At 37.3% G+C, this 55,711-nt stretch overlaps 2 protein-coding genes across 2 annotated transcripts; one reads left to right on the forward strand and one right to left on the reverse strand.

Moving 5' to 3' along the window:
• Window positions 1-6,613: 6,613 nt before the first annotated feature.
• LOC139716829 (acid-sensing ion channel 1C-like) lies at window positions 6,614-17,124 on the reverse strand. Its single transcript, XM_071628362.1, has 9 exons — window positions 16,880-17,124; window positions 15,980-16,147; window positions 12,748-12,909; window positions 11,746-11,873; window positions 11,117-11,304; window positions 10,280-10,424; window positions 7,991-8,138; window positions 7,455-7,546; window positions 6,614-6,762 (listed from the first exon to the last, which is right to left on the reverse strand). Exons 1-9 carry the CDS (start codon window positions 17,122-17,124, stop codon window positions 6,614-6,616), a joined length of 1,425 nt encoding a protein of 474 aa, XP_071484463.1.
• A 4,081-nt stretch (window positions 17,125-21,205) lies between these two features.
• Window positions 21,206-54,716, forward strand: LOC139716830 (acid-sensing ion channel 1-like). Its single transcript, XM_071628363.1, has 9 exons — window positions 21,206-21,468; window positions 25,794-25,961; window positions 26,387-26,509; window positions 32,151-32,312; window positions 42,433-42,557; window positions 47,014-47,201; window positions 49,601-49,745; window positions 51,870-51,926; window positions 54,583-54,716. The coding sequence occupies exons 1-9, from the start codon at window positions 21,206-21,208 to the stop codon at window positions 54,714-54,716; spliced, it is 1,365 nt and encodes a 454-aa protein (XP_071484464.1).
• The last annotated feature ends 995 nt before the right edge of the window (window positions 54,717-55,711 follow it).

Raw genomic sequence — 55,711 nt, forward strand, 5'->3', positions numbered from 1 at the left:
AATTATAAGCTCTCAGTTCTGCTGCACAAACTTTCACAGCAAGGAGACAAGTTCTGGTCTCAGGAAGCGGAAACGTTCGTTGGCCACAGCAACAGATGTAAGTCTTATGTCTTTTTCTCAGAGCACCGGGTTCTCAGGCGGTAGTGTCGCAAGTCATGAACAATTGTCAACAGTCAATGTTCTGTCACAACGGCTGTACGTGTTGAATTGTTCAAATCAAGCCGGGTTCTCCACCATGTTGTGTAGCGGATGTTTTGCTACTTGGGATCGGTTGATATTAATTCTGAGAGGTACACATCACAGTAAAATGAGTGGCGACACAGTTCATTTGAGTTTCCATACGTGTGCTTTATTTGAGAGGCGTTTTGGAGGCGATCCTCTCTCTTCGAGCATCATAATCCAAGTCCTCTTCTCTGCATGTTATACAACTTCTAATTCACTTCATACATTCAATCATGAGTATTACACTGTTATAACCATAGAGCTGTGTGTTGTAACACACTATGAATGGATGAATGGGGGTGGAGTCTTCATGTTAAAGAGGGGTTTTAATTGGGCAAAACTTTGGTTGTTATAGGAACAAAGGCGGGACTAGTTTTATAAAGGAGGTAGTATTCTTGGATTTGGAATGAACAACAATTCTAAGTAATCAATGGGGGAACGGCAGGATGTTTAGGTTTGGCTTAGCCTGGTCGTAAATTAGGTGGGGCTAGAAGTACCCAAGGGATGATGAAGGTCGATGACTCACTGGATGAGGTGGAGAGTATTGGTAGGGGTCATTGACTGGTGGAGGTGAACTGATGGTGTATATCCAGTCATCAATAGAATGGGAGGGGGTAGTGATAACTTTGTGTATCATTACACAACATTAGTCTTGATAAAAACAGCATGTCATGCATGTCATCGTCGCTGTCGTGTGCTGCTGAGCAGGGCTAGATACACGTTTTTATTTGTTTGTGTTTTCTTGGAATTGTTCAGAAATGCTACATCATTGCTCACTTGCACACATGTTTTTATAGGAAAATAAATTACCATACCATGCCATACCATACCATACCATTCCATACCATACCATACCATACCATACCATACCATACCATACCATACATATCATACCATACCATACCATACCATGCTTAATAAACCAAGATTTCTACAAAGGGCTTTCACAGTCAAATACCGTGAATGCGTAAACAATATGACAGGAGTCAGTAGTTTCGTAACACAGGTATCATTAGAAATAATCTTACCTCACGGGAGAGACAGCTGGTTGTATATTTCTGTCGCCGACTTCTGTTTCATCGTTTACCCCATTCTGAATCTTCCCTATTTAACCATTTAACTCCTTCAACAGTGTTTAAACCCCCCTCCATCTCTAACTTCAGCTTTGCCAATTTCCAATATCATGTACCCTGATCAGAAGCTGATAGCAAGGGTATTTTATTTATTCATTTTTATTCTATTCTTATTGAAACATATTTATTCAGGATTGCTTGATCAGCATGAGCTGTTTTTCATCAAGGTCCTGAGATAAAACTTAATGATACAAACAAAAATTCAATCATTACAATGAATTGTCATCAGTATGAAAATCCAAATCAGCTGCAGTAATTGAAATATCAAATCAGATGAATAGTTAATGATCAACAACATAAAATTCATATTTTCAAATTTATGACGATAGAAACACACGCACACACACACACACACACACACTTTTACACAAAAAGGGAGTGAGAGACAGAGCAACGTCTCTATAGTAAAAGACAAACATATCGACTCTTTAAACACGTGATGTCACATCGTACCACTTACAACTCTAGCTCTTGGAAGGACGCGAAATCCAGACGATGCAACATATCAAAAGAAATAATTATTCTAACTCTTCAGTTTGTAAAAAAGAGTTATTTGATATTTCATCACAATCAACAGATGAAGATGATGTTAAAAGAATATTGTTGCTTCGCTCTGCAGTTTGTTTGAGGAGGAAAGTTCATAATCTTGATTACGATAACCCAATCTACGTTACTCGGCAACGTACATAATTCTGTTTTATTTGTTATTTGACATTTGCTGGTGACTACTTAATATCCTTTAAACCCGATGAGAATCATGAATAAATCTTTCATTGTCTTTTCAGAAGTTGCCTCTGAATGAAACATTGTGTGTGTGTGTGTGTGTGTTGCGCGCGAATCGATCGTAATTTTTACAGGCACACGTTGCTCCTTTATCTTTTCTCTTCCGCTTCCATTCGTATATTTTATTAAGTTAGATTTCATTTCATTTCATTTCATTTCATTTCATATTAATACAAGTTCCAATGAAAACTTGCCCGTTTCTGTGTTTCTTTTTTATTCATTGCATTACTTTTTTTTCTTTCTCGAATGAGTGTATTGCTGATTTCTGTTTTATCGCTGTATTTGTCCAGATATTTGTCCAGATTGTTGTGACATTACGCTCTGAATTGATTACGTACATTTTTGTTCAAAATACATGTACCGGTAATTACAAATGATTTTCATGGAAAAAAGTAAAAATGAAATCACCCCCCCACACACCCGCTTTAGGCAATAATGAAGCTGTGTGTTATACACGTATACATGATTATATTACGCATTATACATTTAATTGTTAATATATCAATTCATTATGTAAGCTCAATACCCTTTATCAGATCGCTATAGGCTTTTGTCGATCGAGTTATAGTGCTTGCTCTAACATGTCTAAGCAATGCCGAAACTGACGTCGGGACGGATATTGATGTCAAGTGTGATTTCAGATGTCATTTACGAAGTACCGATCATGACCGTATTTAATAGTTCCCTTTTTGCCAATCTTGAGAGCCCCATAAGGAAACTTCCATGCATCCTCCGCGCCAAAAGTCAGAATTACGCCGGAAAAATTTGATCAAGACTACTAAACCTTACCTTTCTCTCCAGTCTCCGCCCCCCCCCCCCAACCATGACAACCACCATGTTCGCAGAATTCGTGACACAATATCGAAATTCGTAATTTGAAAGTTGAGATACGAATCACGTCGGGCAATGGTCAGGAAATGAGGAGAATGTGCTACCAGCCGTGGCTATCCTCATTTAGACGCCAGAGCTTCGGTTTAATAATTTTCTCTCTCCTGCGTAGCCTCTTCAGTGTTGCAATTCCTCTACCTCTGTCATATTTCTGTAATTCATCAACTCTTTAATTCAATTCACATCCAAAATGATACATCACTGAGGACCGAGGAGATGAAAATTTGATTTTAATTTTATCTGTGTATGAGGCCCCAATATCAAGCTCGGCTTACTGGGGATCCTCCTGTATGGTACCTTGACTTTTTGTTTATTATCATTATGTCTTTGTTCTTTGTCACTAAGATTTGATTACCTGTCATGTGCAAAATCAGCCATGAATCATTATGAATCATATGTTTATTTCTGAAAGTGATCAGAGTTGATTATATTGTGCCATACAGAAACAATAAAATAAATTTTGCCTGGTCGTCTATCAGGGTATATGCAACAAAGAATTTGATGCAGTTCAATGCTGAAATTTCCGGAATACTAATTATGAAGACTGGCATGAGAGAAAAAAAAAGTGGGACTGGGAAAGAAGGAAAAATTGCTCACTGCTGTACTGTATGTTGAATGGTTACATTTCCTTATTCCAAAGATTTATTATTCCGAAGATTAGATATGCCGAAAGTTCGCTATTCAGTATTCCTAAGTTTGGGGATCCAGAAACAAGATAAGGTTCGTAATTCCGAAGGCTCGATAGTGCGTACTTTTTTTATTTCCGAATGTTGACGATGGTAATAAGGATGATAAAATGATAAGATTTACGAAAACATACAGATGGTAATAATAACCGCGATTAAAATAATTCTTACAATCCCTATCATTATTTTTACCATTATGAAAATACATACTATTAAACCAAGGAAATATCAGAAGAGTTATGACTGCTCTTCTTTATGATGTCTAAATGAATAAGTTCATTGTACATAAGTCTTTCTTCTTTTCTCACAGAATAAAATGCACCGTTTTGACCCAAATACCATTTGTGTTGTGTTGTAATAAAGATTTAGCCCGACAAAACAGCGAAAAAATGCATGCACTGACCTTAAGCAGTAGGACTAGATGTAATTCACGATGGGGGATGCGATATTTCTACCAGTGTTATTGACTATTGTCTCGCTCTCGTTTCGTCCTCCAAATTTTGGTCAAAGCGATCGGGATACGAAAGGGCGTCAGTAAAGCTTTTTAGCATCCGGAATCAATGCTTGTATAGAGAGATCTGCGTCTTCTATTGATCGCGAAGCCGATTCATGTCTGCCAGCCAATGATACCATGCGATGAAACCGATTGCGTTGCCATGGAGACGCCCTATGGAGAAGGTTGTACGACGTCTCGAATGAAAGGCGCTACAATACTCTTTTTTTATACTTTTGAGAATCACTGGACGTAATTGTGAGTGTTTTATGACAAAAAAGCCATCCTTTTCGATAACTTTCATCATTACTTAGATGTGCCTTGTTTGAGGTCTATATCAGACTGTAAACTTTCTTCATTTCATTTCACTTAATATATTTCCACATAAACATATACCACAAAAGTGACGTTTGTACAATATAAGAATTTTGTGTGTGTGTGTGGGGGGGGGGGAACCAATGAATTCTCTTATTTGTAAAAGACCCCATCATGTTACATAATACTCACAGATAAAACACCCGACAAATAATGCATATAATCAAACATAATGCATTTTATCAAATATAAACAAATGATTTGAAGCGAAATTGGAATCGTAAAGAAGAAGAATATCTAAAACTTTTGTAAATTGGCAAGCTATGTACATTATGTATGGGAATGGTTATCATGGCGCTAAATGATGGGGTCTAATTTACACGCAGTGCTTTTTTCCTATATCAAATCCCCCCAAAAAAGAATGAATAAAATTTACGCGTGCGTGGAAAAAAATCAAAAAGTAATGAAGTTTCATAAGTAAGATTTGATGATATGATAATGCATAAAAGAAAAAAAAAGAAGAACTATCTTCGGAGTATGATATTGCTTCTTAATATCGAAGTGCACAACCGGCCTGTATATGAAAATTTATTGACAAGTAATGGTCCTGTAAAATATACAATATATATATATATATATATATATATATATATATATATATATACATATATATATATATATATATATACATACATAATTATACATATAACAAAAAAATTCTTTGCTTCCATCGAATCACGCGATTTTTCAACTATAATTGATATTCCTTGCAAGGTATGCTCAGTCGGAATTTGAGTGGAACACACAGGTGCCATCATCACCATGTCTATAAGATATAATGAAACATATATGAATATATATATATATATATATATATATATATATATGTATATAATATTATGTACATAGTTAATATAAATGAAAAAAGAGAAGTCTAATTGTGGACCACTTGGACACTCACAACTAACTTACAGTTTAATTACAGTTTATTTTTTGTTCCGATTGTTTAACTAACTTAAACAATTTTAAAAGCTCCTCCTCATATGCCACAATCAGCTTATTTGTTCATCAAAATGAAATGGTCTTCAATGTCAAAAGCCTTTTGCAAATCAATAGATGCATCTAATGCAAATTATTTCACTTCTATTGCTTGAGTTATTTTATAAATCAATATCAATTAATATAGCAGTAGACATGAAGTGCCCCCATCTATAAGTCCATATTGATTGTAAAAAAAACCCCTTTCAATTAAACAACAAGAACAAGAGCAAGAACAGGAACAGGAACAAGAACAAGAACAACAAGAACAAGAACAAGAACAAGAAGAAGAACAACAATAACAACAACAACAACAGCAACTCTATTATATATGCGTCGTAAAAAAAAATCCGAAATTGTTTATACAAGAATGGGATGATAATTGTTCAATTCTTCGGGATCACCATTTTAATATATCGCACTTAGATCAGGTACTAAACCTGTCAATCTACTACAAGAGTACAATCTAATATGTTGGGAAGAGTATGAGAAATTATTGGTTATTGAATACCTTTTTTTTAAAACCAGTATGAAACTTACAGAATCGAAGCCAGGGGTTGTGTGATGATTATTTCATCATTAACACAATGTCTAGTATTTCTTAACAAAGAGAATAAACAAAAAAATGAAACACGCACACACACACAACTGTCAACAGCATTGGCTATACTTCAAGTCATGCTTTTGATTATCAAATTCAAATTCAGATAGAAAAAAAGCAGTAATTTTCTCAAAAAATACCGAAATCATCAAATTGGGCACTGTGACCCAACATGCTATATCGACAGGGCTTCAGATACGGAAAATTTAACCATGTGCCTTTTTGTGATTTTGCTGTGCAGTTTAACAATATTGTCACAGAGGCGGATCCAGGAATGCCATCAAAGAGGGGGCGCCTTCACAAAATTAAAGGGGGGGGGGGAGCGCATGCTCCCCACCCCCATTTTTTCCTTGTTTTTTGTTTAACCAAAAAAAAAAAAAAAAAAGGAGGGGTGGGGGGGGGGGGGGGGGGCGCCCAGTGCGCTCCCCCCGGATCCGCCACTGTGTCATGTTTATCATTTCCTCTCTGAGGGTGCAACTCTGTGCCCATGATTTGGTTTGGACTTCGAGTAGAGATAGGACGAATGGAAGATGAGATCGACGATCTCGAAGAAAGTAAGAATGCTTCCACCGAGCCACAGTCCAAGGGAACCGCCGATGTCGCCTGGAGACAGATACAAAAACATGAAGAGAAACCATGACCAAAATTACTGAACTCGAAGATCCCCGTTGCCTCGCATTTGAAGGACAATGGAGCGATGAAGCGTACATTGCATCTCAACATGCTAATGTAGAACATGCTAATATCACCACATTCTTTTGTCATGTAATATGACTTTCTATTTGTATTTTACGTTGAAATGCCACAAATGAATACAGCCTGTAAATGATAATTACAATATTATTTGTCGTCATCATGGTAACAGAAAATTACTCCCTATCAATATTTCATTTATAATGCAACAGGGAAATATATACCTAATGGATGCAGATTGACTATCAAGCTAAAACTGCTCGTTTCCAGTAATAGCCAATAACCACCGTCATTATAATCTGACATTGTAATATCAAAGTAACAATAAAACAAAGCCACATGTACGCCACAACAGCAAGGATTATGAATGTAGCAGTTTTGTATTTTTTCGTTAACACCATCAATTGACATGGATATATTGTGCTCACTTAAAATTAGCAATGCTAAAATTATATTGGTAGTTGCGTGTGTTTAGATATCGACGTGTTCGCCATTGGTGTAAAGTGTTTATTGCTGTTGCTTATTCTATGCTTCTTCATTATGTTAAAATTTTGTCTTTCGAGCAGATTGGAAGGGGGGGGGGTAATGTATTCTGTACTCACACAATAAACTGAAGAAATTGTAATCCTTTTTCTGTGTGATTCTCTGCACGGACATTTCCTTGAAGTAGACATTAAGATCGCATATGTTTTCCCTGGAATTAGAGCATTGTGAAAGAAGACGAAATTTGTCATATCAAACCACATCAAACTATCTCAAGAGAGTGAGTGAGGGTATACCACCACCACCACCACCAACAACAACAAAAATGATACCAATAACAATGACAATATGGATATTGATAAAGATGATAACAAATCTAATGGCAGCCAGTCAATTCAATTTTACACAGTCCTTCTTTCCGATTTGTTCATAATGAACACTAACCGAGAAAGTAAATTAATAAAGAATACGACATTGAAAGAACAAAGCAAGATAAAAAAACCCCGAACATATTAATAACATGTTGTCAAAAATAACCTCATAATCAATGATGGAAAAATGACATGGTTTTTAAAAAAAGGAAAGAGAATTTGTATGTGTGTCTGTGTGTCTGTGTGTGTGTTTGTGTGTGTGAGTGGCTGATTCTGTTACTTACCTGACATAGCTTTCGTTCAAGCCATGAAGTCTTTCAAACTTGGAGCTCCAAAATGTGCCAGGGTATTCCGCCTGTGACACGGTCGGGGAGTACGTCCGGAGGAAGCAGTCCGGAGGACAGTCACAAAACTTGTTCCTCACCCAAATATCTGCGTAAACAAAGTTTGCATTTTAGAACGTTAAGCGACATTACAGGTCCAATGCGACTTTTAACAGACAGAGTGGAATCGTATTAACAGCACAGCAGCAGAATTCAAAGTGAAACTAAAATAGGAAATATTTCAGATTTTCTGATATTTTCATGAAACGTTGGTTGCAATCACAAATAAGCATTGGTCAAGATGACGATGTCACCGCCTTCCAAATTTTATTCTGGTTGGAAAAAAGACAAAATAATGGTTAATATTTTGCTCAACCGCTTATCAACCTTTCCCTTTAAAGAAAATCAAAATTGCTAGGTTATCACTGCTCAATGATATTTTCCTCCAAAATGATATAATGCTTCTCTGTTTTTAAGTGACCTACAAGAGGAAATGTCTCTCTAGTCTGCATCCTCTCATGATTATAGTATGTGAAGTTCGCCAGTCACATGTCAGTAGTGGTAAATTGTCAACATTTTTTAGGTGATGTGAGTGCAATACCGGAATCTGTCATTAATCAGTCATTTATTCATATCAGTCCTCTATTTTATCAGTCATTATTTACTATGACTAATTAATCGATTAACCTTCACATCCAGTTTATGGTCTCCATTTGACCTTAAGTTGAGGGAGAAACTCTTGAATCTAATGACGACAGGATGGCTGCCCGAGAACTCAGACGAAAATTAATCATTGATATCTAGAATATGAAATATACGGGAAATATTCAAAGTAAAATATCTTCTGTAAAAACAAACTTTTCAAAGTCATTACAGATTATTCAGTTGAGAATACTAACAAAAATACAATACTCACGCCAGGACGGAATAATGCATGTGAATACATCCCAGGCTGTGCAATGTCTTGCATTACCTTATAAGATAAAACAAACAAACAAACAAACAAACAAACAAACAAACAAACAAACAGACAAATGACAATGATCTAAGAAAAATGTATACATATACCTATACGTATTTGCTACTTACTATTCACTGTACCGATGGTAATTGTCAGTGCATTTCTTCAAATTTAACCACCAAGAAAAACCACCAAGAAAATAACAAAAATAGAATGAGATATTGAGTGTCTGGAATGATCTTGATGATACCAATAATTCTTCCATTACTGCTACTTCTACTACTACTACTACTACTACTTTACTTCTGATGCTGCTACTACTACTACTACCACTACTACTACTACTACTACTACTACTATTACTATTACAACTACTACTTACTACTTATAATGGTACTACTACTACCTCTACAATGATTCTAACAATCAATGACATTAATGACAACTACAAAGATAATGATATTTTATATGACTGTGTACTGAAAATATGAAAGTTTGCGTAAAGGATAGTGATATTTTCTAAACATTGATCCATTGATAATGCCAAGTTAGAATTGCAAATAAATGTTTTGCTGGACAAAAATTGATACAACAGAGCGTCACCACAAGGGCAAGAGACTTTATATTGAAGAAAGAAGGAAACATCTCGTTTCGAAGCATTCAAGCATTTCAAATTCAAATTCAAATTCAGACTTTATTTTCACTCTGTTTTTTTTCAACAGAATGTACAAGAAACAATTATTATAAATTTGACATGCGAGTAATAAAATATACATAACCAGACAAGATTAGCGACATGTTCATGTCTACATGATCAGTACAAAAAAGATATATACTCTCTATATACACTCAGCGAGAAAAAAAAAGTGGAGGTACCCACTCAAAAGACTATGCTTGTATCGTGTGGGTACCTTTGAGGAAAAGGGGGAAATAAGGGGGATGAAAAGCTTACAACTACAAAGAGTGCGGGAAACTGGGAAAGTCGGGAATAGAAAAAAAAAGCAAAAGTGTGAAAAAAGGGAACAAAAAAAAAGGGGGGGGAGAGGAAGAGAGAGAGAGAGAGAGAGAGAGAGAGAAGCCTAAATTATTTTGATGTAATCACTAAGGGCGAAAGCCCTCAGAGATAATTAGCCAAGCGTCTTCAAAAGTGATACATTGTCGAGCTGCATTTCACATTGAGTGGTTGGTGGTGACAAGGATAAACTGCTTTGGCTATACGCCTCAATAATAATAACAATTATTCAGACAGGAAACTTGAAATATTATGAAACTATGCTTTTTGACAATACCTTGCATGTGAAGGGCTCTGCATCCGCACTGTTTAAGGTAAAAATCAGTTTCACATTCTTGGAGGCACGCATTGTGGGAGTACTCATCGAAATACTTTAAGTTCCGGCTCCCGCACTGTCCGTGTGGAGGAATAAGGTTTGTAGTCTGGATGGAATAAATAGATAAAAAGCAACGGTAACTTAATAATATCAGCAAGAGTTCCAACAAAATAATATGGATATGCATTTGTATAGACTTTCTACAGGTCTGAAATAAACTATCGTACTTGATTGGAAGTTATCTTATCGCTGATCGATACATGTAAATGTCACGCAATGTGATCGATATTTTTGAAAGGGACTCAAAATCATGAATGCAAAGACTGTCATCTTTATCTGAAATGTTTCGTATTAGTCTTTAAATAGTTCTTTATTGTGTTTCTTTTTGTGTTTGCGATGTCACTGCTGTAAGAGTCTCCAGTGAAACGAAATTAATAATCACGTTTTTATTTTGTTTTTCCAACAGATGCCTTCATTAATAACTTTCTTCTTACAATTATTTCTCTTTACAAAATTGTATTTCCTGAAACTGGAATCGGCAACACAGTGGCTCGAATTTAGCTGTGAGTTATCCAAACTGCTTAGTACCCCAAGCGAAAGGGGCGTATTACAGGCAAGTCAACAAAAGCTATCTATACATGGTTGATCAAATGAACAGTCTCCGGACTGAAGTATATGCCGTGCTTAAATAAAGGAATGAAATGAAATAAAATAAAATGGGGGACCACTGAAGTGTATAACCTTTAAGATTTATGATGTCTTCCAATGTTTCGTCTTTTCACGTCCAATTTTGATTACCTCGGTCACCTCCAGAGCTGTCAATGTCAACCTCCCTGGAGAGATAGCGAAGCCGGAACCCTCTACCAGTGGCAGGCTTCCCCGATCGTACACCAGGACTTGAAAGCCTACGGCTTGGGTGACCTTCGGGTCGTAGAAGTAATCGAACTGCTGCACGTCCAACACGATCTGCAAACCGTGTATTCTTCCTGTTATGAGAAACCATTGGAATTTCAGAGATGAATAGATACACATATAGACAGACAGACAGACAGACAAAATAGATAGAAAGATAGAAAGATAGAAAGATAGATAGATAGATAGACAGATAGATAGAAAGATAGATATTGATGATAGCTTGATAGATAGATAAACAGATTCTCCAGGATGCAGAGAATAGGCAGCCAGTACGTCGGTCATCTCAATTATCTCAAAGCTGAAAGAGCGGCGTCATCTAGATTAGGATTCATTTCCCTCGAAACAGAATTAAAGAAATGAAATTGTTTTTAATTTCCAGCGATTATTGTTATGGAAATATGAGAATTTCAGACTTTGGCGCCATTTTGGCTGCCATTATGAATATCTCAAAGCGCTCAAGGATTCAAGAGTTGTATCATCCAGATTCAGGCTATAGCTATAAGGTTTCTCACCTGATGAGAATGTCGTTAAATCGGGGAGACCGTTTTCGTGGTCATTGAACACGAAGCATACACCCCAGTCCGTCATTCTCGTTGTCAGGTTGGCCCAAGAAAGACTCGAGTCTTGATTCCATCTTACTCTTAAACAAACAAACAAACAAACAAACAAACAAACAAACAAACAAACAAACAAAGAAGCAAGCACAAAACAAATGAAACAATAAAAAGTGATGTGCAAGATTTCAAAACAATTTCCTGATCCATAATGTCTCAATATGAAATCTATAATACATGATGATATCAATAATAACTAGAATGATTGAATGAATTTCATCCACCAGTTCGAAATTGCGAGTCATTTATAAGGAGAGATAGAAAAAAAATGGAGTAAAAAAGAACATGAAATGATTATGCATTTAGTATGTCAAACATGTAGATCATGATATTTTTTCTGATATGTTTACAGAATAAGCATTGTATTCATGAGATTTAAAACAAACAATAAGACAGTAAATGTTAACATGAAAGTTAATACCCTGATTTGATCATTACCCCCCCCCCCAAAAAAAAAATGATAATAATAAAGTCTACGATAAGCCTCACAGCTATTTTCATTTCATAACTTCCATTCGACTCTAAAAGGACAACATGTATACATTATTTTACCCGGTAAATGCTCTGTAACGATACCACTCGATTTTATATGTTACGTCGAGCGATATTTCGCTGGCCCTTACACCTATCAGTCGCATCCTACTCGCGTGCATGCAAGTTATAAGTAGTCTGAGTGTTCGTGTTCGGGCGATTACCGTTATCGATACAGGGGAACCGACGAGTTTATTAAAGCACAAACAGAAGGTAAATTTCGTAAACGGTAGTGTGTGTGTTTGTTTACGTTCTCTTCTTAGAAATGATAGCCATGCTATAGGTACTTCATTAGCATGTCTTTTTAAGTAGAAACAGATAATCAAACGTTTTTCTTGAGCTCGGCAATCCACCTAAACTCGGACTTACGCCAAAATTGAGTCTCTCGGCCGATGTCCATTACGGAGGTACAGATCCGTGATGTTGACAGATTCAAGCATGGATCTGTAAGGTGTGTAGTCCATGTTTGGGTATTCAAACGTGTAGCTCTCCAGAAAGTCACCGAATTCTGTGTGGGCGGTTGCACTGGCTCTGCAGGGTATAGGAAAAAGAAATTTAAGGTAGGCTACTTCATAGTAAGAGCCTTTTAGTTACTAGACATCAGCAAACGGGATTTAACCTTCGATCCGACCTTATCTTTTCTTTCTTTTTAAATGACCCACCTGAGAATCCTTCTCTGACCAAAAGTGCGAGATTAAAAAATTCCTATCCGAGCAAAGTAAAAAAAAATATCTTATTTGAACTGAACGTATTGTGGTTTTAAAGCAGAAATTTATAGAGAATTTAGAAATATGACAAGTTTGATATCTACGGAAAGCTAACAAGCTAGTTAACAAAACTGGATATCTTTTACACGATGTAACTTTACCCCCAAACTGTTTTTGAGATTGAAAAAAACACCCAATTTCCATGACCACGTAGCTCCGTTCGTTACAAGAAATATCGGATTTGAGCGACGTCACCTAATGTGTATGAGCTGATTTGCCGTTCGGCTAATGAGACCCGCTCTGGCAAAACCCGAAACTTCTCGGCAAATGTGATTTCCCGCTACAGCCCGAAAAAGGTCAAAAATTAATGACCTACCTTAGTAACCAAATTGACATTTTGGTATCACGTTGTAGGGGAAATTTTCTAGTCTCTAATTGATATCAACAACATTTCGAAATACAACCTACAAACTGTGGAATTTGAAAGAGAAAAGTGGGATGTCAATCTCAAATGTTGGCCAAAATCTTACGTCTAAAGACCAAATCACCTTCGCTTACGGCGAAAATGACTGTGTCTTTACATATTCTGCGTTGAACCCTGACACATTTGGTACGTATAGAAAGCTCTACCTCTGCTTATTCCAAATAATATGGTCATGGCATGATGTCCTGCTACTTACTTTCATTAATAAATTCGTCTGAAACATGCGTAAGTTTATGCAAATCGTCTCCCAGACGCGTAAACACCCTTGTTGCTTACCAAGACACGTGATCGAAATACGTGTTCACGATTTGTCAACTGCGCCGAGGACCCCCTTGTTTACAAGCAACCTACGTGTTATACTATATAATGAATATTGGGATCGCTGCAGCAGCGGTGCATGCTTGCATGCAACACGTGTATCGTGACTGTTGCTCAGCACGGAAATGTTGCAGTTTCCCGCTTTGTTAGACTGTTTTTCTTAGCAAGTTGAGATAGAAATTAGAATTTAAGCCAACAAACAAGAGAAAAAGAAGGTCATATTTATCTAACAAACCTTAATCATGCCATTTCGAAGAAGAATCAAGCTGAAATCACGGCATCAAGGAATACCTCTTCACTGCCGATTCTGGTGGTACTGTTGTGCGTACATGTACACCTGATCACGGCAATCGCGAATCTTGAGCTGATTACGGTAGGTTTTGTGCTTTTCAAACGTCGTATTTCCGTAAATTTATGGGTGTAAAAATGATTTCTAATCAATTACAGCTGTTTGACTTAGTTATCATCCTTCATGACTATGTAAGATTACCTCAGCTCTACGCAATTCCCCCACAATGATCGATTTGTTGTGTCAATAATAACAGCAAATTGTGGCTGTACGAAGGAACAGCTGATCACGGCAATCGTGAATCTTGAGCTGACGATATGTTTTGTGCTTGTGTAAAATATGATTCCAATGAACACAAACAAACAAACAATTTCACAACGTGAATATATAGTTTTGGCTGACGATTTTTTCTAAATTGACAACAAATTACAAACCAATTTCCTGAAAAGTGCCCACACTCTGCCTATAGATACGTAAATCCCACTGGGTTGCATAAACACGTAGTGACGTCACAGATTTGGCACTTTTCGTAGCCGCATCGACCTTTTTCCAGTGCTCAAATTTGGTCAAAATAAAGATTCTTATATTCAAAGCAGAGACAACTTTATTGCATGATTTGTGTCAGAAATTAATCAAAATAACATTAAATGATGGAAAACAGTCAATTTATACGATATTAGTTCCTATAAATTTCTTCTTTAAGTGATGATAGGCCTATCCTTGTAAATTTGAGACTGGCGATCAAGATAATGTTCCAACCACGATTATTTTTTTTTTTGTCATACAATTCTAGGGGAACCTGTTGCAAAGTGGCGAAATCCGAAGATTTTAGAACCTCGTAAGGTAAACGCAATTGAGGTTCAGTCTTGTTTTTAAAGTAATCTTCATTTATTATACAATCTTCGTTTATGGATTAAGCCCTGCACCAAACGATGGCCCACTTGCATGTATGTACATGTATATGAAAATGCATGCGACACCTCGTAAGCGGTTTATTGCCAAAAATGTTTGCTAGTGCCAATATATCACGACAATGAAACCAACTGCCATCAACATCCAACTCCTTCATTCTGAAACCATCATGATGTTTTCCAAACGACCTTGCTCATACCTTAACACTGCAGTGGTTATAGGCAACCAAACTGTTGCTTGTTGACGAAGTATGCCCTCTATGTTAACCCAAGGAAAGCTACAGTCATTTTTTCCTTCCGATTGACGTGCTAAGTTTCTTAATTCAACTTACCTCTATATTCAGCTTCTACAACAGGAGGTCTGCTCACATGATATGAACACGGGGGAAATCGATTGCTTTTTTGGGAAATTCTTCTCTTCCCGTTAAAATTTTGAATATTTGTTGGCTGCTGTTAGCTGTCAAGAAAAAGTGGCGCGTCGAAAGGGAGTGATCTTATTTTTGATGCGATGAAGAGTTCGCACGCAATACGATTAATTATTGTATCTACTGCACGTGTATAATCTAATCCTGTCAAGTTAACCTTTTTCAAATGTCTTTAATCGTCTTCGTGTTGTTCGTCACAAATGCATCAACGCCATTATCTTATTGCATAATCATCTTAGTGTATCGAACTACTGCATTACAAATTCAAGCTTAAAATATCTTTTTTTTCTGATACTTATACCGACAAAGATATGACGATAATATTACTTTTGTTTTTCCACTTGCTCTGCTTGAAGACGAAATGAATTTGAAGTAAATCAAGTAACATTTTAACAGTTGATGGTCATCAGACATAAAAGGAGACATACACTATAAAAGACTGAAATGTCTTATGGAGACAAAGTCACCTGAAAACATTGTAATTGCATATTGCCACAGAAGGGAACCTATGCTGGGTGACGTAATCGACCGATATATCGACACTTTTGGGATCGCTCTTGAAGTAAAGGGTCCGCTCGACCACTTGATAACCAGTCACGCCCAAACCAAGTGCCACCAACGTCATCCAGAAAATTCTAGAAAACAAGAATGGGATGAAAGGGAGATTTTACGTCATGAGCAATTAACTTTAATTAACACGACACGTAATTTTTAGCTGAATTTAACCGGATCAGTAACAATTTCAACAGATTCAGACAAAAACCCTGATTGAGAATTCTACCACGTACTAATAATACTACTTCTACTACTGCTACTTAAATCACTCCAGATATCATTAGCATTGCCGCCATGTCAAACAACCTTTTTGAAAGGTAACAATGATACTTACAACAAGGGTACACACGATCGTTATTTAGTCGTCTCTGCAAATAAAGAGCTTGCTTCCAAAATGAGTTAAATCCATCATTTTTCAATGGATTTAGCGCCTTTTGGTTGAAAGCTCTTCAAATGTACCACACAAAGTCATATCATCGTCATCATCATCATCATTACAAATTAAGATCGTTGGTGTTGTCGGAATATTATTACTGTTCTTTAACCCAAGGGATGATAACAGAAGTTAATCTGTCCACTGACTATCAATGATAATTATAATGACAGTAATAGTGATAATGGCGTGTGATAAATCATACTGCTAACAATGGGAATAATAATAGTGATAATGAGAGTAACTATTGCAATCATGGTCGATAACAATGGAAAGAGTTAAAATTGCTATGATAATCATCATCGTCGTTAAAGATAGGTCCTACTAGGTTCACCTTAGTCAGTTGTTAATGTAATTGTGGAACATTTTCTTCACTCACCGTCTCCATTTTATTTCGGACGGGCTGAAGGCATATTTCACCCCAGCCACCCCGACAGCTTCGGGCACTGCTCTGTAGAAAACGGCGAACCAGGAAACTTTGTCCCGATATTTTAAGTACGTCAACGGGCGGCTGACAGTGCCGAGGCCTGGGTTACTCCGATCACTCTCAGCAGTCGACTGGTTGTCGTACGGGTACGTCTGGACACCACCACTGCTTTCTACCTCAATTCTATTCACAGGCATTTTCACGCGAGTATTATGTATGCCACCTTTTATTCTACAAACAACCTATTTAGAATTTCCTCCACTAGAATTCTTGCATATAATTTCACGTAAAATCACTTGGAAATCCACTATATTTACAATCAAACAGTCGCAGTTATTCCATTCGTTTATGGTAAAATCTGGCAATTAAGTGAAATACAGTTACCGCTGCCTTTTAAAAGTGCATGCTTATTAGGTGCCTATTAGTCTCAAATTTTGACCACTGTGTCAATTTCAGATTTTTTTTTTTGTCTAAATCTCTCTCCCCCTATCACGACATCTTTCTCGTGCATTCTCTTTCCCCCCTCATTAAATGATTTTCCTCAGATTGATATTTACTCGGTCATTATGACCTTCACTGGAAATCCAACCTGATGCTTGTTAATGGCGGAGATTGCCAATTACGCTTTCATTCGCTGAAATGGAGCAAAATTATTTTGTCATGAGCGACAACTGGACCTAGGGGGAGAGGGTGTGTGTGTTTGTGTGTGTGTTTGATTGTGTTTGTCCGTGAGTGCACGTAGGTGAGTGTGTGTGTGTGTGGAGAGAGAGAGAGAGAGAGAGAGAGAAAGAGAGATATAAAAAGAGAAAAAAACTAGATTAATTTATCGATGTAGGCTAATAGATAGATATTACCGTAAGTGCCGTCCTCCATCATACATAGTGTATCATTATTGATGATGATGGGGCAGTCACTAGTTAGAATATTGCAAACCGAAATATCTTTTTACGTCATGCAATCTGCAGCAGCTTTCTAACTCTACAGGCAATAACAATTCCCAGTCTGTTGCAGCGATTATCATTGCCATTAATATAGTAATAATTACAATTTTTATCATTTCTATGATGACGATGATGTTAATGACTATGATGACTATGATATTAAGAATAATAATAACAATAATGATAATAATGATACTACTACTACTACTACTACTAATAATAATAATAATGATGATAATAATAATTATCATTATCATTATTATTGTCATTACCAATTTGAAAGGGAATCGACGACGACTGTCTGTAATACGTATGTTAATAAGCCTCGTAGCTCTGAAAATCTTTTAGTAATTACGTAATTTTGTACTAATAATGGAAAGATGCCTCATTGATATTATTACATTAATGTATTTCTGTGAGTGAAAATGTGCTACTGCAGAACGAGCACATCTGCTGAAGTCACCGAGGTCATAGGGAACGGCATCCTGCCCCCCACCTTTCGTGATTATAGCAATCCTAAAAACTAACAAAACAACGACGACGACAACAACAACAACATCAACAACATCAACACAGCAACGCTACTATATTAAGTTACTACTACTAGCTCCTACTAGTTCTTCTTCTACTACTACTACTTCTACTACTACTACTTTTACTACTAGTATTATTACTACTGCCATTTTTACTTCTACTGTGACTGCTGCTGCTGCAGCTGCTTCCTCTACTTCTACTGCTACTATTATGTCTACTACTGCTATGAGGCCTACAGATGCAACCTAATTAGTACTCATGGTTATTACAAGAATGGAATAATAAGAACTTGACCCCCCAAAAAAACAACAACAACACACCAAACAAACAAACCTTAATGTCAGGCAATAGTAGTGTGTGAAAAGAAGTAATGAACCCTACACCCTGTTACCGTGCTGTTGAAAACTTGTTAATATGTAATGTGAAGGCACATTGATGATGATCAGACAGGACAGCGTATAACTAAAAATATACGCCTAAAACTGACATCTTATGTGCACTTCACAGTCGTGACAGTCAACGATGAAACGACGAAACTGAAAATGTGGCCAAGCGCCCTCTTTTGGTTGATTACAGGGAATGTTTTGCATAGTGGTTCTGAGTAATTGTTGCAAAGAGGGCTGGCGAGAAGAGACGAGACAGAAAGAGACAAAAAGGGGGGGGGGCGATAGACAAATGAGGAATAAAGAAAGGAAAGATGTCGACATCATTATGGAGCGCTATGAGAGAGCTCATGTGACTTTGCCCTCAAAGTCGTATAAATCATATACTCAATAATAAAGGATGAAGCAACATGGACGGCGTAACCAGAAAAACTTGGAAAATTGCGGTGAAGCCCCCCCCCCCTTTTTTTTTGCTTGCCTGGTGATGAAACCCGGATCGTAAAATATAAACTGGTCCCTCTCACTTTTAAAAACGTGGCTCTGGCCCTGAGTTATAGACAAACATCAGAAGGCTATCCCACGTGATATAGTAAAACGAAATTGAAAGTTCAGCTCTAATAGCATCCGTCATAAGTAGCCTACTTGATATTATTTTCTATACCCGCATAGTTTTATTCAACTAACGATTTGTCCGCCATTTCGAAGGGATACACAAAGAAATAACAATTTACTGCTTGAATAATCATTAATATCAGTCCAAGAGAATCATATCATAACACATGGATTCTCTGTCCACAATTACACCGACTTTTACTGTCAACATTCCCCAGCAGTATTGGACAAAGTATGCGAGAATGTAGCAATAGAAACCGGCAAGGGGAGAAATAATCGCTGCTTAACTTCATCACCACCCTGATTTCATCATAGAGAACCAGTCTGCGCCTACTTCGCCAAGTTTGTGTCTCTCTTGTATGAAGTTTTGTCTTTCTTCCTCTAACTGGTTAAAGCACTCAATCTATAAATTATCATAAACTGGTATGTAGATTCGACCACAAATCCTTACCAGATTTCCTGTTTAGAATACAATATCTAAACATCACTTTGCTGTGGACTGTAATGAAACATTTTAAGGGGATGGAAATGTGCAGGGGCGGATCCAGGAATTCCGTAAAGAGGGGGCGCGTTTACAAAATTAAAGGGGGGGGGGCGCCCGCACCCCTCCCCCATTTTTTTCTTTTTATTTCTTTTGTTTCAACAAAAAATAAAGGGGGGGGGGGCGTGCGCCGGTTGCGATCCTCCCTGGATCCGCCCCTGATGTGGTTATCAGTTTCTGTTCACCCGCACATGATATGCAGTTAATCTTCTTTCTTTCTAACCGATGTGACTGTAATGTTATGAGGGGAAGACACCATTCTCCGTTCGCAGTTGCGACCGATATATCAATTTCCCTGAAATTCAGTGGCACTTTAAAATTCTCTTCATTCACATCTTGTTCTATTCTTCTCAATGTCTGGCTTTGGTGTACATACTTAAGTCAACACGAACGTGTCGAAGGATTTCTCTCTAATGCCTATCTCGGTCGGTGATATGTTGATAATTGAGTAACAATTACGGAGAACAAACCGTACCTGTCCGTTCTCATATTGGTACGTCAATGGTTAGAGTAATCATGGAAGTCAAAGAACAGATCATAACATTCTCTGCCTTGAAGAACTGCCGTGAAAAGTACACTTTATAAAGGACTGAAAAGGTATAGTGCCATCATCTGCACATCCCCTCTCCAAACACACACAAATGTATCCTCTTTTCGATTAAAAAAAAATCACACATACATCCTCATGCGCCACCCTGACAGTACACAATCATGTACGAGACGAAAAGTAACAACTGAGAACGGAAGAGAGAGAGAGAGAGAGAGAGAGAGAGAGAGAAAGGGAAAGGAGCTGTATAGTTGGCCAGGGTAGAAATCATACCAACTTAGGCTTCATGTGATAATTAGGGGATGAAGGGATCTACTCATTATGCAGCTTCAAGAGCCGAGCATGTCGAGGACATAATCTGATGAAAGGCAGAAAAAGACAAGTAGCCTCGCATCCCCCTCCTCATCCTATCTATCCGAGATCGAAACATTTTGAGCAATTGCCACTCATCAATCTATCGCAGCAGCAAATCTTGTCAGTCGCATTAAAACGTAATCTACTGTCACATCATTCCACGTACGGGAGAGAGAAGCTCCTTCTGAATTTATTTATCAAGTTACCGACTGGGCATCTTGGGAAAATGACTGTCGTTTTTGGCGTGGCGCGTTCTCAAGGGAGATAAATGCCTGTCACAAGAGTTGATTCTTAACGAACATTGTTTTGTTGTTGTTGTTGTTGCTGTTGTCGTCCGGTCTTCTATAGCGAGTAAGAAATTCAGGCATGCCCCTCAAACGGTGCAAGGTTTTGGACGCAAAGGAGGCGCAGCCTGCTCCGAAGGAACCTCCACCGACTAGTACGCTCACCAAATACCTTGAGATGACGGAAAAACCGGCTACCGAGAAACCTCCCGCCTACCCCGCGCCACCCGTCGTGTACCGGAACCGGACGTCGTTGTTTGGTATCCTGTACCGGGCCTTACCGGATGCCGTGGGAGTAGCGGGAATGAAGTATGCCTTTAATCCCACGGAAATTAAAGTTCGACGGTGAGTACTGCAGAGACACTGACCATACCAGAAACAGTTTGAAATGTACTTCATTTGGATTTATATTGAGTAACTACATCATTTAAGCTATCTATGATGAACGTTTGTTCACTAAAAAGAAGAAGAAGGAAAAAAAAAACCAACAACAACCAGCATCTGGATTATGTGTTATAAGATTTCTCAAGGACCAATTATGACGTCATTATCTGTATTGATATGATTTAGACCAAGGCAAATTATGCATATCCTATCCTGACGGCTTATTTCTCTCAATTTTGATTTGATTTGATTTGATTTTACTCATTTGTTCCTGCATCATATCATTGTACATGCAGATACATATACACATGTCTATATGTGACCGTGCACCTCAAAACGAACATAAAGTCGCACATTCTGATGTTGCGTGAGGACTAAAAATAAGTGAAATGGGTCAACCTAGCCGAACTTGACTTTTTCATATTTTCTGAAAGAGCGGGTCTTCCTTTACATTATGCTAAAATATGGTATCATAAAACGGGCAGGAAAGTGTGTTTTTTAGCAGTTTATCTCGAACATTTTAGGTAGAATAGTGTGATTAGGTGTGTCTTTAGAATCCCTTTTTCATTTCTGAAAAACCTTGTCCACACTCTTCACTTTCAACTCTAATAACTTTTGAAAGGATAGTGCTAATGCTTTGAAAGTTGACATCAATTATGGACAGAATGTGTTAATGAGGCACGCTTAATTCCAGTTTAATCTGGTAATCCCTTCATTGTTGCTACTCTGGTGGTTTACTTCCTGTTTTTTGTCCCATTCATCGCACAGCCAGCACGGTTTGGTAAAGATTAAGCGCTTGAATAGACACTGTACTTCAGAGCCTCTTTTCTCAGTTCACACTTTTCCTGAGTTTGTGCTTTCTTTCCAATATTTAGATAGGTTAGGAGAGTCCATTTGATTTGAGTTATACATCATTTTAAAGCTTAAAGTGTGCTCTTTCAGAATATGGTCTTAACTTAAAATTCATGTCTGGCGACTTTTTGTTTGTTTTGAGGTGCAGGGTCACATATACATTGTTGGTGCCATAATAACAAAATACGTTTCTTCATTGCCTTTACAATTTTATACAGCAATACAGTTTCTTCATTGCCTTTACATTGTACACCAAAACATATCAGTGATGCAATGAATAATACCGCCGTCGTACATAATACGTAACATATAGGTTGTTTGATTGTTTTATGTAACTTAATGATGAAATCACTATCTTGATCCTATGATTGTCACAGTCATGTGATCTGAAAGGAGACCATTTTCCTTTTTCTCATGTACCTGGTACATAACGAAATCAAAATAATTATGATAGAAATAATCAGGCTGATTTCCAACATTTAGAGTAACGAATGTATCCTGAAATTCGAGCCATCTAATCAGGGTTGTTCTCCTCATCCGAAGTGACATTTTAAGAGTAACGATCTGTATCAGTTGTCTTTAAGATGGATTTATCAGAGAACGTCGTGCACTCATTACGGGACATCTCACCTTTTAAGAAAACACATCACAAGCCTTGCATTACAAACTATTACGTTTAGGTTGAAAAGAGGTGTTTATTTTTTTCTTCTATGTAATAAGCATCAGTGTTTTATGAATTTCATCAATTTTAAAGCCATATTCTATTCTACTAAGTCTTACGCTTGTATACAATATGCACAATATGCACCATTTCTCCGATGGAGCTGTTTTGATCCCTAGATGAAATTTTTAGTGAACATTTCTACTGATTGTCTGAAAAAAACTCCAAAATTACAGCAGAATCATGAATCTTTGAACAAAACTGAATACCTGCAGAGTAGAGTAATAATCATTTTGAATGCTAACCCTGCTACAAAGAACACAGTGTCCCGCAATGTGAAACACAATGTGAAACACAATGTGAACACATTGTGGACACAGTGTGAAAACATTGTGGACACAGTGTGAAATCTCTTCACACTGTTAAATTCGGGCGTTCTAACTGTGAAACACAATGTGAATCACCAATTCACAGTGAAACAAAACATTACTATTTGAATACCCTGTGAAAAAACCGCACCACAGTGTGAAATAATCTGCTCACTGTTGAATTTGAGCGTTTTCACATAGCATGTGAACACAGTGTGAACACACTGTGAGACACTGTGTTCTTTCCAGCAGGGAATATATCACAATATACCGTCAGTCAGGCAAATCTTGTGATTGTCGAAAAGTCGCCATTCCGTTGCAGACATCACTTATGCAGAAGTTCATTCATGCGGGTAAATTCAGACTGTTTCTAACTTTAATCAGTCCTGTCACCTGTCACCACCAAAGCCTGATAAATTCCCTGAATATAAATTGATATCGATTAAATTAACCGGATTTTAATTAAAATCATTTTTTTAATGATACATATTTTCCCTCCTTGGTTAAAGACAAGGAAAAACAACAACAGTCTGACCACCAGATAACGAGGCTTTGAGAAAACTGCAGAAACAGTATAACTTGCAGAAAATAAGCAACCGAATTTAGAGTAATGGTCGATATTTGGAACAGTGTGATGACATATTTCTGTATACATCCATCAGCTACCATCATCATTGTTACGCCTGGAAATTCGGACAGGATTTCAAACGTCCATTTTAACTTTTTCGAAGGCTTCCTCAGTTTTAATACCTGCTAATCTATTAAGGTGAAAAGTGACGCTGGGGAGGAGTTACATTTTCAGTAACTATGGTGATCTAATCAAAAGATCAATATATTCTAGCTTGTTATGATTTAATTATCGTTTACTGAAAAAATACACAACACAATCAGAGATTTGTACAGACGTTCAATGGTGATAACACTATGTGATTTTGTTGACAACGATATCTATTCTTGTTCCTAAATACAGTTGATACAGAATTGAAAAATGTGACTGACTAGAGTATAGGGCTAATATTTACCTCAAGATATCACTGAATGTCAGAATATCTCTCCAGTAATAACAATTGATACTTTGAATACGAGAATAGTTCCGGACGATTTTCTTTATAATGTGTATCAAATTTCAAATTCCTCGGTCTTATTGTAAGCGATGAGCCCTCTACTAATTCATATATTGATTCCATTTGCAAAATTGTTTCCATTATGAAACATAGCCGTAATTGATACATTATAATTTCAAAACCCTGAAAATCATAAGCTATGTTGTACTCGTCCTTATTGCCTTCTCCAAATTATGGAAGTATAGCATGGGGCCATATTCACCACACTCCATATTCTTGGTAGAGTGCTGTTGTTGAAGAAGAAAAGTCTCTCGGTCTCATTTGTAACTTTCATATATGTTCACATACAAACATAATTGTTTGCTTGTAATAAGCTAAGGTGGTCCACAACTTGAAATTTGAGCATGTTGAAAGCGCAGAATCTTAGAATAATGCAGAATTGTATGTTGCATGTTGTATGTTGTATTTCGCAACTTATCTCTCTTTTTGCTGCTTACATTCAATGTTCTCTCTCATGCTTTGAACAGAAATATCAAAGTACCAGGCAGTTTAATGTTTTTATGTTTTGCACATGTTTTTCACATGCTTGAGTACATTTTATTTTGAGCTTGTTGCAAATTCTTGCGGATGTTGCATAGCAAGTTGCTTGCTTTTGAGGATATTGCACAAGAATTTGAGCATGTTGCAGCGACATGCTGAAACCCCTCGTGGACCACCCTGAATATAAGCTATTTAAAAACACAGTGATTTGTTTTTATTCAATTCCTGAAAAATAATCACAACAAGCACTTTTGACACAAAAATAATCACAACGAAGCTAATCTGAGTGTTCATTTCATATATAGCCGACACAGAGCCATCGAAAACACTGAGAAATTCGAGACTGGTAATCACTGAGTAATCACATTCTACGAAAGCTGTAGAAAAAGCTTTGAAGGTGATGGTTTTGAACAAAGAGATCCTCATTCGTTATCATAACTTATCACGACTTGCTGTCCAATTAAATCCACCAAAGAAACAAGGGAGCAATACACATAGATAATGATTGCTGCTTTTTGGGAAAGGATGTTTGACATTGTGGATCCATTCAAATGGACCGAATCACTTTCCTCTGATAACAAAGAGGATAATGTGTTCCATGGCCACCCTCTTGAAAAATTAATAGCTAAAACTTACATGCTCATTAAGAACATTTTCTTTCATTGCAGTCTGAGAGTATGAAGGATACTGTTGACTATAGAACGCGTAATACTTTATTTAAGCCCACCGGAAGATCAGCCCGTGCGACCTTTTGCGAGGTTTTGTGACTCATCAGGGTCGTATCTTTTGTCTCTGTATCAGAGTGTTTTGGCTGTTCCTCGTTCTTGGAGCTTTGTGTGTGATGGCCTATCAGCTGGTGGAGAGGAGCATCCACTTCGCAGCCAATCCTCAGCGAATCACAGTCTCCATCAAGTATGACGATCAGAAGCACTTCCCCTCGGTCGCCATTTGTAACTACAATGCCTTCAGGTAATATCTCTATCTCTACCAATGACGGAACTCCTTTGCCCTCGTGTGCTCATTACTTACGTGTTTGCCTGCTTGTTGGAACATGCTATAAAGGACGAGTCTAAATGAATTATTAATCTACTTTATATTTCTTCATCATTTATTGATTCAATTCATCGGGAATTTTTGTTAGGGTCTGAGAAGAGTCTGATTAGGTTCTGAATAACGTAAATGAGCTGTTGTGAGTGTCCCAGATTTGTATTGTATGTTTGTTTGTGTGTGTGTGTGTGTTAGTTTGTGTGGTGTGTACTTTTCAAAGGGCGCTTCACCAGTGATTTTCTTGCTTGTTTATTTTTATACGGTCATCTCATATGACCGAAAACCACGAGTCATATATATCCCACGAGTTCGACATTTAAAAAGGCCCATTTGTCATACATATACAGGTTACGAGTCATAAAGCCCATGAGTCCAACAGTATGGAAACAATTAAGAACCACGGGTTCCACCCTAGACAAAAAGGCCAATGGGTTCTGCACTAGGCAAGGCTCACGAGTCCGACGTTTCAAGTAGGTAAAAGAGGGCCATAAGACTAACATTACATCACGAGGTTTAATGTGTTGGCCTCGTGTTTTTTTTTTTTTTTTTCGTTTTGCTTATAAGTGTCGAAAGAGTGGGACTTGTTTGCCGAGTGTTTGGACTCGTGAGCTCTATGACTCATGGGCTGTATGAATCGTGGGCTACGTGACTTGTGGGCTGTGTGACTTCTGGACAGTATGGCTTATGGGTGTCGAACTCGTTACGTGCACCCGTTTTTTGTTTTTTGTTTTATTACCGATTTTGTCAATATAAATAGTTTGTCTGCCTTTCTGAAGGCCTGGACTCTGAGTGGCTTAGTTTTCATAGTTTTCTATTGCACGGATATGTGTGCTTCGTTTGAATGTCGATCTCTATTTGTCTCCTGCATCACATTAATGACATACCGACATATTCACTGAGCGATCACGGCTATATTTCCTCTACCAATTTGCGAAATGGAAGTATGCATTATGTAGAAATGAAATCAAACATGGCAACTATATACGTTTTTTGCTGTTTGCTTTTTTTTTTTTTGCATACATCTGTATAGGCCAACTTAAAGTAGGTTACTCCTTTTGTGTATTTTGTGTGTTTTTTCTCGTTCGTTTGTATTGATTATTTGTATCTTTTAAGTTGCATTCTCTTCATTGCATGATTTATATGTTGTATTTTTGGGACATATTATGTTATCATTTCACGAATTCACGGCCATGCGGAAAAACAGCTTATAGCTGATAGCAAGCTTTTCATCGTGGTTAAATAAAATAAACTCATACCTTGGACCTTTACTTCCTGCCTTGTTTCACACTTAACATAATATGATTGTATATAAACATTTATGGTAGCACAATTATTGGTTTAACCACCAGGAGAAAAGTACAATTTGATGATTTACTGCGTGATCTTATATTCTGGCACAGTCAAGGTCTTGTTGCGTGGTCCCACATACAGAATTTGAAGTAAGTACTATGTATAACTCCGGTGTGTCTGCTGTGACGTAGCCGTTTCCCTCAAAGTGACAGCTTTAGCCTCCCCCCCCCCCCTGCAAAAAATAACGGTGTTACAAGCTATGATTCCATGGCCCTCTGGCGCCCAAGCTAACAAATGCTGCAAACCCAACGTGCATCCGTTGTATTTCTTTCTCTTTTGTTTTTGGCAGTACAGCTCAATCAATACATACTTTCGACATTTAGATGCTTGTAGCGTCACCAACATGAATAAACCAATACAAAGAACGAAATTTTCTTCGGAGTAGATTTAGATTCTGACGTGGTGAAAGCAGTTTATCTATGCGTAATTTTCAGTGTGGGTCTTTAATTTGATTATTGGCAAAACGAGGCTTACAAATCACAACCAATTCATGTTTTCATCAAGCAACATTTTTATTTTGTGACATTACACCCATGAACATAGATTTCTGGTTCCAATTAAGGGAAAACCCCATAAGCACGAAATTTAAAGTAAGAGAAAACGAATTGAATGTCATCATTTATGACTACAAAATTCAGGATGAGATTGTACCGAGCTGCTCTTGGAAGATCATTAACATCAATTACTATTTTAACGACCAGTTTCTAACACTTTTGTTATAAGCATGGTCATTTGATGGTAGGTATTTATGTTTGAGCTGTTTCCACAGTGATATTCTCAGATAGCAATTATTCAGATTGCGTGGCAATCTTCCATACAGCGCTTTTTCAGTGGAAGCGTGCTTTCATTCCATTTTGAAAGTTTGTCCTAGTGATTGAAGGCGAACATGCAAGTACATCAGAGAAGCAGGACGTGTTTGACATGTTTGACAAATCTCTCCTATTCCTAACATCTCCCTCAACAAGTAAATACTTCAATGTGTGTGCGTAGTTTGTTTTCCCCAAAAAAGATTTTCCTCAAATACAGCATGCCAGTCTCCTTGAATGTAAATTTGAAATGATGTCAATGGATTTCGTTAGGAATTTTGCATCTGACAACGAACTGCAATGTAAAATGATTGTGGGGCGCATTTTATCTTAACGTGTCATTGTGGCCATACTGCACCTTTCATGTTTTGCTTTGTTTTGTTTTGTTTTGTTTTTTGTTTTCGTAATAATGTGCGGAGCCTTCTTTTGTAATCAGTATACTGTTATGCCCTTAATGTCTTCACACATTATATCAGTCTCATCATGTGTATAGTCCCTCCCCCCATAGTCATTGCCATCGCATGTTTTCCCATCTGGTATCACTTTTTCCTTTGTTTTTGCGACCATAAAATGTTGTGTGATATGGGAAATATACCTATAATATTAGACACCCAATGTATACACATGAACTATTTTGCTGACGCGTTCCCATAATCATAATGATTTGCAGCAATACACCTTTACCTAAACGCCATTTATTTGACATTTTAACTTAATAACTTTTTGCCTGTGATCCCCTATTACTTGTCGTGAGCGTATGAAATCGTAAAACCTAATCCTACTGGTATTTCATTTTTCACGTTATAACTGAAGGGTGAACGCATGGATGTATAATACCTATTTGTGTTTGTTTTCTGTTAAGGCAATACACACCAGGAAAATATGATGGAACGAGGGAGGTTGAGCGTAATTATCAGCATAGAGTGATTTCATTTCCTTATATACTTGAAAGACGGCCAACAAGATGCAGTTATCACTACAAAATAATTCCTTTTTGCTCCCGCAATAAAAGCTTGCATATTAAAGAATGGTGTAGGTTTAAAAAAGAGCAGATTGGTTTGTGGATTTAGAAAAACAAAAAACAAAAAACAAACAAACAAACAAACAAACAAACAAACAAACAAACAAACAAACAGAAGTGATAGTTCTCTGGCTACGTGATATTCCCATTGATTGTAACCAAATTTAATAGTCACGCAATACATGCATGACAATCTCATCGTGATAAAGGCGAATTTTTTTTTCCCTTGAGAGAGTTACAGTCATTATCTTGATTTTATTGATTGCAACTATCGAATTCAGATAGATAGAAAACAATTCCAAAGAACTATGAAGGACATAGGGATACTGTCACGCAAAAAGCAATCCCAATTGACAACCAGATATAAAAGTCTACATAGGGTCTAAAAACAGACTCTAACACGCGATTGAATTGAACTATTGAATCACTCATGGCGAACGCGCAGCAAGATTAGATTAATTTCGAAAGGGAATTCAGGTTCGTTTTTTTAAAGTTCTACGAATGAATAAGAGATAATCGGATCTCGAGTTGATGGTTTCTCTCGTCAAACTTGTCAATCAAAATGATAAGCAGAGACTAGAGTCGTATATGCAATCTTTTCGCTACGAGCTAAGAGGATTTGAAGAGAGCGCTCATTCTGGTTGACAATCGACATGCTCAAATCAGAATGAATTACATTTTGCGTACAAGTTCTCATTCGCAGTGAAGAATCCATGCTACTTTGGAACAATGTTGATTACTCCTTTCACATAATTGTAATTAAATCCTAATAATCACGTCATTACGAGATAGATGGATAGTAGACAGTTATTCGCAACGATTTGTATACCAGGAGAATGATTTTTTTTTTTTTTTTTGGGGGGGGGGTGGTATTAGAGGAAAACACCTAAGATTCCCCTTTTTAACGAAATGATTAGTTTTAGCTATACTTGGAGATACCATAATCATGATAATGCGTGTTGTTCAATGGCCAACATCTGAATTGCGACAAAGATGGACTAACCATTGCAAGTGTGTTTTCATTTGCTTTTTTTTGGACTGTCCAAATGGTCATGGTAGTGATGCAAGTGAGGCACTGACCATTATTTTACCCAAAAGCAATTGTAATGATGAGCGACACAACTGCGACACCATTACTGACCCCCTCCCCCGCAATGATCTAAAGTGGTCTTTTGTTATGCGTGTCGGTGTATTACGGAAAAGTGGCAAATTGTCATTTCTCTCTGATTAAATGCAGCTGGCGTATTTTTGTTACACATCGCTATTAACTGCAGATATAATGTTTCAGTGTATTCAATCAGAGATGTTTTTTAATAACTTATTTTTGTAATTATTCCTATTCAGTTTCTTCTCTGCGTTATCATCCATGGTGATATCACTCGAGGTCACTCCCCCGAGCTCTGGCTTCCTTTCAAATAATAATGATTATTATGTATTTGCTGAAATCACCAGTGCTTGACTCTTCCAGTAATGAATCGAAATCTTATTTGTTATGTTGTATATACCGTATGTCCCAAAAAAATTACAACGGGGCCCTACGCAATGATGTCTTTAAAAATATTGCATCAATCTAAATACAAATTCAGGGTATGAAACTATAACTCATTGCCCACATCTTACAGAAAACCCCATTCGATTTACTTCAGTGGTCAAAGAGAAATGAGGAATTTTGTAGAGGATGTCGGGAATCTCTTTTGTCCAAGTTCTGTCTATTGTTCACACACAAAATCATCGAAGTGCTAAACTTGGAAGAATCAGACTCATGACATGCTTTACTACAATCCCCATTTCTCTGTGACCGCTTAACCAAATCGAATGGGGATTCCAGCAAAATAGAGCTAAGATGTTATATTTTAAGACCCTGAAGTAGCATTGAAAAAAAAAACCAATCATATTGGATGTTATCAATGCGAAAATCTGATTGTAATTTTTGTGGGACATACTGCAGTATGTCCCTCAAAAATTACAATCAAATTTTCGAATTGATAACATCCAAAATGATCGACCTGTCTGAGTGCTACTTCGGGATCTTAAAATAGAACATCTTAGCTCTATTTTGCAGAAAACCTCATTCAATTTGGTTAAGCGGTCACAGAGAAATTTAGATTGTTGTAAAGCATGTCATGAGTCTAATTTTTCCAATTTCAGCAATTCAATGCTCTAGTGCGTGAATATAAGACAGAACTTGGACAAAAGAGATGCCCGACATCCTCTACAAAATTCCTAATTTCTCTTTGACCACTGAAGCAAATCGAATGGGGTTTTCTGTAAGATGTGGGCAATGAGTTATAGTTTCATACCCTGGATTTGTATTTAGATTGATTCACTATTATTAAAGATATCATTGCGGGGGGTCCCGTTGTAATTTTTTTTGGATATACTGTACAATATCTATTTTCTGTTTTGATGTTCCTCTAATATGCTTTACCCACTGAAGACAGCTTAGTATGCTGAATGGATTTTCCACTTTTAAAATAAATAAATGAAATAATTTATTACTAACACCAATAATTACAAGTAACGTTTGGGTAATGTGCACATCTTTGCGAGGAAACTGAAAAAAGAAAACCCGATGAAATCACAGGCAACCTATAATTATGAGCAATGAGTTTGGGCGATATTTTTAATTTTGTTCAAATCTAGAGAGTGGGTAGCTCTCATTTTTTTTGGCACAAATGCAGTTACAATTTCTTCTTTTGACATAATCTAAAGATTAACAAAGACGTGGGGGATTCATCATCAGTGTCAATGAAAATGTAAATTGAAAGATTCCTATAAAAATCTGAATTTTGAATCATATCATAGAGCCATATATTTCATGTACAATCCTCACGTATCACGAATATTGAATTACATGCAAACACATTCATTTTTGTGTGTGTGTTGATTGCTCGAAACAAATTGTATTCCTTTATATCTATCAATTTTCTTCAGAGCAAGTTTAGTGGAAGGGACTCCATTTGGGGATTTCCTGCGGGCCTATGCATACGAGGGTGAAAACATCAACTGGACAGAGTACCGGTCAACGCTGGAGGCCATCAACATGACAGACGCTTACATGACCATGGGCCATTCGGTTAACTCTTCCATCGTATCGTACGTTTGTCGATTTGTGGTATTAAAGGCATAATTTACCATTTGCAGATGAAACAAAAACCCAGCATTAGTGCTTTAAGACAGTTCTAAAATGTGAGTTAGGGATATAAACAACCACTGTAAAAATCTGAATCCGGATAAGTGATGTTAAGTATTGTTACATAAAAAAAATGTAAACAATAGTTTGATAGTAAGTATAATGAAAATGTCTCCAGACTAAGCCGTCTACTGTTATGGTTTATTGAGAAAAATACTGATATCTCCTTATATTTTAGGCTTTATTGCGAAAATTTCATATGTATAGTAGGATGTTTTGTAATACAGCAGACCTACACATACTGTAATATCTTGAAAATTTTTAAATTTTTCCAAAGGCAAGCAGGACCTTAAACCCGAGTACCCTTTTCAAGACTATATTGACCTAAAATTTTGTAATACGGGAGCTCACAAAGGGATTGTTTTGCGGGGCCAATCTCTGCAAAAGTCGTAATATGGCTGTGATGAGCGGCAGAGCTGAGATCTTTTCGGCGATCATAACCTACTACCTGTCCATAAGAGCCAGGCGATTCATTATGAATCATACGAACATTCATCAATTCACAAAGGGGACCGGCGGGTGTTATTATTCTCCGATAATACTATTGCATTCGGTCATTGCTCCATAAACGTAGGCCGCTGATAAGCTTTGTTTTTCTGTCCTAGTTCTCACCAAAAATCGAACACACTTCTGCACTCCGTGCCACCGAATCATAAAACATATGTTTCGTGTCTTGCTGACGATTGTTCTGTGCCCCGAAGCGCCTCTGGCAATATATAGGCTAAAAACGAATAAATACATCCTGCCACAAATGTACCGGGAAAGAGGAGTCATTAAAATGTTTTCATTCCTTCGTGTGCATCGTTACTTACTGCTTAGGGGTCTTTCTTGGTTCACCTGAGCGCTAGTAATGCTCAGACGATGTTTTGCACTAAAACGGTGAATGGCATCATAATATGCTTGTTGTGTGGCCTTTTCTAAATCGGACAGTGTTTGATTTAATCCTATGCCACTCACGCATACCTGCTTTTGCGTGCATTTCACGGTTGCTAACAAATAATCTATTCTTTCTTAATTAGCATAAACGCAATTGAAACAGAGAATTATTCAAAGGGAAAAAGAATGTGTTGAAACTGTCACGCCAGAAAAAAAAAAAAAGAGACGTACGTCGGATACTTAACCTTCGCTCCCATGGTTTGAGTACTGGGTGGTAGATGGGCCCTTGAACTGTCCAAACTGGCATTTTTTTTTTCGATTTGCATGTCAGCTTGTTATTCTGCTTTCTTTGGCCTATCATTATTTTCAACAACTCCCCTCAAGGTTGAATAAATGATGACGTTGTTCATCTTCGTACCATGCACGGACTGCTATTTTTGATCCCTGGGGGCCTTGTTTCGTTATGGCAAACTATCGATGATAGACCATTTATGAACATTTCTATGTCATGTATGTATGCGATGATACTGTAATTGATTGCCACTATCAGGTAAATGATGTAGAAGCAGGGTTATCACTCGTGTGTTTACTTCCCCCCCCCAAAAAAAAACAAACAAAACAAAACAAAACAAAAACAAAAAAACAAAAAACAAAAAACAAACAAAACAAAACCCACAACGCTGAGTGTGCTTCAGATTTGACCTTTGACACCAAGTTAAATTTCTTGCTGCTTTATAGACATCTACTTCTGCGGCAAGATAAACATTGTCGTCAAAATTAAGGACTATGGGTGACTGATATGACAACACATTGAAAAAGCTACTGTTCTCTCCCTTTAAGATCAGCTTGCCTTGCTTGTGTAACAAGATCTACTGATAGAACCCATCGGCCACCCTTTCTCATGTTATTCTAATGAAAGTGGTCTCACCGATTTGAGTAATAACATTATTTGCTGCTCACGCGGGTGATGTCCGTTATTCAGAAGGTGCATTAATCGGAAAATGAAAACAAGGATCGATATTTCGAAGGCTTACTATTCTGAAACACAGATGTCTTATGTGTAGATGTTTATTAATCCGAAAATGAAAGAGGCTTAATTGATCCGAAGATTTGTGGTGTCATACCGTCAGTCGTTATTTTGAAGATTCGTTAATACGAAACGGGATGAAGGTGTGTACAAACGAACCTTCGGAATTACGAACCTCAAGTTCTCTTTCGGAATAAAGTACCTTCGGAATAACGAACCTTCAGAAGAGCGAACTCCATATCATTGTTTCTCTCTCGCTCGCCCTCACATTTTTGAATAGAAACGTAGAGTGTAAAATAAACTGTGGGTGATCAAAGTTGTTCGTTGTAATTCACAGATCCCCCCCCCCCAAAAAAAAAACAACAACAGAAAACAACACCACTGAATAGTTCACAGGTCTTAAAGATTTTCTGTTTCAATCTCCTATTTCGTAGGATTTGGCGTCATTTAGGATTCTGACGTCCCCGAGATTCAAATGACACTAAACAAGTCTGTTAAGCGCTGTAAAAGCAAACTACATTTCATGTGGTCAGAATTTGAGGATATATATATAGGAGGTGGGAATATTTTCAAGATCTTTGGCTGGATCTAACAGGTTAGGCGCGCTTCTCGTTTGCAGGTGAAGCCAAGAGGACCGATGTAGTTGCCATGAAAGGGGTTTTGTAAAAAAAAAAAAAAAAAAAAAAAAAAAAATATATATATATATATATATGTGATAATAACCTAAAATGGCAATAGATCTAAAAAACGCTTTATCCTGGCGAGGAAAGCGCATGATTTAAGAAACAAGACACCAAACAGGTTAGTCATATATATATATATATATATATATATATATATATATATATATATATCTCAAATTACCCCGCAGAACTATTTCTACCCTTCTGATAACAGCAGCATCGCTTTATTGACACCCTGGTGGATCGGGTCTCGAAGCAATTATACGTTCGTCTATTGCGTTCACGCAGACGTGGATACATTAGCTCACAATATTTTGAGTAAAGAGCTACCAGTCACACCCAGAAGCATGCTTATCAATCAACCTCCCTATTCCTAAGTGGACTTCGTGATAGTTTGCGAGAGTCAAGGTCAAATGCAACTGCTGAAAGAAAATAGTTTCATATGCTTCGTGCAATCCACACATTTTGGGGTAGTGACATGGGAAATCGATTGAATTATGAATGAACTGAATCTTTCATCTCGATCAAACTCAAGAAAATCACATAGAAATGAAATTTCAAGCTTAAGTTATTCTTGATTATGAACACCCAAAGAATGTGTGGCCATGAAAGAATCTACCCTTGTTCATGTATCCTAGCTGTTCTTGTCTTGGATTTGTATCTGCTGAAATAGATTCAATTCAATTCAATTAGTTTATTTTAACTCTTCTTTTTGCAACAAAACATAACACAAAATAAACCAGGAATTCCATCATAAACACAAACATTCGCCTTTGCAAAAGATAACTGAGACCGAAAAATATATGAACGTATACTGGCAAAAAATACAAATGCTTCAGTTGAGAAAAAAAATGAGGTCCACTAAAAGGCAAGCTTGTATATTGTGTAACACTAAAAAAAAAAGAAAAAAAAACCTTTATGAATTACTTATTTCCAAACATTTATAAATATGACATACATTGCACGATTGAATTCATTTATTCTTCTTTTTAACAAGTGTCTATTTCAAGGGTTATAATTGAATTTGGGTTATGATAGAAAAGATCCATCAACTAAAAATAAGTTTTATATTGATTTACGTTCTTTCTCTCTTGCTACATTTGTTTGAAAGTAAACATGAACGAAAACATTCTGCTACTTTCCAAAATCCGGTGTTAAATAGTGAACACCGAGCTGGTGTTAAATTTTTGGTGCTCATTTATGGTGTTAGATTAACACCTCCGGGTGTAATTTCCAAATTTTAAACTGTTTTTTGAAGAGTTTCTTGGTAACTGCACTTCTTATTGATTTTTAATATAAACAAGACGATCAAGAATTTTACATTAAAATACTAGATTTTTAAAAAAATGTGAAAATAAATGTACACCACAGTAACACCAGCTGGTGTGGTCTCTTATTGAAGCTGGACGGGTGTTAAACCATTGATATTAACACCAACAAATATCAAATCAACACCATGTGGTGTAATTTTTGAATTAACACCAGTACAGTGTCAAAATAACACCAGGTACAGTGTCAAATTAACACCATGAAGTGTCAGGTGAACACTTTTCAACACCATCACAGTGCATTTTCTACACCTGTGGGTGTGGTCCTTTATTGAAGTTTGATCGGTGTTAGATTTAACACCCGTGGTGTTAAATCTAATACCGATGTTTTTACAGTGTAGCTTTTCAAATGCCAAAGAGAATAGGCGTTCAGGTTTGAGTTTCTTCAGTTTGTCTCCCTCTACAAATGAAAATTTGTTAAGATCGCAACTGCTGATCTGTCAATTAACAAACACGTCGAAAAAAAGGAACCAATGGGACTCGACTTTCTTTCAGTATAGGCGTTATCTGACAAGAAATGTAATTACTTCTTATCATTTCCTAGCTCCACTTTGAAATTTACTATGTTGTTCTCAATGCCAAATCACATTTGTGTGTGTAACTGAGCGTTTGTATGTGCGTGTGTTTGCATAATTTTTTCATCGAACCCCAAATGGTGTATACCAAAAACATCACTATAACCCCACGTGATGAGTTTACGGTTTATGGGAAAGTATGTAGCTGTGCTTCCTTTAAAAATGTTCCTGTTTTTGAACTCCTTAATCGGCTCTTTAAAGGCACATTATACCACCATCTACATCATCTCAGCATCATGATAGCGGGACCAATCGACTCACATCAAAGAGAGCCGGGAAAATGTCTCCGAACCCGACAGAAGTTAGATCAATCAAAGACTGTCGGTACAACTACATTTACCCTGTGATCAGCCTCAACGACGCCTACAACGTAGGAGACAATATAATTAAGTGACTTTGCATTTAGGCATCAAGGTCATTAAATAACAACTTGTCAGTAATAAGCGACAGCGACGACCCAATCAAATCATCAGGAATAATAAATACATTTTGTTTCACGGGAAGTCTATGTTTAATACACATATAGTAGAGAAAGGTTTTTTGAAGGTAACTGATATGTTAGATGAATGCGGCCGACCTCTGCGTTGGAAGGATTGTAAGGGTAAAGGTTTACAGTTTACTCAGTATTTCACTCTTCTTGATTGCTTCAAGAAGATGCCAAGTGAATGGAAGCTTTTTTTTCTTCGTCAAAATTATCACCCCTTTATCAAACCCCTGAGTATTATTCCTTTAATTTGGGTTAAGGGTAGATGGTTGGAATTACATAACGTAACAACAAAGCATTTATGTAATATATATCTGCATTTGAATAACCCTGGAAAATCTAGTGTTTTTGATCGTTTTGACGTTATGTATGACATTGGATTTGAAGATGTTCAATCTCTTTTCAAATTACCTGCCCGTTTGACAATTGATACAAAATTAAGAATAACGCAATATAAGATATTAAATAATTTGATCCCCGTTAATTCGTGGCTTGTTCGAATAGGAAGAAAAGACGACTCAAGATGTTCCTTTTGTAAAAGTGAACCGGAGACAATAGAACATTTGTTTTTTGATTGTCGAAAGGTGTCAGTATTCTGGGAATCATTGTTTAAAGAGGAAAAAAGGAAAATTGATTCCTTGCAATTGTTTTCATGTCAAAAGGTGTTATATGGTGTTATACATCCGAGGAACGATTTTGTTTTTTCATACAATTTCATACTATTATTGGGTAAACAATTTATTTTAAGTTGTAAATATCAAAGTTTATGTCCTCAAAGGCAACATTTTGTGCAATATGTAAAAAAATATAGTTTGATCGAAGAAGAAATAGCTAAAAGCAAAAATAAATTTGATTTGCATGGAGCAAAGTGGAGGAAAATAGAACAAATAATATCCTTATAGAAAGTCAAATGCCCTTCCCACTCTCTTCTTCTTTTCCCTTGCTCTGATGGTCCTTTCTTCCTCACCGCGGTTTATACTCCTTTTTCTAATTCCCTCCCTCTCTCTCTCTCTCTCTCTCTCTATCTCTCTCTCTTGTCATGGCATTCACGGTATTTTATGTTCATGAAACAATTGTTCTGTCCTGCATTATCACCTCAAAGATTTGCTGCGTCGAATACCCCCCCCCCCCCCCCCCCCCCCCCCCATGCCGGGAGAAAGGACAGGAGACTTCGCATCTTCAGCCCAGGGCTGGGTGTATAATAATGTTATCGTACAAAGGAAGTTACGGAGAGTGCATAAATGAGCTAGGTGAATAGTACCTTTGTTTTGTTTTTTGTTTTTGTTTTTTGTTTTTGTTTTGTTTTGTTTTTTTTTTAAAGATTGTAGTGTGTGTTCTTACGCCTTTGGTTTTGTTTTGTCTGGTCTTTGGTAATATTTGGTGTTTCCATTGAAGCCTATTTTTTTTCTTTTTATTTTTTCCCCCTCGTTTTCTGTGTATACGATTCTAGAACTATTGGTGTTAACGTGTATTAGAGACTATAGTCCAAAAAAGGATCAGACGCCTGGTAGTTTTACTATCATTGAATGCTATCAAACTTTTGTTTTGTGATTTCAAAAATGTATTTGTCATATACCCTGTGAAAAAGCACGATGTTCTTCGATCTGATCAATAAAATCCAGAAATACAAAAAAATAAGCGACAGAGTATATCTTGATTTAACTTTAACTTGTGCTGCACAGTTCAGTAACTTGATTTCAGCTGCACTTCCTTATTCATCTCTATCCCATTACAAAAAGATAGCAAAAAATCAAAAGTAATGTTAACGTTAAATCAAGAAACATAAAGTCATCAAACAAACAAGCTAACAACCAACCAACCAACCAACCAACCAACCAACCAACCAAACAAACAAACAACCAATCAACCAACCAACCAACCAACCAACCAACCAACCAACCAACCAACCAGCCAAACAAACAAACAAACAAAGAAGTTCATGAAAATCAGACACTTGAAGCTTATATATCACAAAATAGTAGTGTTATTCATAATTATATGCATATGGGCCTTGTGAGGGTAACTAAGGCTTCATCCTACCAATTTCCATCAGGAGATACGAAAACAAATACTCTAAAATTGTACAATGTGTCAGTAGTGGCATCTACAATCCACTTCACCCGGTAAGAAACCACTGTCGCAAAGTCATTTCAATTTGGAATGAAGGAGGCAATATCTTCAGCTTGGGTTCATGAATCAAAGAAGAGCTTATTAGTGATTTACTGTTGGCAAGGGAGTAGGAGATTCATGAGGAATTACATTGATATTACCTCATTTATATTTCCATATGAGACAGTAACCAGCATTACTCCTGAACATGCGAGATCCTCGAATATCATAAATTTGTGCACTTCTATCTCTGATGAAACTGTGATCATTCCTTTCGCTTGATTGAATTTGTTCATTGTAGTCGACTAAAACATTATGGCGACCTCATTCAATCCACACCAGAAAGCTATACTTCTTCCCTATAGCGAAAGGGAGCAAGCGTCTATAATCATAGCATTGTAATAATATGCCGTTAACGCACCTATTGTTTGTGGTGACATATCGCAATATCATCATAATGTTGAGAACTGCTATATCTATCTATCGATATGATAATATAGTCGTGCTCCAAACATGATATTGACGTAGAAACTGTTAGGCTCAATCTCAAAACGAAGTAATTGTCAGTTGTTCCCTTTTTTCAAAGTAGGACAACTTACATCTCACCGCAGTTTTAATGGAAAAATGCGCGACTGATCGATTGCGGCCTTTCTCCAGGCGACGTGATAAATTTCTAGCTTCCACGACCAGAGCAGTCTACTTAACTCGAGGCGAATGTTCAGTGACTGTGCTGATAGCACTCCTTGTCTACCAGTGCCCGGGCACTCATCAATTTTCTCATAGAAAAAAAAAAACAACAACAACCGATCATTACAGTTTAATATCAGTGAAGATTTATTTTTCCCTCTATGTCATATTCTGCGATTTGAAAAGAGAAAAAGGAAAAGAAGTATTCCACAAGTAATCAATCACTCTAGATTCTCATCCATATTGATTACAGTTCGCCGTATGTCTTGCATTCTTTCAGTGCGCATTAAGATTAGATTGTTACCATGACAACGACGTAAATGTATTGGTCAAGTCACTCATTTTGAAAGCTGTATGACAGTGGGGGATGAAAAAAAATCATTATGTGTCTCGATGTTGATAAGAATTCTCATAGATATGTGACCGACAGTGTGCATATTTCAGATTGGATGAGTAAGTGTGGAAAGAATAAGTAAACCACAAACCGAAGGTACGGAAGAAATACGGGGAAGAGAATTCGTGGACTTAATTGGAATAAGGATGTTTGTCTATGTTTCTACCAATATTGTGTAAACAATGATAGGGCATCAATACAACTTTTCTTGATAAAGGGGATGGCTAGTGACCGATTAAAGGGAATCAGTGGGAATGCTGGGCGATGATTTTTCCAATCTTTGAGGGATTTATTTGAGAGTACTTCGATATATATATAATATGATAATACAGGAACCTATAAATCAAATCAAATCGATGTTTTTTATACGGGTTTGGTAATGTTATACGTTTCTTAATATTAAGAATATATTACCTGTATTTCGAGTGTTATAGAACCGGGTTATCATTTGGTGCAGTACATATTCGAATGTTTGAAACACATACTATTTTCAATTCAGTTTAATTTTTATTTCATTTTTTTTCTCTCGACAAAAGCATATAGACATCACTTTTTGGTAGAAGAAAATAAGATGCGTTAAATACGGTAATGTAAGATGAAAAAAGTGCACAATAATTGTAGAACCTCACGATAGTTATATATTGCCATTCTAAATGGATTGTAATAATTTTGAGGGAGTGATATATATGGAACTGTAACAGAAATGTGTTTATTGATGCGATCTTGTACCTTTGTATAACAATTGTACAAGGTGTTTCAAAAAAACATTTTTCACTTTTGATTCTTAATGATTAACAAACTACATATCAGATAACACTGTCATTGATATGAGTGATAGCAGAATGTACAATTTTGTTGAAGGTGGTTTAAATCAGTTTCATGAAATCCATGATTAATTTCACAGTTAGGTTCCAGATTTTGCTCTATTTTCAACCATCTGACAATGGTACCGAACAATGACCAGGGTTTGAATGCTTCACTATTTATTCATGGCAATTCCACTATCACAACTAGTCTTTATTCAGCCACTGGCAGTATCTGCGTAAAGTCAAACGCCTGCCGATACTGTCGTTGAGTCGCGACAGTGCTCTCCCTATATACTTCTGAAACGAAATTACAATGAATACCTTCTGTTCTGTCGCAAACATGTTGACAGGAAGCAAAGACAATGAATTAGAGTATACACTTGTGTATATGGAGCCTTAAATAAATCTACTTTGAAACAAATCGCCCCAATGAAAAATACTGCTGAACTCTTTACCCAATATGATATCTTTTTATCGAAAAGCGACCAATTTGTCAGACTATTAGTAGACATTTGTATTTATAGAAAAATGGAAACATGTGCTTACTTTTTCCATGTGCATGCATTTTACCCTTTACCGTGCATAAATTCAGACTAGCAGTGCCCAGGGCAGTCCACATAAATAATGATTAAGCATTCATGTGCCTGGGAGCGCGAGACTGACTCATAGTCAACAGGTGGTTCAGGCATGTCCATTGTTCAGGGCCATTGTCAGCACACACTCACATACACATCATTGGTTCCCGTGCAAAGTTCAGTTTTTGTACAGAGGGTTAAAATTTGACCAAAATCTGAAACCTTACTTCAAAATATCAATCTTAGATTTAATGAAACTGATTTATGCTTTCACATTCAAATGACCTCCAACAAAATTGTACACTATTCAGCTTTACTCATATCAATTACAGTTTTATCGTATGAACAGTTTTTGAATAATTAATGATGAAAAGTGGGAAATGTTTTTTGAACACCTAGTTCAGCACCCATCGGTACTCAAGGCACACAACGGGTTAGGTATCGCGAGAATAATGTTCTTATTTTCTTTTCAATGACAGAATGAGATGGGGCCGTAAAAGCTTGACGTCGGCCAACCTGACGACAAAAATCACCGACTGGGGTCTGTGTTTCGTCTTCAACGACAAAACGAACCAGTTGCCGAGGCTGTCTGTAAAAGCAGGAGGTACGTCCCAAGTTACATTTTGCTGATTTTAGAGTTAGATGACCTATGAATGAAAGAAACTCGTGATGGCGAAAAGCGCTGTATAGACTGTCAGTACGATACTTTTGATTGACATACTCAGTAATTGTCACTACTATTTCGTATAAAACATAGCAAAGTTACCGGTTCCCATTTAGCCGAGTTGGAGTCTCGAGTTGTGCCGAGCTTGAACTCGCGTGAAATTTGTCAGTTTTAATGAGCTGTGCATGAGTGATCTACGAGGCAACATCGAGTTTACTACGATAGCTGTACGAGTGATCCGAGCGTGATACGAGTCAAAACGATCTCGATGTGAGTTATGATGACCTGTGTACGACTTAACCCTAACTAGGCCGGGGGGCTCCGAGGCCCCCCCCCCCCCCCCCCCCCCCTCGACGTTCCGCGCGATGTATCGCAATCGCAAAAAGCTATTGCCACGACATTTCATGACATTTTTCTTTCGAGTCTCCCGCATCTTTTGACACCAAATTTGCGACGCCCGGGCGCTCGGTTCCGAAGTTACGCATAAATATGTACATGCATGTCAGACCAAAAATTGCTCAAAAACGTGAATTCGTGTACAATTTCAATGGAAACTGTGCTTACAGGCAAATTTCATAAAAGCACGATTATTTTGGTGTTTTATTGATTAAAATCAATGAATAACATATTTTCTTGTTCGGAGCGATGTCGCGGACAAATTTCATCGAAAAAACAATGAAAAACATAAAGTCGAAAAAACAAAGAAATACCTAAGAAATAAAAAAAAACAATAAAATACTTTTTTAAAATTTTTTTTCTAATATCACAATCATGTTTTTTATTACATTTGCTAAGGACACTAAAAAGAATATTTACACAAAAAATGTGCCTGTTTTGAGCTTTATTTTGTGATTTATACTAAATAGTCTGATTTTATGCATCATCATGCATAAATTAGCATAATTTAGCATAAATGATGATTTTTTTTGAAAAAATAACTTCATGGTATTTTAGATTACATCATAGGCAATGTGTGTGCCAATTTTCGTCGCGATCGCGCAGTCAACGGCCGATATCTGGAGGGGGGGGGGGGTGGCCTGGGAGGCCCCCCCCCCCGTCTCTATCAACTACCTAAATAGCCCGGCCTAGTTAGGGTTAAACCGAGCTTTCATCGAGTTATGAAGAGCTTGTTACGAGCCCGTTACGAGCCCGTTATGAGTTCACGCAATCCCTACTGTTCGGTTTGGCCTCCAATAGGGTCTTTCCTCCCATTTTCTTCTATTTGGACCTGGGGCCTGTTTAATAAAACTTGTCATCATTGACAAGTTGTCATAGATGTGACAAGCTACTGAAATCCTTGTAGCTGATTGGCTGAGAGCAAATTTGTCATAGAAATGTGGCAGTTATCACTGATGACAAGTTTTATGAAACGGGCGCCTGGACTCCATTTCATAAAAAAAGTTTGTACGGTAGTAAGTCTTGCTCCGATGACAATCGTCATGGAAACGAGAAGAATCCAGTTTCCTGATTGGCTGTTGCTATTTGAAGTTGCCATTCCAGCAAGAGTTGCTATTTATCCTATCATCTTCTATTCTCTAAAAGAGATCGAGTGAAAATATTCACTCCTGAAGGAGTAAATACAAAAAAAAGAGTGAATTCAGAGTGAAATTGGAGTGAATTTTGAGTGAAAATATTCATTTTCACTCGTTTTGGAGTGACCTCAAGGATCACTCGAAGATTTTGGAATGATCCCTGAGGTCACTCCAAATGAAAATGAACATTTTTACTCAAAATTCACTACAATTCGACTCTAAATTCACTCTTTTTTGTATTCACTCCTTCGAGAGTGAATATTTTCACTCGATTTTTTTTAGAGACTATGAAACGGGGCTCTGGTCCTTTGGGTCTAATTGTTCAGAGGCTTGGTCTTCTGACTGCCTCTGTAACTCACCACGGATGATCTCTTCTGTTTCTACTGTCTCTTCCTGCTCTTCTACCTCTACTTCTACCATTGCTTGATTGATCTCCGTTTCCTTCGATTTCTTCGATTTCTTGAGCCGAGGCATGTGACTTTTTTGTCTTAATCTTTACGTAGTTCTAGAAATGTAATGTCAATGGCCTATTTGTGCACGTGCACGTGCGTGTAGGGTGGAATGAATGTCTCTTGTCATAAAACGCTGGGAAATTGTGAATAATTCCATATTGATGGGTCAGTGCAATGCACTCTCAATAAGCTAATACAATACTCGTTGTAAGTCGCAGAGCTCGATCTAAACTCGTCCCTAGCTCGAGGGCAACTCCCCCTTCCACAGGGGGAGTTATCCCGAGTTACATGAAGAGCTTTACGCGAGTTATCGCGAGTGCCCCTTTGAGACAACACGCTACAACTCGCCGAAGCTCGGCACTGTAACTCGGCTAAAAAGTGGGAACCCTGTTTAAGGATTATACAATGGGGGGGGGGGGGGGGGGGGGCACTGAATTTCCATTTCATGTCAGAATGCTGCTACCTGAAGTGATGATGGGGTGCCTTAAAGATTATACAGTTTTGGTACCTCACAAGTTTCCCTGAGTTTCCTTGTCTTTGTTTGTGTTTCAGGTTAAAGTACCTTTCATATAACTAACACTGTGAGACTTACTCGCCCCAAAGTGCTCTCATGTCTTAGTTTATTTTTATTTTATTTCATTTTATTTATCTATTCTCCACTCATGGGACGGATAGCCCTGGTCAGCTAAGATCTGTTTTTCACAGGGGTCCGACCATATATTACACACACAAAAAAATACAATCATTAAAATGTACAAACATTGAAACAAACGTAAAAGGAATAAAAAAGAGATAGAAAAGAATATATATACAATATATGCAATATGCTTAGAAATACACACAATACATTGCAATGTAATATGCATTGCATTGTTATTCAAAAAAAGCATTATTCACACAAAAGAAAGGATGCCTCCGTCGTTAGGCATTTCTTCTGTTTTTATATGTAATGAGTTCCGTGACCTTTTACCCCATGACCCTTAATCCAGATCAGTTCAGCTTAAAAAAAAAAACCACCCATAATTCTATTATTTATAGTAAATTTATTAATTTACTATTATTATGATTTTAGTCCTGTGTCCTTGACCTTGTGCCCTTATAAATCCAAAACCCTAGAATAGTTAATAACTGCCACTCCAAGATGTATTATTATTACATGTCAGGAGGAATCGTTTGAAGGATTAGTAATCATGCAATAATGGTTTCGTACAATACGTGTATATTGATTGTCGCGGTACCGCGTCGAGTCAAACTAACGGCTCGTTCGAATTTTTCAGAGCCCGCTCTGCTCTGGTACGAAACCATTATTGCATGATTACTAAGAATAAAAAGAAACAAACAAAAAAACTAAGCCTGATAAAAAGAAATCAACAATACTTAAGATAGGAATTGGACAGATATTGGGAAAGTAAGTAATCATCGTTTGAACGTCAGTAATTTGGCTTCCTATGGCCAATTTGGAAACATACGTAGTGGTAGCGACAAGAGAAGATCGCATTAAAACAAGAGTTGCAGAGATGAAAATATTAGCACAATGACTTTAAAGGGACTGTACAGTACTGGTTGAGGTGGGGATTCATGTTTTGAACATTCCTAAGTGAGATAATGAGAAACCTCTTATGAAATATGAAAGAGCATGTAATTTTAAGAAGGATTCAACATTTATTTGACGAAAATTGGTTTTCAAATTGCTGAGATATCCAAAAAAAGTGTTGATAATAAAAGGCGACAGGCCACGCCTTTTATTAGGATCTCTTTGTTTCACCTTGTTTTGGGATATCTCAGCCATTTCAAAACCGACTTTCATCAAATAAACTTTTGATACCCCTTAGAATTGCATGCTCTTTGACATCTCGTAGAGTGGTTTCTGAATATCTCGCAAAACGTTTAAAGCTAAATCCTCACCTCGACCAGAAGTGTACACACCCTTTAAAGGGGCATTCCAGACGATTATAATGACACATCATGGAGTAAATAAATCAACTACTCAATGTATATAGATTTTTGGAATTTATTGTGATCGTGTAGCAGAGAAATCAAAACTCTGAAAACCCCAAACAAATTACATTGAACAAGGATGATGACATATAGGAGCCTCACATATTTCAGAAATGTAGCAATCTAATTCCATTACAGTACCACGTGCCTAACAAGTTCATCTGTGTAGGATTTATTAATTCTTTCCGCTTTTGTTCTGCATGCTTCCGTGAGCCCCTACTCATGCATTCATATAGTGAGGCTGCCATGTCATCATCCTTGTTCATTGGGATTTGCTTTATTTTGAAAACATTCTTATTCCTCATCCCAATCACTGTAACTTCTGAAACTCTGCATCCAGTTTTAACCAAATGTTATATTTGTTCAAATGTAAAAGTGTGGAACTCCTCCTGAAGTCTCTTTTAATCATCTCAGGGAAACGACACGGACTTGAAGTTGTGCTGGACACCAAACAGTCGGAGTATTACTTCGAACCCAAACTCAGGGGTTCGGCCGGCTTCCAAGTCGTTCTCTACGACTACGGTACCGAGCCCAACGTTGAAGACACCGGCTTTGCCATAGCACCTGGAGAGATGGCGCTTGCTGCGGTGGACGTGTCAGAGGTAATTAGTGTCCAATCACACAAGAGGTGCAGAATAAGGGGCGGGGAACACAAAATTAGCATAGAAAATCGGTATCATCATAAATAAATGCGATTCTCTGTAGGGATGACACAAACGGTGGTTAATTGCATCAATACTGCTTTCAATAAAAGGAACATAATAATGTGAGATATTTTATTTTGCCTGTTTTGTTTTGAAAGGGAAAGGACATGAGTTCAGCAAAGCATGAAAATTGCCCAGCTTGGTACTGTGTGAGATGTAAATCTTCCCACTTCTTTTTTTTTTTCGATTATTCCTTATGTTCTAGTGACACTGCATCACAAAATTTACGAAAACAATCATCAGATTATTTTTCAATTATGGTCAAATTCGTAAAGAAGAGAGTATCAGCTGTAAAACTGAAAAAAAAAATCTTTGTCGACAATTTAACTTACTTTCTGAGTTCGTAAACCCTCGACGTAACCTTTTGACATACTAGTATAGGAATGATAACCCAGCCAGCAGACTGCCTTCATAGTCCGAGCTCTACACCACACAAGCGCAGGTGTATCGCTTCTATCAAAAGAGTAAAGTATAAAAGATAATCATGCTAGTCGCCAATGAATTCCCTCTCATGACCTCGTGTTCAACCAGTTTATAAAGAAAACATTTTCCAGATCATTTGATCGATATCTCTATCAGTAATTATAGGAAGAAACAAAAAGTGAAGAGCTAAGAAATTGACGTAAGCGAGGGATTACAATCTTTGCGTTGAATTAAAATATCTTCGCGTCTTTTTGAAACACCGCCTTGTATTCGCCGTGAAGGCTACTTAATTGGTCGAACATTATCGGTCATCTCAAAATCAACCTCTTCAGCAAATCAAACAAATTGCGTTGAAATTATTGACTAATTTTCCTCGCTACGTAAATTTGCACATTCTTGAGATCACCAGATGACTGCAAAAATGTCGACCTAATGTAGCTTGTTGGGCAACATACATTGTAAGTGACTGCAAAACTAATTAAAGGCAAATCAGACAATGATTTAATTGCTGTTTTCTCAACGTGTATCTAAATTCTAACGTTTTCTTCTTTTCTGGCTTTTCCCCTGATCAGAAAAATTTCGAAAATTGACACACACACACACACAAAAAACCCCGTTCAACAGCGAGAATTTACAATCCAAATAAACTGTATAGATAAAAGCTCGCCAAAGTCTGCACATAGAATTAACTAGCATAAAGACATTGAGTGGAGCCTGTTCTACTCGCTATGGACGTGTTGGATATGATAAAATTCATTGATAAAATGTCTTCGCATGTTTGTTGATAATGCCATCCCACAATACCCTGAGATTTTTATGGTTGTTTTTTTCTCTTTCACGGAATGACAGGAAAACATAATAACATATCTTGACACAACGGCAACATTTATGGACTTGATTTCCAAATATCTAGACGTCATTAATCTCTTCGTTTCGGTTTATCCTGATTCATCTAGGTATTTTGACATACAAAACTCGTCACGTGGTTGTGGTGAAACTTATTCATAGTGAGTTGGTACTCTCATGTCTAGGTTTGCCTGGGTACATTGAGTAAATGCAAAATAAATAAATGAATAAACTAACAAACTGTTATTTCAAATGACAGTAGTCTTCCGTAGGTATACCCGTTGAACCCAACGTCCAAACGCATGATTTTCTTCAGTAATGGAAAACACGCATAGGATGTAAATGGAAACCTTTCTTCGCATTAATCATTCCAGTACTCATTCAGTTACGGTCATATGAGCATTTAAACCACCTAATGCTTTTATCCTAAAAGCCTCTTGAGACACATCTGCCGCAACATCATCTTTCTTTTTTTCTTCATGAAGAGCGATTTCTTAGAACAGCTGGCTAAGAGAAACAGCCAGTTTGGGGTTCCGCTTTCTATAGCTCACGAGCAGAAATAAAAAAGGTCATCTGGACCAATATAGCATGTTGCTTATTAAATCCACTGAGCTAAAGATCTGTGATGTCATGATTAATCAAGTAGCCCTAATGCTTGTATACGGTGCTGTGCAGAACATCCACCTGAGAACAAAAGTGATATTTGGCACAATGGATAGAAAAAGGTAGTTAATACATTCAATGCAAGTGATGAAACAGATGGCTTTCGAAGTTTTAATCAGTGAACCATTCTGGTCACTTACGCAAGTTCATTCCTTGCTTGAACATGGCTGATGAATTCCATGAATTGTATTGCCGGACATGCTTATGCGCTATGTCACTCTGAAGACGAACGAAGTGTCTTAGCAAATGAAAGAGAGAGAGAGAGAGAAAAAACAAAAACAAAACAAGATCATCTCTACCCATGTGCACGTGAGCTAATTCCGAGCTGACTTTAATATTCCGTCGATCGTCTGTCCCTCTCACAGGTGACCAATCTGCCGCCCCCACACGGCATATGTGGAAGTAAGGAGCTGAAGCATTACAACTACTACAAACACGTGGAGTGCATGAACGAATGCCAAGACGACCACTTCATACGTCGCTGTGGCTGCAAAACACTGAGCATGAGAGGTATGACATGGCGACTACCATAAAAACAATTGTCTTTGTTTCCTCTTTATTCGGAAATCATTGTATAAGTACCTAATCAATTTACACGGCGTTTTCACATCAGCTCGATGACAATTCAATCTCGAGATTTTTTTTTTTTCGATCGTAAATTAGCGCACTATTTCATTTCCTAATCACATCAGCCCGAAGAGAATTAGCCCGATTTTTATATTTTCGAGCTAATTTGGTAGCTGAGCATGCGCAAACAGCATCGGTAGAGCGCGTGCCTTTAATAAAAACTAAAAAAAAAATTACCCGCGAATTGTGTGCAGGTTGCCTCGATCATGATGGGATGGAAGGCATAATGGGATACATCGCGCTAATTTCGTGAGGCGCATTGACATTGTCAAATAGCGCGCTAGTTCGCAAATCATCCCGCTAGTTCGGAAATTTCCCGAGTTTGGTTGAGAAATTTTCTCGAGCTTAGCTTTAGAGCACTAATTTGAATTCGCATTATCAAATGGCGCGCTGTTTCGTCATGGGGTTGTGAAAATCCAATCTCGAGATTGTAAGAATAGCGCGCAATCTCGAAATTTCGGGCTGGTGTGAACACGGCTGTTGTCTCCCTAAAAGCATTCTCTATTGTGACGTCAGGCACACCTCGGCCAAGCTTTTAGGTTGTCAAGAAGACCCATTGTCAGAAAGGCAAGCATGAAATTAATGGCAAACAAGGCTATGGATTCATGTCTATATGCATCACGATCATTAGCAATTCCTCAAATTAAGATATGTATTTTTGATGGGAAATCCTTTTTGGGCATCACTACTTTTAAAGATGAGTTGTACATAATGGTAAAAAAAAACAAAAAAAAACAAAAAAACAAAAACATGAGGATGCGCAAATAAGAATTGGGCAAATACTGATGAAGTACAAATAAAAAGTACTCGGCTGGGTATGTCTAGGAGTAATTTGGTGTATTGATTTTATACAATAAAGAACTATACTTGAAGAGTGTATCATATCAGTTTTATATGCGGCAAAGTGAAAAAAAAAATCAGCTTTCCAGGAGGGTATGGTTTAAACGCTTTCAAAACATCAGTTGGCCCTTACTTACACTTTTGCACATATTTCTGGACAGTATTCACTTATGTTTTACAAATTTCCTCATCGGAGAAAATTTCACTTCATTTGAATCAATAAACTTGCTGTTACTTAACATTATGTTAAGAGTTCACAATGAATCTTCTGATTGATCAGATATACGTCGGCATCAAACCCCGATCATCAAATGCATATATGTGACCCTGCACCTCAAAACAAACAAAAAGTCGCCAGACATGAATTTTTTGTTAAGACCATATTCTGAAAGAACAGACTTTAAGCTTTAAAATGATGTATAACTCAAATCAAATGGACTCTCCTAACCTATCTATATATTGGAAAGAAAGCACAAACTCAGGAAAAGTGTGAACTGAGAATAGAGGCCCTGAGGTACAGTGTCTGTTCAAGCGCTTAATCTTTACCAAGCCATGCTGGCTGTGCGATGAATGGGACAAAAAAACAGGAAGTTGGATGCCACCAGAGTAACAACAATGAAGAGATTATCAGATTAAACTAAAATTAAGCATGCCTCATTAACACATTCTGTCCATAATTAATACCAACTTTCAAAGCAGTAGCACTATCCTTTCAAAAGTTAAATTAGAGTTGAAATTGAAGAGTGTGGACATGGTTTCTCAGAAATGAAAAAAAGGATTCTAAAGACACGCCTAATCACACTATTCTACCAAAACTGTTCGAGATAAACGGCTAAAAAAACATACTTTCCTGCCCGTTTTATGATACTAAATTTTAGCATAATGTAAAAGAAGACCCGCTCTTTCAGAAAATATGAAAAAGTCAATTTCGGCTAGGTTGACCCATTTCACTTATTTTCAGTCCTCACGCAAAATCAGTTTGTGCGACTTTATGTTCATTTTGAGGTGCACGGTCACATGCACCTGTGAAATTATTTTGCTCATCAATAGAAAACTAACAGCTGTTTGAATAATTACAGCCAGCTGAAACTCCAGCTCTTGAACCTCCTTGAGTTAAGTAACTGCGTAACGTGACCACACCCTCTTGGATGTCTTTTCTCTATACAGGTAACGCAAGAGAGTGTACAGCCTGGGAATTTTTCACCTGTATCAATCCAGCACACCGTAAGTTTTGATGCTATCAAGATGTCCAAAACGCAAACATGTGATGGACATTTAATCGCTTTGGTGTCATGACTTATCATTAGCAGAAGAACAATGACATTGTCATTCAATTACTCAATGTCACAATAGGATTGCGAAGTGCGTACATTTATGCACGCATTCTCGCAGTGAAAGTGATTAAGCCCATGGCAGCTTCTGAGGGATTGTCAAGCACTCAGGGACAACAAAATGTGGTCTGCGGAGTTCATTGACTACAATGTACTTAGTAATCTGGAGCAATGTTGAGAGAAATGACATCGAAAGCTCAGTTTAGGAAGATGCATAAGATCGTGCATGCTGATCAACGCTCATCAAAGGCATACATTCCTGAACATACTCTGTTATGTCTGGCCTGCGCGAGACAGCAATTTTTTTTTTTTGTTAGTGTTAGTGTTAGTGTTAGTATTAGTATTAGTGTTCGTGTTTGTGTAAGTGTGATTCTGATTGTTTGCGTGCTCCGGAAGAAGGGCCGAGGTTTTGCACACCATGAACGCCATGCAGTATTGAAGAGAAGGCTCAAATTAGGACGAGGTGATCAGTGGCAATTACTGTTAAAACTTGCAAAACCTCGCAAGCCCGCAAAAACCTCTCATCTTGTATCTCGTGTGCATTGGTATTGGCCCTTCAACTCCTCTTCCTACCCCCTTTTCCCTTTCCACCTTAGTCTCTTCCCGTTATTCTTTCCAAGCTATATTTTTTTTTTAACACAGAAAGAGAGAGAGATGCCTCGTGATTGTTTGTGTGTGTGTGTGTGTGTGTGTGTGTGTGTGTACATGTTTCTTTTTTTCTTTCTTGTTTTTAGGCAATCTGCGTAAGTACTATTAGTTCAGTAACTAGTTATTATTCACGACGAGACTGCAAATTACAAGCCCTGCTTTCCAGCAGTCCCCTTCATTTCCATCAGTTTCAATTTCGTATAATCAGAAAGGTCACCATATCCAAAATATTCATTGTCAGTTCACAATATTTTCCTTTGTTACGATATTGTAGTAATTTTGTGCTATTATGTGTATATAAATATTTCGTGTTTTTAGAAATGACATGAAATGAAATATGTTATAACTAGTCACGATCTTATCTGCGTATCAGATTCGTTCATGTCAAATACCACCTGCCGATGCCCGCTGGAATGTTCAAGTGTAACGTACTCAGCATCGGTGACCCATGCCGAACACCCGAGTGCTTTCTACCGAGAAGCATACAGCGACATTTACGGCATTAACGAAAGTTATTTCAAGTAAGTGGTGTTTTTAGACGATCAAAAACAACAACGACAACAACGACAACAACAACAACAACTAACGAATCAATATTCAAGTCGAGTGACAATATGGCAGTTAATATTGACGAAACGGAATACCAAATAGGGAAGTCATAGATTTCTGAGATTCACTTGTTTTCAAGATACGAGTTCAGTTTTAGCAGTATCATGCAAATAAGCATGATAAGGTGAGAGAACCTAAAAGTCGTAACTGTTGCTCGTGTTCAACTGCTATAACTTGGCTTAATATAGAATTGCTTTTTTTAGCTCAGTTATTGCAGCATTTAAATTATCTGACACAAAAAGTGAAGTAATTCCATTGCTAGAAAGAAAGTTATTGAATATTCACGTGCTGGTTGAGCGACCTGTGATGCAATATGACATCAGCACATTGCTTGTGACCAATAACACTTTATCGGGAAAACAGGTGAAGTTTAAAAAAAAAAAAAAAGCTGAAAAAATTATGCTTTTACTTTGATTAGAATATAACAGTTTTTAAGAGTCAATCATTATTCATAATTACCAACATTATAATCTTTCTAGTTTAGTTTATACAAGATGGCTTTAGGCAAAGAAAGGCCTTTCTTAGTTATTATTATCGTCATCTTGAAGGTGAATTCTCTTTATAAAATCCAGGGACAACATATGCGGCATCAATGTATTCTTCAAGGACATGATTGTGTACAGGACCAATCAGAAAGTTGCATACAGCTTTTTTAGTTTGCTTTGTAAGTATATTTCTGTTGCCTCCTCCACACCTCAGTTTCATCATGATTTAGCATTTATATTATGGTTTTGGAAAACTTCACATAAAACTTTTTGGAATGGTATGTATGCAAAACTGTTCTCGTTGTCCTCGTGTGAAAATGTGAATTGTTTCCTCCATAATCATTCTAGCCCTGTCTCAATTAAGTAGAGATGTAGTCAAAATGTGTGTGGTTTTTTTTTTGCGTCTTGTCTTTCCTGCTAACAAGTGGTATCTTTGCCTCTCAAATTTCAAATTTAGGTTTTGGTCTGATTTAAAGATACTGTGACTTTAATTCTACTCTCTTAAAAAGAGAAAACTTTATCATGGGATTGAATTTGTCTTTCATGCTAACAATTGGTGTCTTTCGCTTATTCTATTAGCTTCCAGATTTCTGAATTTTTCCCTAACATCGGTGAAACTGTGACGGTCTACCTCTACTCTCTATAAAGAAGTAATATCTATCATGTAGTTGATTTCATCTTTCACTGTGCTAACTGCCTAACTTGTGACAATTTGTCTGATGTCAATGAAACATTGACTGGTCTGTTTCGCTCTTCGTTAAGGAGTAGCATTGATCGAGGGATGCACTTTACTTTTCCCCGTGGCAGGTGATATCGGTGGCTCCCTTGGGCTGTGGCTGGGCGGAAGCATTCTTACCGTCTTCGAATTTCTAGACCTCATCGGCCACTCTGCCTACATCTACTTGCGAACGCGACCTGAGGAGAGTGCGGATAGATCGTGAAATGCAGCAAGATCATCAAGAAGAAAATGATATGATATTTCAGCATACTTGATGTAGCTTTGCCAGTTGTTTGCGAATGAAAGAACTGCTGGAGATTGTATTGTATCGTTCGTATCTTCCGGACTAAACGTCCGGACGTAGGTACGACAGGAAGTGCGGAGGAGAGACAGAATATAGAGAGAAAGGGGAAAACAATAAATTGACCGGGAGATGAAAATTGGCGGATTGATACATACTGAAATAGCAGACACACGCATAAAATTACCCTCCGTGTCTCTTTCTTTCCCTCTCTGTATAACCAAATAAAATGTATTACATAGAAATGATTATTCATATTTTGATATGTACAGTTGTGCATGCTTAAATAGGTGTGTATTACATAAACATAATGAATCGATATAGAAGTCAGAGAGAGAGAGAGAGAGAGATAGAGAGAGAGATAGAGAGGAGAGTCTGTGCTCAGGCATACTTGTATGATTCTCCAATATGTCATCAATTATAGTTGCTTTAGTGCATCTCGTATTTGAGGATACATGAAAACCCTTTCTTGCCCACCTTTACGCCCACTACTTATAATACAACTGTTTGGACGCAAAAGATATAAGTCACCTGAAGTACTTTTAGCCCGCTATACCGAGAAGTTATGGAATTCCACTCGCAAAATACCGCTGTCATATCAGGGAATCGTTTTTTATATGCGGGAATCCATAATTTGAACCCATTCAGCAATATAACACAACAACAACAACAACAACAACAACAACAACAACAACAACACAAACAAATAGCAACATAGTTACGTAACTGTAGAAATGCACCAAAATGCACATGATACATAAATGATTCATTAATTCAGGAGTAGCCTTGACATAAATGACTCAATACAAAGAACGAAGAGCAAACCTGGAAACCTAATAAATGACGAATCTGATAAAGAAGAGGGAGTTCGAATAAAATTGCATGTTGCATGATTAGACATAAGCCTGCACGAGATA

Source organism: Diadema antillarum, unplaced genomic scaffold (genome assembly GCF_040938485.1).
Source record: "Diadema antillarum isolate AM-2024a unplaced genomic scaffold, OU_Dant_1.0 scf00000070, whole genome shotgun sequence".
Taxonomy (NCBI): Eukaryota; Metazoa; Echinodermata; class Echinoidea; order Diadematoida; family Diadematidae; genus Diadema; species Diadema antillarum.

Excerpts from the sequence above, each read along its gene's own strand:
- LOC139716829 (XM_071628362.1), bottom strand. The coding sequence starts at position 17,124 with ATGCCTGTGAATAGAATTGAGGTAGAAAGCAGTGGTGGTGTCCAGACG. Across the intron at positions 8,139-10,279 it reads CAGAGCCCTTCACATGCAAG|ATATTTGGGTGAGGAACAAG; the intron begins GTATTGTCAAAA and ends TTGTTTACGCAG. Across the intron at positions 6,763-7,454 it reads CAATTTCTTCAGTTTATTGT|GCGACATCGGCGGTTCCCTT; the intron begins GTGAGTACAGAA and ends ATCTGTCTCCAG.
- LOC139716830 (XM_071628363.1), top strand. The coding sequence starts at position 21,206 with ATGCCCCTCAAACGGTGCAAGGTTTTGGACGCAAAGGAGGCGCAGCCT. Across the intron at positions 32,313-42,432 it reads GTTAACTCTTCCATCGTATC|AATGAGATGGGGCCGTAAAA; the intron begins GTACGTTTGTCG and ends TTTCAATGACAG. Across the intron at positions 51,927-54,582 it reads CTGTATCAATCCAGCACACC|GTGATATCGGTGGCTCCCTT; the intron begins GTAAGTTTTGAT and ends TCCCCGTGGCAG.